Below are 72,089 nucleotides of genomic sequence, written 5' to 3'. Positions count from 1 at the left end.
AATGACTATAAGTCGATTTTCAAATTGTGTGCGACTTTACATGTGCTTCTTTAGGAATCATTCCAAAATTCCATATTTGTGGAACTTATAAAACGGGGAGGAGTGTAGTCGGGTTGGGTATTCCGATTAGTCACAGTTCACTTCCGGTAACCTATGACGTGGATAACCATACATACATATATATATATATATATATATATATATATATATATATGGGAATTCCCTGAGTTGACAGTCGGAACCATGACTTAGAACTATAAACACCTGCTTGTTGTCTTGTGTCATTGTGCCTGTTGGTAACTATGTATTTGCTCTGTTGTATGCTTTATATGTGATAAGTATGTTTTAATGCTATGCATTAAGTAATAAATATTGTAGGATACGTTTTAGTATACCTGACTTGTGTTTACACACTATTGTCAAACTAACACGGCAAGTTTGACAACAATATGATGCCAATTGTTATGTCTTTACATTACACTTTGTACACCATATATGTCTATCATAATGACTTTCTATCACTGAAAAATGTATGCTTGTTAATTGTTTTTAAAAGGCCGTTTTTAAAGTGCATATAAATGTTTGGACTGTTGGTTTTGATATTTTTATTCAACATTTACGCATTCTCCGACTTTAGTACCGGTATTGGCTTTAAAGAATTGAAATTTAAAAATTCAAATAAAATTCTAAGAACCCATATTCGTGTATTTTTCTGTTTAAAAATTTAGCAATATATTCAACTGATGATGGTGGTTACTCTTTTGAAAATCCTATTGGATATCTTTCATTCTAATACATATTTTGACTAAATTGGCTGGAAAAACATTTACATGTATATACAATAGATTTTTAAAAAAAAATGGTGAAACATAAGAGAGAAAAAAAAAATTAAGAATTGTAAGATGCGAAACCATAACAGAAACACAAGTCTGATTCACTCTGTCCGCTAAACAAGTTTATCTCTGAAACGCGTTCTTATCACGTGACTGGGTCTTTTATAAAAATCTTTATAAATGATACCCGTATTTCTACGTACACGCGTTTGTCGACCTGAGGAGAATATGGAAATAGAAAGTCTTTGGGATGAGACCATTGACGATATCATCTTGTATCAAGGTTTAAGTGAGATTCAGTGCGAATATATATAATGTCTTTGGAGAACTTAGTCTGAGTCAGTTATCCGTGTTTGATATGTGCAATTTTGATCTGGAGGAACTTCATACAGTGGACAGTGATAATTTTTTTTGGAGATTGTGGGCAGGGTTTGAAGAAAAGTGTAGGTTATGTACAGATAACCCACACTTTTAACAAAAGAAAGCACGTCAAACTATGGTACAATTTTAGTTGTACCATAGCTGTAGTTCTATACACTACGATTGCTTTGTTTTCAACCATCGTGTATATACAGCAAACCCATACTTTCCTATCGCCAATGTATACACCCATACTCTTACTCCGCCTCTTGATAAAACAAATAATTCTGAATATTCATACTTTATTACATTCCACACACACACACACACACACACACACACACACACACACAAAAGAATCATTATTCTCATTTTTCTTTCCAACTCTGTTGCAACAGAATAATTGCTTTCAATCAAAATTGTATTATGGTTCCAAGTTATGGGAATTTTCACTAGTATCTATATTTTCAATGCACGTGGCTTACACAGAAATGCATACATTTGCTCTGATGTAAATAACATTACCTCTCAAGAATCTGCATGCGTGCACAAAAGGTTTAAACAGGATTTATAAAATGCAGATACATGTTGTTTGTTTTCAAATTATGTTGGTACGAGCATGTTAATTATGTGTAAATGCATTTCCATTTTTGAATATATTCAAACATTTCTAGAAAATATTGGCCTTAATTGTATAATTTTGGAAAAAAAGGAGGGAGGGGCAAAAAATGTAGAAAACCACAAAAGTACTCACCCTTGAGACACACTTTATTTGAAATTCTATTGTGTCAAGATCATCACTAGCTGTGAAAGAAGTTCCCTGAATAAAAGAAATAATTATAAGGTTCTAAAACACAGCTGATCTCATAACAACATTCATCAGTTAAAAGAGGCCTATGGGCTAAAATCTCACCTGTGCAATTTTGATCATGCAGAGATCTTACTGTATACTAATAATAGCCCAACAATAACCTGAAATACGCTACTGAGTCCCCAATATTTTCTTAGAGAGCTACAGTTCTGCAGCTAGGTGCTTGAGTATTATTTTCATAAACTGTAATCAGTGTATATTCCTGATTTAAAAAAAATCTTAATAAATCCCCACAGCAGTGTTTTATACCGCTTTTAGATGCTATTTAAGGGGAATTTTTGAGAACACAATTCTGAGCTTCCAGGGGAGGGGGATTATAGATTATAACATCTCAAAACAGACATATAAATTAATTACTCATTTTAATTACTTAGAATTATATAGAAATGATTTTTGTTAAAATCATCATACAATTTTGAGTAGTTTCTACATATTTACGTGTGGAAGGTTAAGAATTCGTTTGAGTTGTGAAAGGGGGGAAGCTACCCTTTACCGTTACTTTTACCCAGGGCATCATGATTGAATTGAGACAGAAATAATTAGAATTGACTCCATGCTGTGGACTGCAGGAATATGTTTCATTATACTTTCATGTAAAATACTCGAATCTGATTGGTCGAGAAGCATTTGAAAAACCATATTGTTACCCTCTAAGAACAGAACGCACGACCCATGGTGATAGTATCTAGCAACGGGTAACAGTACTTAACAACGGGTGATATTATAAAAAATTATCACATGCGTCATATTTATGCGTGTACGGTTCGCCGTAGATTGTTAGACGACGTCATATAATCGTTTGTACAGGCCCGTACCGAGGGGGGGGGGGGGGGGGGGGGGGGTGCGGGGGGTGCAAAACCATTAAGCACTATTAAAGTCGGCTGTGTAAATCATCAAGCACTATTAAAGTCAAATATTTTCTAAAATTCCTAGCTTTTACTTCCACAGTAAGGAATATCACGAAATAAATTCAATACATATTGCCTATGCGTAAAGAAATACGGTTAACATCGTATCCGGTTTCGGTTTCTTTTTTAAACGAATTGAGTCTTGATCAGTGGTATGTTTTGCAGACATTCTGGGACAAATGCATCGTTTCAAAGATCGATTTGATCTAGCTGAGTTTTAGTGTGACTGAAGTTGTAGTACACAGGTAATATCAATAATGCTTAAAGTATATCTTCAGAAGTACGAGTCGGACTCATCACAATTAAACTGCATACAAAATTTAAAAAGAGTAATGCTTTTCGGAAACGTACAAATGTATTGTGTTGTCTGTCATTGCGCTAAAACTGAACTTATTATCAATCAGTGAACATCTGACAAATCTAAAAATACCTTGTATGATGCGGGATGCAGCTCATCACAGTTTAGCTGGACATACGTATATATGGAAATCAATAAAACTTTACGACCCAGGGATCAAATGTTGGGACATAGAAATTAAAAAAAAAACTTTCAACCTACCAACCATTTTTGTGTGTGTGTGTGTGTGTGTGTGTGTGTGTGTGTGTGTGTGTGTGTGTGCATATAACCATGATAACTGGACACGCAATTTTTTTTGCATTAAGAACTTCTAGCAGTGCCCTTTATAAATGCTGTCTGTAATTTATGACTAAAATCTTCTTTTATTTTTTGGACTTAGTACTGTGTTGTAGTTTGAAGTTTTGTTCACCTTTCATTACCATTTCTTGAAACAAAGTTTGAATAAAAATGTTAACATGTATACATGTTTTACTTCATATTTTGCATCTTGGCTCTGTGAATGAATTTAAAGAAGAAGTTATCATTGGTACCTGCTAGGGGATATTAATCAAATAAAAGCAAAACTGAAAGTCCAACTTCATATAATTAATAAATAACTTTCATTAGACAAGAACACATTATTGACCAGCATTTCCTTAAATATGACCAATTTTAGTATGTTTCCCCTTTCATATTTATGAGTATTAAATAAGTAAATAAAAAGCAAAAATTGCATCCAGGATAGAGCATTTTTACCCTTATTTTTCTCTATTTCGCTTCTGCTTCCGGGGGGCTTCACCCCCAGGACCTCCCACCGGACTTCGCCCTGGACCCGCTTGGGGGCCTTAAATTTATGCAACCCCCCCATTGAAAAAGTCTGGGTACGGGCCTGTTGTAATAAACAGGAATACCTGCATCGATATATGGAATGTCGCATGACAGTGATTGATCAAATATCAACAAACGTAAGTTTTTCTGCTTTCTTGTTTACATAACATTCAGTATAATAAAACAAATACTGCATGTAGTTGAGGATAACATTGAAATTTTTCACCTAGAGAAAACCATTGTCAACCTCGGCTATGCCTCGGTTGACAATGGTTTTCTCTAGGTGAAAATTTTCAATGTTACCCTCAACTACATACAATATTTTATATAATATAGGATTATAGTTCAGAATATGTTGTGTTAGTTTTGTTTTTCTAAAACATTTCATTTTGCTTGTCAATTTTTTGGTTTGAAGTCATATGACTAGTTGTGAAACTTACATCTCTGTCAATCGCTTGCTTTAAACATTTGAAAGCTCTGTTTCCAAAAGCTGCACCAGTAACTGGCAGCATTATCAATTCAAACAGTTCATTCAAGTTTACGCTATCTGGTGTGGCTGTTGAGCGAATAATAGTGAGGTTGACCCCTGTATTTAGATCAGTCCCAAGATTAATTCCCTCTATAAATGTATCTGTTCTGTAGAGTGCAGAATTTGGGTCAAAATCAATGAAACTGGATTCAAACACAGAACCAGCGATGTTAGGGCCTGGAGAACTGCATGATACAAAAAACAAAAAGTGATCACATTAAATCATTGAATTGACTTCTTATGTAGAGCTGATTTTCATCACGGGGATTTATTTTTCTGATTCATTAAATTTCAATAGAATACAAAATTCAAAATTTTCCTTTGCCTATACATGTATGTTGTGAGTATATCAATTACTTGCAAAATATTTACTTATTTTGAATAAGCTGACATACCTTCTATGCAAAATAATATCTTGCAAAACTTTTAGGACCAATCGAAAAGTTAAAACTTTTGTTTTAAGATGTAAAAAATACTACATATTTTGTATGATTCTTTTCATATTTTTTCTATTTAAATGAAAAGACAAAAAAATGAATAAACATGTCTTACGTTCCTGCGATTTCACAGTGTGTACTGTTAGCACCAGAAATAAAAGAAGAACCAGAATACTGTCCTGATTCCACATCTTCAAATTGGAGGAACTATGTCCTCTTCTGAAAAAAAAAGCAAAATTTCTGTTATAATATTTTTTTTTTTTTTTTTTTTACATCAAACTGTTGTAATAGTCTGACACAGGTCAATCTCTCTCATTTCTACTCAATCTCTCTTGAGGTTATCTTATTTACCAACACTCAATTAAAAATTAATGATATCCAATATGCTGATCGGATATGATAAACATATATGATGAAACAGCAGGTATATAACTGTTTAACTTAGAAAGAGTGCAGTAGTTTTGGAATTTCTTGGTGAAGTTTAAAATACTAACTTTGACCAAAATAAATATTGTATCAAATGTTATTCAAAGTTATTTAATTCAATAAATTTTTCAAAATGACATGAACATCAAAGTAAGTTCTGTGTGTCAGATTTACCCTCGGGGATGACACAATGATGAAGAAGCTAATGGATGCAAGTAACACACGAAAAATTTATCAACTCACAAAACGAATTACCAAACAAAATCTTTTAAAACACGTTTAAACAAATGCAGAGCAGGTGATACAACTATTAATCACTATAATGATACATGTGACTAAGTATATCAGTGGTTACCTAATGTTTAAACTCTACAACTGCGTGCCACCCGAATCCAATACACATCCACTGAAGCATGGATCCAGTGTATACAGTTAACCTGCCCTACCCATTTCAACTGGTAGAACAACTATTTTTTTTTTCACTTTTGATTAATCATAATCATAAAGATTTAAATCCTGTCATTTAATTTCGGGCTTTGTGAATCACTGAGTCACAGGTATTACTTTCTTCCACTGATTATAACTACATGTACAGAAGTTATATACCATACATATCAGTGTTATATAAACCAGCTGACTTAATATACACTAACAACTTTCCTTTTAACTGATCATGCTCCTACCGGAAGTATTTAATATGCGTAGATTGGGACATGCGCAATACTAAAACTGGTAAGAAAATATCAACATCCCGTGAATTTTTAGAAGTGGAAACACATGTATGTAAATTTCTTAATAAACGATGGCCTGGCGATTTTTACCATTTAAATCTAAGTTTTCCGAGTCTGGTAAAGCAACAAGGCGGAAGATAGGGTTGGAATTGAAAAAAAAATTCATTATTACCCACCAGAAGGCCACTCATACATACAACAAGTAAAGCTTTTTTTAAAAACTTGCCGTCTTTAGCAGCAACTCTATAGATCGAAGTTGAATTATGTCCCTTGTCTTCATTATTGAATTGAGCTAAAATAAATAATCTCACGGACATCATGCCTACAAAGCTGTGTCCTGACGCCCATTGTAAAAGTTTGTATTTATGAAGGGTATATGTACTGGAAATAAAAATCACTGTTCCCTGTATTAGCACTGATTAAAGCCTCTGTATCATATGAAACTGAGATTTTCAGTGTGTATATCAAAATATTTATTTTTTAACAAAGTTATGAAACAAAACAAACTAAAAAGATTTAAATTGCTCAAATTTGCATAAAAATTATCCTTGCATATTGTACAGTACAACTGCTTTATAAATTAACCAGGATAAAGACCTGAGACTATGGTAATAGTTTTGCCAAAAATTATATCATAAAATACATAGAGTTTGATGGAAAAGATTAATAATTGTTATTCAAATTTGAGCAATTGTAAGGAAAAAAAATATTCTGAAGGAATAGGATAGTTTTAGAACAGATGTGTTAAAAAAAAACCTTTAAGTTTACCCGATACAGACAGTCTAAACTTACAGCAGGAGTAATTTTAAGCAACATCATATGTAATGAAATGTTACTATCCTATTCCTTCTTAAGATTAGCAAAGTTCTCAAATGCCACTGATAATACAAACAAAAATGGTTGCATTGGAATCATTGATTGTCAATTGAAATTATCCCAAAACACAAGCAATCAAAACAAAAAACGGCGAGTTTTTGTTTGTATGCAAAAATGAAAACATTGCTGTAAATGAAGTAACCATAGAAATGCTTTGTATTAGTTGCTTTTAAAAAAAATAATGTGTCAATTTCATGAATTTCATTTTTCTTTTGTTCGTTTTGTCGATTTTTTTAAAGATTGAAAATCTTGAAAAATTGTTAAGGCGTACTAAAATTAGAACACCAGAAAATTATCTCCATTGCCTTGAAGAGCATTTCAACCAATGAAATAATTGAAAATTTTCACTTCATGCACTTTCTACCAATGAAAAAAGAGAGGAAGTGCAAAGTCCGAAGACTGTAAAACACTTCAACTCTGTATACCGTCTTCCAAGGAAGACGGTAATTAAACACAAAAGAATTATCTAACGGTGAAGTAATAAAATCATATGCTTTCTTTGGGGGTGCCAGACGGACCAAAGAATCGTCTTGGCCTTGTAGTAGTGACATCCATAGATATGATTTTCTTATCACAGAATCTGATGTGTCAATAAGTGCCATTTACAAGATAAGCACGTCAGGATCAGAATTTCCTCCACTTCAATCGAGTGCCTGCAGTCATGTGGACAACAAATTATTTGTATGGGGAGGGCTTAATACAAACACCCTGAATACATCTAATGATCTTTATGTCTTTGACACAAGTGCAAGTGAGAGCAAGTGGACCATAAACATTGTTCAATGTGGTGTAGGGGGTCAAGCTATAAGTCAATCAGTCCAGACAGGCACTGTTCCATCTGCCAGAACAGGTCACTCCTTGACAAAAATATCAGATGAAATACTTTTGTTGCATGGAAGCTTGTCTTTTTCACAGCGTGATACCAGTGGTGCAACACTCAGGAACATTTTTACACAAACTTGTAAAGATGGTTCTTTTTATATATTAAACACCAAAACTTACTTTTGGTCAAAACTTGATCGAGTTCCTGATGTCACACCAAGGGCTTATCACGCTGCGATAGCATGCCTCAACTCTTCTAATGACACATTAAGAGTACTTTACAATGGTGGTGTAACATATGAAGGTTTTGAACCATCAGAAAGGCTTCCAATCAATGAATTTGTTACCTTAAATTTCATAGGCAAGTCTCCTGATAATTATTTTCTTGAGAAAATTACTGTGCCAATTGAAAAACCAATGTATATTTCATATCATTCTGTTATTGCCTCTAATAATTGTCTTTACATTTTGGGTGGCTATGTACAAAACCAAAAGGAAATCACTGGATCTCCACTTTTGCATGATCAAATGAACATTTTTAATCTTGAGAACAAATCATGTATTTCTTTACCAATAGATCCATCATATGCAACATGTGGACATTCTTGTTTCGAGCTTTCTGATGATTGTTTTATGTTCGTATGTTTTCAGTTTTTCTGAAAAATAAAAACAAATATTATCCTGATTTCTCATGTTTTAGATTTCCTGTCACTGACAATATGAGGGACTGAGACAAACAAGTCAAGACATATTTATGTATGTCTACAAATGATGAAAACTATAAGATACATTGTATATCAATACTTGGAGTTTAAGAATTGGTTCGCTTAAATGGACACATCCACATTTTCTTCAATATCGAAATAGGAATGACTTTCATTCATATCTATAAAGCAATAATTTTAATAGGCATACAAAAAACTAAACATTAAATTTTACTTAGGTTTCAAGATCAAATGATTCATGATCACATTATCATAATATGTTGCATATCATATATAATATTATATATAATATACATATCATACAAAGTGTGTGTCCCTGTGATGCCAGACATGTATGTACATGTGACTTATAATTTAAGGGGACAAGTTCGTCTGTCATGACCTTCCTTCAAACATAATCCACATTTGTTGGATTTATGTGATACCTCGGCTAATTTTACCAAGGCTGGGCTGCTATACAGCCAATGTAAACACAACACATCACGTAGTCCACCCTGAGTACTACCTTTCCTGGCCAAATTTTTTCGAAAATGGCGAAAGATTTTATTTCCACCCTCATTTCCTTCACCAGAAAGCCCACCCACTGTACCTGGTCCATTGGGTCTTTCAATTAGCTCTTGAACATGCTCAATAATTTTGTGAATATAGTTTGGCCAGACAACATAATGAAAATTTTCAATTAATTCTTTTCCCATTTCTATTGCAATTTTCTTATAATTCTTAGTTTCATCTGGGTAATCAATCAGAGGCTGTTTGGCTCTGTATATTTTTCTTAAAGATCTGAATTTGCATAGAATAGATGATAAATTTGATTTCTTCTCAGAATTTTCAATCAAAGCAAGGATGTTTCCTTCATTTTTTTCATCAAAGAGTACTCTGGCATAGTTACCAGGAAGCATGAGCTGTGAATTGATGCCAGTGGTCTGCTTCATGTGTTTATCAAAAGCAACTTCTGAATTTTTTACAATACTTTTTATGTCCTCAGTGACAACCCATTGAGTAACCTTCGCAACCTCTTTGATAATTATTTTTCTGAAATACAGTCCACAATTAATGTCAGCATGAATTGCATCAATATCTTTATCTACCGCATCAGCATACAAGAGAGGAGATGATTTTACACCTTTTGAAATAGTCTCTAATTTTGACTTTGACAAATTGTCAGGATTAACTTTAAGATAATTTGCTAATGAGCATGTCTGTTCATATGTCCTTGTTATTGAAAAAGAACCTAAATGAGTCTTTGCCTCATCTCTTGTAGCCTCACACAGTGTACAGAGATATCTTGAACCACTGCCCATCAATCCACTGTCTGCTCTGTCCAATTTCTCATCAATCATACTGTTGTAAAATTTTAGTACATGTCTCCTCCACCCATTTGTAGTTTCAATTTTCAAAATTTTATCCTTCAAAAAATTTCTTTCATTTTCAATTGGAAGGAGACATATTGAAGTTGAACTATGATTGTTTTCATCACACAATGATTCCAATAAAGGTCGATTACAACGAACAGAATTTGGCTTTTCTTCATCAAATATTGTGATTATTTCATTTGATTCTAATTTGACATCTATTTTAATCACACAAAATGAAAATCTAAAGGCCTTGTCTGGCAAGAATCTATCCGATTGTTCCTTATGAACAGAAATTTCTCCCATCCCATCTGCCCCATCCTTAATACTAGAAATCAACAATAAATTCTGGTCATCTGGATCAATTCCATGTTTTTGTAGACCAGAAATAATCTGTGGCTCAAGTTCAGGTAATGTTTTTGAAATTGCATCAGGATAAGACCAACGTACACCTTTAACATTAGGGGTGGCAATTTCTGGCACGCCCTTACTGAAATATTCAAGTATATCTAATGGTTCAAAATTCAAATTCATATTTTCATTGATATCTTTAGTTCTTTTTCTTATTTTTGCAGGTGTGTGATAAAACATTTGAAAATATTCTTCACCCTCAATACAATATCTGACATATTAGGGCATATACATAAATTCAATTGCATTTAATGCAGAAATTGGTTGAAGGGGATTACATGTTTTTTCTTTAAGAAAAAAATATTGGTGTTTGTATTGCGTATTTGATTGTAATGCATCAACGCGCATAGCTAGGCACTCATGGGCATTCAGTGTAGAAGATTTGTTTCTCCAAGTACTATCTATAATGTTCATTTTAGGATCACAGGCTTCACGAAGAGCATCGTGAAGTGCAAAAAAAAGAACATCGTATTTCCCCCCCCCATTTTTTTTGGGGGGGGGGGGGGGCAAAATTCATGAATATAGTAAATAACTGGCTTTAGTCTCTTTTGTCTAACATATTTCTTTTTGCACTCATAAATGGGCTCTTTGACAATATTTGATGATGAAGTCTTTGATTTCTTTTTAGTCAGATATAATTTTATTGGATATTTTCCAAATTTACAGGAATTTTCATGATCAGTACAGGAGATCAAGGTCAATACTGATTCACAGCCTATGTCATTATATTTACAGAGAACATGAATATTTTCATATAACAAAGCAAGTTGGCCACTTAGGGGCTGTAAATCATGTCAATAGTGAGATATCTACATACAGGGCACATGTTAGCTGTACTTAGCCAAACAGACAAGCATAGTTTGCAGTAAATATGTGAACACAATGTGATGACTGGCTCTAATGGCACACCTTTGCATATTGCACATGTAAAAATTTCACCAAGGTTTTTTTCGACAATTCGGCTACTTTCAAAACTTGTAATTTCACTATCGAACAGATGTGATGTGCAGCTTGAGGCATATGATTGGTCAGGTATCGTATTAGATTCAAATGTCAGAGCTTTTGATATATCTGATTTAGAGGAGGAAGGACCTTGATCTTGCAAAGACAAATCAGATGATGTAGAGGTTGACTGACTTGGGTTGCAAATTGTCATTAAATCAGTCTGATTTGTTTTTGTAACAACAATTGCTTCCTCTACACAGTGACATGAAGATTCATCTGAGGACAATTTCAATTTCTTTGGAAGAGGTTCAGAATTGGTAAAGAAATCAAAAGTCAAAGACTTGTAATTTACAAGAACTTTTTCACCCCGTTTCCGGTTGCAAATTTTGCAGTTTTCTGAATGTATAGTATAATTGAAAAAATCTGGAACATTTACTGTACTTAAGAAATAAGATATCATTTTTGAATGTTGTTGGGATATGACATGAATTTGGTCACTTGATCAAATCCTATAACGCCCGAAGGGCGTTATAGTAGATTTAATCACGTACCAACTTCATGTCATATCCCAATAACATTCAAAAATGATATTTTATTTCTTATATTTATATTTTCTATTTTGATTTGTGTTCTTACCGAGCTTCCATGATTATGTAGCAGATGACCAAAATAACGATCGCCGAACACAAAATATAGTTCGTTAAAGTTTTATCGAATAAAAAATTAGGAACAATATCAAGAGAATATAAGATATAGATATTTAATTGAAAATGTTAAAAAAAGACGAAACATGTGTAAAATAAAGGTAATTTAGAGCGTAAAGTTAACTGATATGACGACAAGAAGAGCGGAGTAAACTACATCCGTGGTGTGATTTGGTCGCGATCAGCGATGGAGAAACTGGTGTCGCGTCGGGCTAGCTTACTAAGTTGAAAACGCTTGTTGATCACAGATTTCGACAGAAATTCAAACTCTTCAGTGTTGAGAAGGTAAAATATGAAATGGTGGCCGTTTGCAATGGCTTCGAAAATAGCCAACTTGAATTACTGTGGGATTTACACCTTGTAAAGGTAAGAAATGCATGTTTCATTGTGATAGGGAGTTAATAGGATGTCTGAGGCGAAAAGTTGAAGCGGACAAGAAATTCAATTTAACCCATTTTAATCGCAACAAGCGGCCGAAGTTCAGGCAAGATTTCCCGAATCACTTTATGTGACACTGGTCTGAGATTCGGAAGAGGCGTCAGTCCAAATACCCAGCCTCGACAAATCTCGCTGAGATTAGATTCAAGACAGTAGGACAGATTTAGACAAAATGCAGGTAAGTTGCGTCTTTTATTTACCTTCAGTGTGTGTAAAAGAAAATAAAAACGAACTGACGGAGTTTCTGTTCACTTGAGAGATTTCTGTTGTAGGATTTTAATGAAGACTCGCACCGGTCCGGTACCCTGACATTAGTCCGAAATATCTGACGTTTTCCTGGTTTATTTATGATTTTGATATTTACCGTATTTAACATTAAATTCGGCTCGCAAGTATGTAAAATCGGCCCGAGAATGCCGCCTCCAGCTGGAGGCGGCGAATTTCCAGTTTACGTAATGGCGCCGGTTCTGACGTTTTCCTGGCACAGTAAATATCAAAATCATAAAAAAGCCAGGAAAACGTCAGATATTTCGGACTACCCTGACATGAACATGCAAATTTTTCGAGCCTCGAAACCAGCCTCGCTTATGATCATGTCGAGTCATAGCCGTGATGGAAGTTGCCATGAAACAACAGGTTAACTTATCATCATAAAGCAAATAGGCTTATAACTCTGCCTACATGTTTTCGCTTCCAATATCATAGAACTTTTTAAATTCGCCATGCAGAAGTTGCAGACGGTATTTAAAACTGTTTAAAATAAAACAAGAGAACGGTATGTTTAATGTTTCTGTTTTGTTTGTTTACAAAATAAAATCTGTATAAATATCCTGCTGCGTTTGTTTCTGTTATGATGTCATTGCAGTGACGGATCCAGATTTTACGAGGGGGGTGAGGGTGAAAGTCAAGTATTAGCCAAAATACTCAGCCATTTTGGGTGCCAATCTGGAATTTTACTCACACTATTTCTATTATTTAAATTTGTGGCGAGAAAGGGGGGGGGGTCTAAATCCCCCACTGCATTGCATAAGCAAGAAGCCAGGTGAAAATACAGGAACTGACTTTTGAAGCGGTGATTGTATTCATACGCAAGAACAAACTGATCACGTGACCAAGTTCATGTCACACGAAATTGAACATCGATTTCATTAGTACTGTCATATAAGGAAGTGCATTGGCAAATGTAAATATAGACACTTGAACTTTGCTTTGACTTTCTAATTTTAAACAAAAAAAATCTGCATGATTGACAAAGTCGAGTTGGATGTACATTAGGCAGATCATCAGATACTAAAGTACTAATATAAAAACGTGGTTAATTTCATCTTTTTAGCAAGACACAGGATAGTTCTTTGACTTTATTTGCTTGCCACAAACTCTACAAAGGCCATTGATATGATTTATATGATCAGGATCTAAATCTGGTTCCATACTAATTGCAAAGTGAAATGATTAAGAAATGAGAAATAAAATCAAGAGTATTCCCTTACTTGATAGTTTGATAGATAAGAAAAGTAATTTGAATCAAATTTTTGTTAAAATAATACTCAGCTGATAATTGAAAAAGCGAAAAACAGTAGAAAATCTAATTAAAAATCACATTTAACACTGAAATCAAGGAACCGGAAGTAGTATCTTTCTGTAAAATTGTTGAACAACGAATTTCGTAATACGCAGGGTGGTCATAGGACGACCTATCAGATAGAGTTATGGAGATATCAAGGTAGAGAAGGTTAACAATAGTCATTCTAAGTCAGCGCTTTCACGGTGTCAGACGCACCTTTTTTTCAACAATAGTATTTTTATTAATAAATTACAGCTAAAGAATACACGTCCAGTATTCACTCTCTAGACATTATTAACACCGGCGTGTGGACACAGATTTCCATAGTTTTTTGTTTTTGTTTTGTAATCCTTTTTTATCTATGTTTTTTTCTGGGCGGTTAGTAATGTTTGTGATGAGGGTAAACGCTAAATGGTTATTAAGCTGAATTTCATTTTATGCAATATCGCATTTGCTATGATTTATAATCACTGTATAGCTTGTTTATTAATCAAACGCTCGGCTGCCCGAAAAGTTAGCCTGGCTTACTGCTGATTTGTGTGTGGTTAGTTCATATGGTAACAGTGACTATGAGGTCACATTCTAGTAACAGTATATCATACTCAATGATTTCAATATGAATACCTTTACACTACTACTATTTTGGAACTCTAATCGACGCATGGCAATCCAGGCGTAGGTTGAAAAACCGGTGTAACCGTGGTGGCGGTCGCTGGTGACCAGGGTCGCTCTTAATAGAATATATAGGGAAAAGAACGACTCGGATCACCGGCTTCTGCGCATGCGTGGTATTTAACTCGAAGCGGTGCCCTACTGGTTTTAAATCCATAGTAATAATAAACCCCCTTCTCAGTTTTCTGTTTCGTATGCACATCATAACTTGAAAGATACAAATTAACTTGCATTATCCAACTCCAAAATTGATATTTTAATGCATAAGATTTCTGAATTATGTCTAAGATATCTAATAACGAATAAACAACTTGAAAACAGTGGCTGTTTATTCAAAGCATATTTACAATAGTGTTATCTCGATAACAATTCCTAAGTCATCTTTTATATTTTAATCACATGATAACAGGTGTGAACAAGGCACAGCTAGACGCCTTAAACTTGGATTAACGTGCAGGTGTAAACAATTACCTGTAAATAAAATAACACCAGGTTATTCTACCGTGACCAACCTTCGTAATCATAAGTACAAATACCACTCGCCCAATTTACGAACAATACGTAGGCACATATTCAACATTGTTTTATTATTTATTTATCTATTTTGCATAGTATGTTTCTTCTCTCGCCCTCTTTTATTTCAAATATATTTTCTGATTATCTGAATTCAAATTATCTCCGATATGCGAACAACCACACATCTACTGTATACAACTTGGAGGTTTACTTTGGGTGTTTTTGTACAAAAGTGGAAGACTTTCCTATTACGAGATAATTCTTTTTGTGTTAAAATTTAACCAACTAGACTCTATATACATGTACATGTAGCAGGATCGTGTATAGGAACCAGCAGGCATGAGGGATCGTGCCATCCTTCTTATTCCCAATAAAAACCATAAGACAACAAAACTAACGTCTGGCGGCTTTTTTCGTCTTTATTTACCTAATATCTATTTATTTATTTTCAAGGTCAACGTATATCTTTTCACTTATGCCCCAACTATAATTGCTTACAAAGGACACGTTTCAGTTTCACGAAATTAGTCAAAATAGGAGTCATGTTTGGTATACGGACAAAAAGTCACAGGATAAACGTCACTGGACAGAAAGTCACAAAATATGTAGAAAAGTCACAAAAATGACTTAGCAAATGAGACCCCATATATACTTTTAAGATAATAATAACAGGTGGTACCCAAATGCTCACTAAAGCTGTTGTTCAGACACCAGACATTTCTTACAGTGGATAGGAGGTACAAGGGAATACATGTCATCATTATTGATGTTTGTTTTGCCACATTTAGCACCTTCAGTTCATTATTAAATGTTCATTATCAGATAATAAGAAAGGAAAAATCATTAACTTGTTTATATATCAATTATTATATGATAGTTCACTTACTTCTTGTTTTGACAATGATCTGGAGTGAAAGGAAGCCAACCATAATTCTGTCATCAGATTTTGTTTTGACAATCATTACATGTAATATGTAGTATACTAAACCAAATGATCATCAAGCTTATTTCATCGAAATAAGAAATCTCTCTTTTTAAAAATCAAAATGATATTTTACAATAAATATGATAAAAGGAATAACAATTTTATAATTATTATCAAAATCTCATAGAAAATATAAAGTTTGCATATATATTTTCTTAAACTTTACAAAAAGAACAGATATGTTTTCAAATATATATAAAAAATCAATAGTTTTTTATTTTCTTATAAACTGTGACTTTTTGTCCTATGACATTTTGTTCTACTATCATAAAATTCTAATTGTGACTTGGTCTTATTTTCTTATAAAATTGTGACTTTTTGTCCTGTGACATTTTGTCCTACTTTCATAAAATTTCTTATTGTAACTTTTTGCCCATGGTCATATTGGCCGTGTCTTTTTGTAATTTGTAAAGCTGTAAATGGTTTGAAAGGTACATAATTTCAGCACAATGTATATATTAATTATGACTTTAAAAGTTGAAATATTTTCATGATCCTGGTTCTAATTAGGAACATTTATTTGAATCATTTTTATATATCATAAAATTACAATTTTCTTATATCAAATTCATGACAAGGAACTACGTAAAAATGAGCAGTACTTTGAGTGAATCTCATTCTTTGCAGTCAGCCAATAATATGATAGGACTGGCTTCACGAGTATGTACAAAAGCCACGGTATCGACGTCCAGTTGTTTAATATCATCATGAAAGCTGCTGTCTTTGGATCATCTTTTGTCTTGCGACTCGGAAGGTCTACCGAAGCAGACCCGAGAATAAAATATTTTGGAGTTGGTGGCATGACAGCAAAGGAGCCAAATCAAACCTGCTTCAGTATTCCCCTGATCGAGTTTTCATTCATCTCGGTGGAAACGACATTAGCGTTGACGGACAACCTAGGAAGGTGGCTGAAAACGTCCTACAACTGGTGCAGGTCCTAGAAGACAGCGGAGTTTGAACTGTTCTCGTGGGACAGATTCTAGACAGAAATAAGAAGACCTAGGGGAGGGGACTCACCCCCACCCCCTCTAAATCCGCAACTGCATAGATATGTAGACTTCTTTATATTTTGAATTAAGGTATGCCATGTATAATGAAAGGATAATGAACAATTTTGAAGGATTTAGATCAACATAAATGTTTATTGTCAAATAATGATGAAAGTGAAGCAGATGAAATTCACATGACTGGTGAATGATTCGAAGCTGACATTTTTGCACTTAAGACTTTTAGAAGAATTGTCTGCCCTTTGTATAAATAAGAAAAATCTAATTTTCTAAAACTGTGTGAGGTCAATGATTAATTCTATTTCATACTTTCATTAAGAGAAAGTGTATGTAACTTTCTACCAAGAGATTTGTATGAAACTATAACTTCTTTTTAAAATATTGTAATAAAACATGCTTCATATTTTGTCAAAACTGACTAGGGTATGGTCTGTAAAAGTTGCACAAGGTGCAAATGGGTGGCGGTTTGATTTGAAACAGCTAATTTAAGTGTAGTTTCAGAATTCAGGAGAGAAAAAATGGGGAAAATAATTATTTTGAATTAATTATGAGCGTCGGTGTCTGGGGTCGCTCTTCAGAATGACCGTTTCATATTTTGTCAGAACTGACTAGGGTATGGTCTGTAAAAGTTGCACAAGGTGCAAATGGGTGGCGGTTTGATTTGAACTAGATAATTTAAGTGTAGTTTCAGAATTCAGGAGAGAAAAAATGGGGAAGATAATTATTTTGAATTAATTATGAGCGTCGGTGTCTGGGGTCGCTCTTCAGAATGACCGTTTCATATTTTGTCAGAACTGACTAGGGTATGGTCTGTAAAAGTTGCACAAGGTGCAAATGGGTGGCGGTTTGATTTGAACTAGATAATTTAAGTGTAGTTTCAGAATTCAGGAGAGAAAAAATGGGGAAAATAATTATTTTGAATTAATTATGAGCGTCGGTGTCTGGGGTCGCTCTTCAGAATGACCGTTTCATATTTTGTCAGAACTGACTAGGGTATGGTCTGTAAAAGTTGCACAAGGTGCAAATGGGTGGCGGTTTGATTTGAACTAGATAATTTAAGTGTAGTTTCAGAATTCGGGAGAGAAAAAATGGGGAAAATAATTATTTTGAATTAATTATGAGCGTCGGTGTCTGGGGTCGCTCTTCAGAATGACCGTTTCATATTTTTACTTCACACAATCCGAAAAAAAAAAATTACTTGAATTACATGTAATGCATTAAGAGAATTACACAATTTGAATTTATTTAATACTAATAATAATGCTTTGATTAGATAATGTACAAGAAAGTGGTAGTTAAAACAATTATGGGGGTCACTATTCATGGTGTAGAAGGTAATTTGAAAACAGCAAAATAACAACTTTATTATTTTCAATGGATCCATAATAATAAAAAAAATCAGCACAGCATGAAATTCTGATTGGTAAGACATTCTTGAAAACTTTGGTTTAAAACTTTTGTTTTCACCTTTTGAGCACTGACCTTTTCTTCATTATTGTTCAGGCCAAATAAAAACATGTGTGGTTACTGTTAAACGACAGTCCATAATTTTTACCCCCGACCCTCAACTATCTTTTTTTTTCGGTTTTTAATATTTCCTAAATTCGTTACCACATACAAATAAAATACACGCCTTTTTCAAGATTTTCTTTTATGAGAAGGGTTAACTTTATTTACCACTATATATAGGTTTTTGGCCCATTTTTCTTCAGGTGAAGCTTTAAGTTCTTTCATAGCCAATATATAGATACCGCTCAAATGCTAAGCTGTAAACACTTACAACAGGCCATCTAACGTTAGACAGAGAGTGACATAGAACTAAAAAAAAAATGCTTAAATACACAACTGAGCTATCACCCTACTTATTTTTGAAACAGTAAGAAAGATTTAAAAACTTGGAAGGGTTTGAAAACTGTAACCTGGGTGAAATATGACAACATGATTTTGGCAAATGCACTGATTTTGTTCTGCATTTTTATTTTTTAAAAATATATATATAAGTCTTAGAATTGTAAACACTAGGGTGATCCCTACCAATTTTGATAAATATATGTAAATGGTATATGCAAGGAAGTGACGATAAAAGAAAACTTTTTCCATCTTAAGTCTATAATAAAAAAGAAATTAAATATCATTCCTACATACCAACACTATATTTCACGGGATTGTAACTGAAACCACACATAGTATTTTATTTCGTCTCTTCATTTTGGCTTTCTATAACATTTATTTTTATTCATTCCAAATTAGATCATACTTTTTACATTAAGCACTGAAATTTTTTAAAGCTTCATTATAATTGTTAATGTTTTGTTTTTACTTACTAAGAAAATTTCAGGACTTTATTTTTCATTTGGGTTTAAATTTTTATTCAAAATTATGGCTCATATGAGGATACCTCCACGTGGTATGAGCTGGGCAATGATGTCACAAAATTACCTTCTTTCTTAGTCTTATTAAAAGAAGTGACATTAGCAGACATCCTCGTATTGTAAATATATATCTGTATCTAGTTTAAAAAGAACGCACTTTCACATTATGACCCCTGGTCTACTTTTTTGGGGATTGACAATGTTATGGTTTTGGCAATTATTTAATTAAGGAAATCAGAGGTCATGATTTGAAAAAGCTTGAATCTACAATACCTGAGAATGATCCCATATTAATAAGACTGATCACTGTTTGTAAACAAATTTCTTCATTCCTCCTATCTAAAACTAAATTGCCCATTGCCAATTGTATTCCTCACTTACCCCTGGAGGGTTAAGATTTGAGCAAACTGCTTCATTACTTGAAGATGCTTACATATAACTATGAATAATCATGACTTTGCTGTTCTTGAGAAAAAGATTTTTACAGTTTCTTCCTATGTATTTGTATGTAAAACTTTGATCCCCTATTGTGTCCCATTCAACACCCGGGGGCCATGATTTGAGCAAACTTGAATCTGCAACTATGTCAGGAAGCTTTCATGTAAATCTCTGCTTTTCTAGCTCAGTGGTTCTTGAGAAGAAGATTCTTAAAGATTTATTCTATATATTTGTATGTAAAACTTTGACCCCCTACTGTGGTCCCATTCAACACCCGGGGGCCATGATTTGAACAAATTTGAGTCTGCAATATGCCAGGAAGCTTCAATGTAAATTTTAGCTTTTTTGGCCCAGTGGTTCTCGAAGATTTTTAAATGAAACCCACCCTATTTTTGCATTTTTATGATTATCTCCCCTTTGAAAGGCTCATGGCCCTTCATTTGAACAAACTTGAAAGCCCTTTACCCAAGGATGCTTTGGGCCAAGTTTGGTTGAAATTAGCTTAGTGGTTCTGGAGAAGAAGTCGAAAATGTAAAAAGTTTAGACAGACAACGGACAACAGGTGATCATAAAAGTTCACTTGAGGTTTCAGCCGGTTTTGATATTTTGATATATAGCCTATCAAACTCCAGTAAGATGAGGGTGATACCAGACAGTCAACATTAGAAAGTGCACTGTTTCAAAATTACTTGTTGATATATTACAAATATGTGTGATGCTGTTTTATAACTGACCTTTAGGACGTTTCTTGGTGTTTGAAATTAACCATAGACCGAGTCTATGTCAAATGGCACTGGTCTATAACAATTGTAATTGGGATATAACAAAATGTGTATGTTAATTTTCTTAGTTTAAAGCAATTGAGTTATCCCAAAAGTCAACGTCTGATAAACGTTATGAGGAAAAGAGAACACTTTTTTGGAAATGGAAAGAAAATATGCTTTATAAATACTTTAAAAGTCAATAAAAATGTTTTAAATTTGTGTTATTTTTTTCAATGTTGCGATCTATGCCAATTCGATGAGGTCTATGTCATCTAGTTTTGGCATAAACCCAGTCTGTACTAAGTTTTAAACGAATTTCGAAAACTGCTTTTCTGTTACTTTAATTCAGAAAAATATACTGACAACACGTCACACCAGCATATTTCTTTTCTGTTTTACCACACCCAAACATATAAAAGATGTGGTGACTACAAATGAAGGGAAGAAATGCATTAAAATGCACCATTTTAAGTCATTCATTTTAAATGGGTTAACCTCCCCCCAAACCCCACAGTAAGGTATAGATTTGCCACTGTATTTGAGTGCAACCTGATGTTATTAAAGAACAGACGTAGCTCAAAAATTGCAAATTCACATGAAATTATGCTACTCTACAGATTACTTCGAAAAAAAATGTATAATTCAAATCCAACAAAAAAATCAACAGACTGATTGAAATGGATCACAGATTAAAATGTATCACAATGAGGGAAATTGGGATGTTTTGGAGAATTGACAAATTCAATGCAGAAAGAATTAAAAGGATCAGTAAATGATGTCATAATACTTGCCCTTTGACCTCTAAATAACATTAATTCAACATAAATTATCCACTTTTCAAATACTGAATGTCTGATCATCATTGAAAAACACTAGATATATCTATAGATATGATGTTTACCTAGAAATGTAAACCTGAGTCGGTCAAAAACAGGCACCTATCTTCTTAGTCAGGTTAGTGTTACATAACCATGATAAGTTTATTGGATTGGTTAGTTGTGCTTTGTGCTCATTTAATTACAAATGAAAATTAGTCGTGGGGCTTGGATTATTCTGACCACAAACTATGTCGAAAATCTGCTTTAAATTCATAATTCATAAGTAATTGCGCAAAAAATTAAAACTAAATACCTAAGCATTTCAACACCTACATAAAAATATTTCATTGACATAGATGATGGCTTTTCGATACTAAAAAACACAATAGAGGAAATTCGAGTCACAACTTTGTTTTGAATTAAACTGGTACAGTGTGATCATGATTCGCATTTATTCATACTAGCAATTAAATCATAGACAATAAAAACAATATTATTTACTTTTTCTTTTTAAACCACTATCTTACTGTTACACTTGCCACTTGACCTGGAGAAAAGAGTGTAATAGTCTATACAACTTTATTGTCTGCAGGGCACCAGATTCTAACTTCTGGCAAAGTTTACAAATTTTGTGTTTACTAGAGGAACTACGGTAATTTTACAAGTACATGATATAGTGTAATAAAATGGTATGAAGTTTATATGAACATATACGGTAATTCCATAATTCATTCATAAAAGTGTATAAAGCATGATAACAATTCCTTATGCATAAACAACCTAACACTTAATGGCATCTTATGCATTATAGATAAATGTTAACACTGCATTCCTATTCAAAATGGAAAAATATAGAAAAATACAAATGGCGGGAACATGTGCTTCACATGTGCTTGACCGAAACAAGTAACTTTCATAATTCAAGTAAATAATTGTGTGACCTAACATATAATGATAATAAACATATTAACTGGATCTCAAATAATACCCTTGGTGATATACATAGCATACAAGTGTGATAATCTAAAATAATTACCTGGAGAAAAGAGTGTAATAGTCTATACAACTTTATTGTCTGCAGGGCACCAGATTCTAACTTCTGGCGAAAAAGAGTTCAGTGAAACAGTCGATAAAAAGAAAATAGAGTTATCGCTCTTCGCCCATAATAAAAATTTGGTACCCCCCGCAATACCACACGTAACACTCTCCCCCCGAACAACAAATGTCGTCCCGACATTTAACAAAAAACACAGAAATCATTTTTCTTTTGACTAGATCAGATTGAGACTAGAACATTAAATATTAATGAATGATATCTACTTGCATGCACTTGCAAAAATAAAAGTTTTCCAAGTAGGATACATGAACTATTCAGAACAATACTGTTGTTTACCACTAAATAAATCTCATCATGAGAGTACTGTATACCATAAGTATACTTCACAATCTACATACATTCCATGAATGCAAAATCTAACACATAGCTGGCCAAGCATTTGTGTTCCTTAACGAAATGTTAAGATGGTAAATATAAAGAGTTTTCATACAGTGGTTTTCAACAATGTCAAAAATAAAAATGACTAGCATTTTAATACAAAATCATACCACACACATTACATCTACTCTGACTCCGACGAAACAACAAATCAACCTTACACCTTACATTTAACTTTGACTAACTCTTAACTTAAAACCCCGTCATAACGTATAAATGCTGGCATGAGATGTACATATTTTGACATCATATTAACAAAATAGATAAGATTCATTCCTTAGAGTTTATACATATATTGGGTGTAGATATGTATTGACACTGTTCTGAACTGCACGGATCGTTGGTTCTCCAGGTTTATCATATGTCAGGGTTCTTGGAGGTCGGATGACACGAGCAGGTCGACCGGTAGGTAGATCCCCATCATCATCTGAAACCGAGATAAACTCTTCACTCGAAGGACCTTGCGAGCTCTCAGTCAATATTGACGACTGTGAGGAACTTTCTGTGGTAACTGTGGATGTTTCTTGCTGAGTGATTGGCACAAACTCTTTTGCTGTAGGATTTAGTCTAGGATCGCTTCTTGCTGCTTCAGACTGATGCCCCCAACACACCTCATCAGAATCGGAGGAGTCGCTCGACAATTCTTTTGGTGACTGACCATGTGTTATCTTACTTCTTGTTTTGCGCTTCGGTTGTGGTTTTACAATCACAGGTAGGTCATTGCACGGTAATAACAAATTACGATGAAGTCGACGCAGTCGCCCTCTGTTGCCCTCTGCTTGGACTTCATAGACTGGTAAATCTCCTATTCGTCGTAGTACTGTGTGAACTTCAGATTCCCAGTAAGACCTCAGTTTTCCAGGACCACCACGTTCCAATAGATTCCTTACAAGAACACGATCCCCTTTGACTAATGCAGCACTTTGAGGTTTCTTATCATAGCGATCCTTTGCACGCTGACTGGCTTTGCTTGCAGTTTTAGCTGCTATTCGATAAGCTTCTTCTAATCTATTTCTCCACTCAGTCACCCAGTCTGATTTCTTCGCTGTTAACTGATCATCCAGTCCAAATATGAGGTCTATTGGTAATCTTGGATGACGACCAAATACCAGATAGAAAGGAGAATATCCTGTGCTGTCATTCCTCGTACAATTGTATGCATGGGTCATCTTGTTAAGATGATTCTTCCAATTGCGCTTGTGATCTTTAGGTAGAGTTCTTAACATACCAAGCAGTGTACGGTTCAGTCTCTCTGTTTGACCATTACCTTGGGGATGGTAGGGTGTGGTTCTAGAATGTTTCACCCCAGTTAAGGTCTGTAATCTAGAAAAGAAACTGTTTTCAAACTCCCGACCCTGATCATGGTGCAATCTATCAGGAAACCCAAACCGCATGAAGAAATCGTTGAACATTTTCTCGGCAGCAGTGCGTCCAGATTTGTTCCTAGTAGGGTAAGCGGTTGCAAAGCGTGTGAAATGGTCTACCACGACCAGAATATACTCGTATCCGCCACTGCACGATTCCAAATGCAGGAAGTCTATCGATACCATCTCAAAAGGGTAGGTTGTTATTATTGGCTCGAGAGGTGCAACCGGCTTAACATTTGGTTTTCGATCCTTGATACATGGACACCTTTTTTGTATAAACTCTGCTATATCAGATGCCATCCGCGGCCAATAAAATCGCTCCTGGGCAAGTGCGACAACCCTGTCAGTTCCTAAATGTCCCATCTTAGCGTGGAGTTCATCATACACATAATCCCTATACCTAGGTGGGAGGACAACTTGATGTTTGATCTCGCCAGTGAGTAATTTAACACGGCGCTTTAGAAGTCCTTGATCATCAATGTAGAGTTTCTTCCAGCTCCGTAACAGTTGTTTTTCTTGAACAGAGAAGGATTTCTTTTCTCTTGCACTAGGTTGTTTCCCTTTTGTTACTAGCTTAATCACCAATGAAATAGTTTCATCCTTTTCTTGTGCTGTTAGCAGAGCTTCATGGCTGACCTTGACATCATCAGGTACATTAGAAGTGGACTCTGGTGTTGGACATACAGGTGAAACAAATCCTTGCAGCTTGTTACTGGTACGAGCTTCCACCATTTTAACTGTAGCCTCTACTTCATCCTTTGTAGACTCCATGGTACACTCAGATTGTAGGGTGGTAAAATCTAGAGACATACGGCTCAGTCCATCTGCATCCCTATTCCTTGGCCCTGGTTTATACTTCACAGAAAAATTGAAGTCTGCTAGTTCACTAATCCACCGAAGTCGAGTGGCATCTAGCCTAGGTGTGGTGAGAACATAGCACAATGGATTGTTATCACTGTACACTGTGAAGTGTGGAGCATAATACAGATAGTCACGAAAGCGATCGGCTATAGCCCACTTCATGGCCAAAAACTCTAGTTTTCCTGAGTGCATGTGGTAGTTTTTCTCCGCTGGTGACAGTGTTCTTGAAGCGTAAGCAACCACTCGAGGTATCCCTTGGTCATCCCTCTGGTAGAGTATGGCCCCTAATCCTTCTCCTGATGCATCCACATGTAGATCAAATGGTTTGTCAAAAAGTGGATAAGCCATGACAGGTGGGTTTGTAAGAGCATCCACAAGGTCACTCAATGCCTCTTGGTGGGCTCTCGTCCAGCTGATCTTCACCTGGGAAGATACTTGTCCATTCTTCATCTTTACCCTCGACTTTCCTTTGCCTGCAAGAGGATTCTTGATTTTTGGATTCTTTACTAAGTCATAAAGTAGTCGGGCACGACGTGCAAAGTCTGGTATATACTTCCGATAGAACCCTAGAAATCCAAGAAGTTTTCTCATATCTCCAATACAAGTCGGTTTCCTCTCTTTTAGCATCAAAACTGCTCTTTTGTCCTCTGGGTCCATAGTGTAGCCCTCACCAGTAGCTAAATGACCCAAGTACCTCACCTCCTGCTTAAACAGATGACACTTGGAAGGTTTCAGTTTTACCCCTCTCTCTCGGAAACGCTGGAAAACCTGTTCTAGATGTGACAAGTGCTGCTCAATCGTGGATGAGTAAACTAGAGTGTCGTCCAGATAAGGCAGGCAAAACCGATCCCTTATCCCCTCTAGGCAGTCATTCATGAAGGTTTGAAAAGCAGCTGGAGCGCCAGATAAACCAAAAGTCAGTGGCTGATAGTAGACCCTTACCGAAAATCCAGGATGCACTTGATAGTCTCGGGGGCAGCAAGTGGTTTTCCCTACTTGACCAAGGAAAGGCGTATCATCAAGGAGTGATGTCAGAAGATAGTAAAAAGTTTACAGCCTTCATAACACCTTGGGGACTCTATGAGTGGGAGCACCAGATTCTAACTTCTGGCAAAGTTTACAAATTTTGTGTTTACTAGAGGAACTACGGTAATTTTACAAGTACATGATATAGTGTAATAAAATGGTATGAAGTTTATATGAACATATACGGTAATTCCATAATTCATTCATAAAAGTGTATAAAGCATGATAACAATTCCTTATGCATAAGCAACCTAACACTTAATGGCATCTTATGCATTATAGATAAATGTTAACACTGCATTCCTATTCAAAATGGAAAAATATAGAAAAATACAAATGGCGGGAACATGTGCTTCACATGTGCTTGACCGAAACAAGTAACTTTCATAATTCAAGTAAATAATTGTGTGACCTAACATATAATGATAATAAACATATTAACTGGATCTCAAATAATACCCTTGGTGATATACATAGCATACAAGTGTGATAATCTAAAATAATTACCTGGAGAAAAGAGTGTAATAGTCTATACAACTTTATTGTCTGCAGGGCACCAGATTCTAACTTCTGGCGAAAAAGAGTTCAGTGAAACAGTCGATAAAAAGAAAATAGAGTTATCGCTCTTCGCCCATAATAAAAATTTGGTACCCCCCGCAATACCACACGTAACATTACTTTCAAGGTATTGTTATCATAATCATAATGATATAAATCAGTCGAGACTCGATCGCTCTAGTACAGGACGACATTGGTGGGATGCCGATCTCGATGATTCTTGCATGTAAAATGAATAATTATTAGTAAGTTTCTGTTGATATTTTTGCTAAAGGAGCTGCACTAGTTATATAATTTAATATATTAGTTAAAATGCACGTCTTCTTATTAAAATATGTGCATAAATGAAGTTCATATGCCGATCACAATTTCAGATGTAGAATAAAAAACCAAAGCATTTTCTGGTTTTTAAAACAAAATAATTCAATAATACCAATTGTTTTATTGTCTTTTGGTTTTTTTTCATCACCAAACTTCACACTAATTGCTGATTACAACCATATAAAATGTTTACAGTTACGTATGGGTCGAATTATGCGAGCGTCGAACAGCAGGGCTACCGCTATATTTAGAGCGGAGTCAAGTCAACTCGTACCCTGACCGACTCGTACCCAGGTCAACTCGTACCAAATAGGTCAACTCGTACCCAAAAGGCAAAAGTCAACTCTTACCCAAGAATCTGGTTACGAGTTGACTTCTCCTCTTCAATTGATGACAACTCGTACCTAAGCGATATGTCACTTATATGCGCATAGATTATTGCATTAAGGGCAGATTCTTGGGTACGAGTTGACTTTTGCCTTTTGGGTACGAGTTGACCTGGGTACGAGTCGGTCAGGGTACGAGTTGACTAGAAATCTTTAGAGCGACCCTGAGCACCAGCGACCGCGATCACCGCTACACCGGTACTGCAAGCTTTGAAAGAAGTTCGCCAACTTTGTCTAATTTTAGTAGCCAATGAAATTAAAGGTAAACCCCAAATGACAACATGTTAGTTTCGTATTTTTCATTCATTAATTGAGATATTATAAATATTACCTAATAACAACCTTTTTTCACGAAAGAAACAACAAATAATTCCAATATGCTGTTTGCATCATTCAATTTTTTTTTTTTAAATTATCAACGGTGAATTTGGAGTACCTAGTCCCACAAGAGAGAGAGAGAGAGAGAGAGAGAGAGAGAGAGAGAGAGAGAGAAACAAAACGTGTAAAGTGAGGACTAATTTCAACCAATGAACAGACGTTGTGAGGATAGAATTGTAGTATGAGGACAAATAAATGTCCTCACAATTACGTCCTCAATTAAATGTGACCTACAGCATGTGAAAGTTGTAGATACAAAATATTAGCTTAGTGAGGACAAGTGGTGTGAGGACATGTCCTTACTAATATTCTCTCTCAAAACTCCCCCCCCCCCCCCCATAATTTGAAAGAGAGCATCAGATAAACTTTTATAGGTATCACTAAAGCTTTACGTACCTAACATAGTACTTTTTTTTTTTGGCCTTTAGAATAGAATAGAATATGATTTATTTCCAGATTAGGGCCCTCTCGGGCATACAGCATGTACATGATGTCAATATGCAATGTTTATAAAAAAAAAAATTATGATAAAAAGAAAAGAACAAAACAAGAGCAAAATATGCACTATTAGTATGAGCAATGTTCATACATGAGACATTTTGAACATGATAATACTTATTTGTATTACATGTAAGTACCACCGTGTATCCTGATGCAAAACAGAAAAAATAAAATAAAAGTATATACATGTACATAACAACACCACCTGTAATAATAGTAAAGGTAGTATAAGTACAAATGATTAATAGTACATTATTGTATTCTGAACTACAAATTTTGAGAACGGAGAGAGAGAGAGAGAGAGAGAGAGAGAGAGAGAGAGAGAGAGAGAGAGAGAATCGGAGGAATGTTTAGTACAACCCGAATAAATTTGTTGGAAATAACATACTATCAGGGAACGGTAATTTCTTAAATCAATCTTCAATGCTACAAGTGATGTACTCTTATATGAATTAATACTATCTAAGTCTGTTTTGAACAATATCAATAAAATGAAATTAACATGAAAATCAGAAAATTGTCGATATTGAAATCAATTCAACTGTTACGAATGATTAATTGATATATGAAAAGTAATTTTGACCCCCTTCCCCCAAGAATTTTTTTGAGAACTGATACCAGTATAACCTCACACACACACACACACACACACACACACACACACACACACACACACACACACACACACACACACACACACATATATATATATATATATATATATATATATATATAAAGATCAAGTAGTCTCTTCTGATATGAACTGTCTTTGCTGTTATGCCCTGTGGGCCCCAACAGTTTCGGTCCACTCCGCTCCACATAAACAATACTATAGTAAACATGGGAAACTGGCTTTCTGATCTACTTTTTCCTACAACACCCCTAACCCCTTAACTTGGGAAGATGTCGATCTTAGAAGTCTTCTTTCTAATATTGTGTATAAACCTTTTTTTTTTTCTTTGTGGATAATGTCCAGTGAGAATGGTAATTTTTAAATCACTATTTTTAAAACAAGAAATAGGCCTAGTGCATTTTATAACCTTATAAAGAACCAGACAAATATAAAAGACTAATAATGTTAATATTTAAGTACAAGTGCGCATGCTACAGGTTCCCTTTGTACGTATATCGATCACATGTACATGTCTTATAAGCATTTACCGTATACAGATAATCCCTAATTACCTTAATCTTCTGAAGTCAGTTTATTTCTATTTTTTCTGTCAACATGTTACTACTATCAATTTGGACTTCTTCTTTTGTTGTATGTTGCTCTTCGTTGTATGCCCTCAGGGGTTTCAATAAATCTATTCTATTTTATTCGAAACCTTACCATATCTGGTTTTTGGCAGGGAGTTCACCTCTTCTTTATTTCCATACAACTTTTCCAAGTTTATCTTCCTTCTTTCCTTAGTCATTTCAGTCTTCATCCCCCCCCCCCCTTTTGGGCACCTGTCCCGCTCCATTGTTGTATGTTGTCTGGACCCTTTTATATGCGTCATAAAGTTTCTTCTGGGTGGAGCTTTAGTGATTCTTTGAGTTTTTCGTCTATGCGGATTGCGAGTATATACAGAAAAGGCATGTCAGGTTTTAGTCTTTATGGACATGTGGGTACCTATTTACAATCCAATCTAACTGAAGTGTCTAACGTTAGCATAATGTAAGTGGGTCCTTACTTAGAGGGCATTGTAAACCGTAATATAATCCAATACCAACCTACTTAACAAGTTTTCAAAAGTAATATTGTACGCCCGAAAATTCTTTGAAAATGTTACGCCTTTTCGTATGCAATTAAAGAACCATCGATTCAAAACCAAATTGGGAAGAGGGGTGGTAACTGGTGACAGTATCACTACTACCATCCCTCAATAGTCTTTTACACATGTGAACTTGACACGCCCACCGGCCGCTGAATAAGTAAATTTCATTCAAGTCGGCACTATATATTATACTGCATTCAAATAAATCAACCAATCTGTCTAGAACATCCACTGCTGCAAGATACGTACATACTGTGGTAATGAAAGGTAAATCACTTAATGTTTGTCAAATGATATCAATGAGATATGTATCTATTTATCTTGGGAAGCGCTGCTATTGATTTTCCCCAAAATTAAAGATGGAATGTTTATGCATGTGGTTATGCTTACAGAGATCTGTACTATGATCGTACGATAAATCGAAGATATGTCACTCATAGTACAACGTATCTTCATTGTGTACGGGCCTTCTTAGTCCTACATAGTGTACGGGCCTTCTCAGTCCTACAATCATAGTGTACGGGCCTTCTTAGTTCTACAATCATAGTGTACGGGCCTTTTTAGTTCTACAATCATAGTGTACTGGCATTCTCGTTCTTATATTCTATCGTCATAGTGTACGGGCCTTCTTGTTCTTATATTCTATCGTCATAGTGTACGGACCTTCTTGTTCTTATATTCTATCGTCAGTGTACGGGCCTTCTTGTTCTTATTACTATCTCAGATACTCCATCACTAAATCGGGGGGAAAGTGTGTAATCTTTCTATAGAACAGAAAACTGTAAATTTCATTTACTAACGCATTGGATAAGTTACTCGACGACAAACTTTTGAGGTTATTTATACCCTAAGAAGAAAATACCATGACTGAACTTTACAAGTCTTTTGTTGTAATTTTGATATTATAAATAATTCTTTTGTTTACACAGAAACAATGACCGAAACATTGTATGAAAGTAAACAATTCACTGAGGAGATATATATTTTTTTTTATAAAATTCGATTGGTGGTTTCTTTCTTGGCACTCAGATTTATTCCTCTTCATTTCTAACGTTGTCCCGCATTTTAATCACAGTTCTTTAAATAAATAAATAAAGTTTTAGTCCTAATGTAAATGTCTCTTTAAAGAATCTGGTGACGGAATAGTGTTGGCTTTTTCTTCTTCCTGTGAATAGTGCATCCACCACATTTATCGCAAATATTGTGAGAATACGATAGATTGCTAAATAAAATCCTGGAATTGAGCGCTACCTTAACTCGATGTTTCTTCCATTTCGACCAGCTTACATTTGCAGACAGAATATATTTCCTAAACAACGATACCGAGTTCAACTACAAATACATTATAGAAAGTTTCAGAGTTACATGTATCATGACGGGGAACACCTCTCAACCCATTCTCCTTAGCGCCATGAAGCCACACCCAGGATCTTCCAAACTTGATCGGTTTCAACTGCTTCCAAGTCTTATACTCCGCTTCCTGGCATTCGTCCTTTCAACATGGGTTCTGGCAACAGAAATCAAAATGCCTTTCGCATTGCAGGGCTTAAAGAGTTATGAGAGGCAAGGACTAGATGCTTATTCAATAGGTATGTAGAAGCATGGGGACTCACTTTTTAGATATCCTTCATTTACCGTAAATTCTACAATACAAAAAAAGATAGGCTGAATCCCCATCCACTGTTTGATAGTTATATTGAATGGCAACAATGCATGCAATTTTCACCTGATGAATTGACCCTATGTAGTAAAGGATGAGTCTCAGTCACGGGTAGGACAGGATTTTGGAATATCGTCTTAAGCAAAGGTCACAGTGACCTGACTTTAAAGTGTAGCCCACCCTCTACCCAAGATGTATCAGCTGAAAAAGGTTGATGATTCTAGGTCTCGAAGTAATTTAAGTTACGAGCCGGACACATAGCGGGACGGACGTTCACGACCACCATACCACAATACGTCCCCTCTAAAGACGGGTGTGTAAAAATCATTTTCAATGAAATGTCTAGTGATGTGGAGAAGGGAAGCTGGAAAAGAAAAACCACAAACGGTATATTTTACCACCCGATTTATTTCACATAGAACACATACAACTGAATGCTCCGAATCAATGAATCCTAACAGTACATGTACCTAGTGTAAGTATACTACGAACACGATTCTAGTCTTACACAGGTGGAAAAAAAAACGTTTGAAAAATTTGGGCAGTCCACATTGCGAGTTAGTACTACCTTGAATATGTTTAGTTTCGACCCCCCCCCCCCCCCCCTTAAATCAGAACAAAAACTCGCCCTTTCTACGACACGTGACTCTCCATCACCTAATAATATTCATACTGAATGTTGTATTTCTAATCAGTCTCATTTGAAGGTTCTTCTAAAAGATCTAACTGTACTTCGTAGGACCTTCCAGAATATATATCTTTAGCTTGAATTTGCAATTCTGTTTCGCCAAATATCATACTTTCTTCTAATTCGATCGATGCGCCATCTGGGAGATCCGGCAGGGGAATAACCAAGACGCCCAATCGATGACATCCAGGGTCGTCCACGAATTTGGGATCTTTGCTGTCGGAGATGTATATCGCACACTCCAGTTTTTTCTCTTTTGGGTTTAAGGCTTGAAAAATTTGTGATTTCTGATATCCAACCGTTAGATGTTGTCCCTTGGTAATGTATGGGAAGAAAACGTCTTTACATCTAGCTTTACCGTTCACTTCAACTTTTTTGCTTTCGGGATGTTTGGTTGCATTGAATGCGGGCCAGCTTTGGATACCATACGTATATCGAGCTGTTCGTCTTGATATTGCATCGGGAATGTGTCCAAAATAAACTGCGCCTTTTAATACAGAAATACCGGCATCTTCTGGAACAACAAGGCGTTTCATCTTGAAAGACTCTCTCACTGACTTTTGGACCACTTCGCATTCGGCAAAACCCCCAACCATTAGAATAGTTTCAACATTTCCCATATCACTATCGAATAATATTGTCCTTATATGGTCTTTAATTTTCTTGATTGTGCTTTCAAAGAAACGAAGAAAATCTTCATTTTTCCATTTCAACTTCCAGTTCTCGAAAGTGACTTTTCCTGCATGCGGAGACATTTCAATGGCTTTCTCCAAAGATTTTCGTGATTTGTCTTTCTTAACAATATTCACAAGACCCAAAGGTACGGATAGATGTGTATTGCCTTCTTTTCCAGGCTTAGCAGATCTCTTTTTGAATTCAAAGTTCCTCATTAGTTCTAAATAATCATCGAAACAGGCATTCTTTAACTCCTGCATAGATTTTTCTCCAATAATTTCCTGAATATACTTCTCAAATTCGTCATCTACAGATTTTCCTCCCCAAGGTCCACCACTGGCTTCCCGCATTTCCTCCAAAGATCCGTCATCAACTTTATGATGCACTGTTATATCTGCGGTGCCACCTATAAAATATTCATATTGGTGATCACACAGTGAAGATGCTCTATGGTACACATATAAAAATATAAACAGTAAAAGGATTAAACACATTGTTTTCATAAACAAAAGCCTCATGAGCCATTATGTTCATCTGAGTCTTGTTTGCTTCAACTCCTTACCTACCCCTCTCCCCATCCATGTATTTTAAAAATGTCTTGTGGTTGTCTGGGGATTTGCTTCTTACTTTTTATGTCCCCCCCCCCCTCCTGAGATTTTAATTTTGGTACCAAAGAAAGGCCTTGTTACAAGAAATACACGTGTGAAATATGAAAGCCATATCACTAACCATTCCAAAGTTATGACCAAAGTTAAAGGTTTTTCAAAAGTAGGTCATACTCCAAGGTCCAGGCCATAAGGTAAAAGAATCTATTGCGTAAAGAGTCAAAAGGAATATACATGTGAAATTTGAAAGCTCTATCACTGTACCCTTGTGATTCTTAGGAACAAGATACCCACCCTCCATGATGGGATCATGACTTGAACAGGTTTGAATCTGCACAATCAGCTAATGCTTCCATATTGATATGACTAGTCATGGCCCTGCTGTTCTTGAGAAGAAAATTTTTGGATAGTAAACATACCCTAGCATTAGGCATTAGGTATGCTATTGGTTATGATCTATTAAAAAAAATGGGACACCATCTTTTTTGTCATGATGTTTCCCTAAATATTCCTATGTAAAACTTTGATCCCCTATTGTGGCCCCTGGGGGTAGAGTAGGGCAACAAAAGGGGATCAATTTTTACATGGGAATATATAGGGAACATCTTTAAAAATCTTCTTCTCAAGAAAGTTCAAATTTACATGAAATTTTAAGCTTCCTGATATAGTGTAAATTCAAGTTTGTCAAAATCATGGCCCCCAAGGGTAAGATGGGGCTATAATAGGGGATTAATCTGCCTATAAAATTTTGGTCTGGTAAAATGTGATTTGGTCCAGTAATATCTCAACTATTACTGGACCAAATGTCCAGTATGTACCAGAAGACCTTGGGAAGTACTGATTTTGATCCCAAATTGTGGTCTCATCTTACCCATGGGGATCATGATTTGAACAAACATGAATCTACATTACGTCAGGAAGCTTTCCTGTAAATGTCCAGTGACTTTTAAATGATCCCATTATATTTTTGCCTTTTCTTGATTATCTCCCCTTTGAAGGGGGTATAGCTTAGTCTGCACAAACTTTAATCTCCTTACCGACAGATTGGACGACAAAAGGTGATCAGAAAACTCACCTGAGCTTTCAGTTCAGGTGAGCTAACAAGTGTATGGGATAGGGAAACTATATCAGATATTTTTTGTGAATAGTTCCAGCCCTGTTTTAAAGCAATACATATAGTTTCATATTTTACATCATATTACAGTTGTATATCATTTTAAGTCTGAATAACCACTTCAAACTTCACTAGAGATTGTTTATATGAAAAACAAATGTCTCCCCAGCTCCCCAAATTGGAAGTGCTCCATATGAAACCCCCTCCCCTTAATGTACTGCATGGTAAGGAGGAGAAAGCATGAGCAGGAACATTGACATGAACTCCAATAAGTGTTCACAAACTATTTTAAATCCTCCACCCCTCAGATCCACTATAACTTTCAGGATAACCATTGGATCCTCCTGTCCCAACAATATGCATATCAGCAAATGGTGTGGAAGTATTGTACAAAGTCTATTGAACCGCCGCGGTGGCCAAGAGGTTAGAGCGTTCACCTCGCATGCGGTAGGCCGGGGTTCGAATCCTGGCCACGACAGACATAAGTCATTAAAATAGGTAGTGACAGTTCCATCGCCAAACGCTCAGCATCAGGTGTGAATGTCACAGGTCCTCGAAGATGACCTTAAAAACGGATGTCTCGTGTCACAGTAGGTGTAGCACGTTAAAGAACCCTCACTGCTCAATGGCCGTAATGTTCTATGCTACCTGTCCCAACACCCTGCATGGAATTTTCTTTTCTTTTTTTTTCTCTTTTCTATCCGCAAACGTAACCAAATCCACGTGTTTTTCACATGTGTGTAAACAGCCTGAGTGCACTCCAAGAAGTAGCATCAGTTACCAACATCAAATAGTTCCTTAGTAAACTACAATTACCCAGAATTTCCTAATCGGGATGCAAACATTGAGAGAAAAGAATAAAAGGAAATCAATCTAATTAAAATTAGATCTTCCATCTGCTCCCCGGTTTTCGATACGTCACGTCCATCGAAAACCGGGGAGCGGATGGAAGATCCAATTCTAATTAGATTGAAAATCAAATGAGAAAATTGCGTATGTAAGAAAAATTCTTTTAAATATGTGAAACTAAAAACACTAAGTTCATCTTGATTTTGATTGGACAATTACATGTACCAGTGTGATTCCTTAATATCCACAGTATGACAAAGGGGAATTACACATTCTTTCAATGTTCTATTAAAAGAATTCAACTTCTTAAATGTACAAACGACATTTAAGGGAAACAGATATTATTTTAATTCCAGTCACTTTCCTTATAATGTATTTTTCACATGGGTAAAAGGGTAGGACAAAATTCGTAAATATAGATCAACGTACACCAAACGCAAAATATATTTTAAAAAGAATTCATGAAAAAAACAACAACAAAAACTGTTGACTATATGCATAGGTAATAGCTCACATTGATTCTCTTTGTGCCAAAATTCGAACATTTTCGGCAATAATTGGTAATGATAGGTTACATAAACATGGTCTAGCCTAATTCTTAATTCCAGGGTTAAAACTAAACACACTTATCTTTTATTTTGTAGATTTCTTTCTATTCCGTTTAGGGTCGGATAGTTTGAAGTAGTTCTTTTTTTCCTTCCAAAACGTTCATAAACGTCGACGTCATGACGTTATGTGCGTTTTTTTTGTTAGAAACAACGCTATACTTAACAAACGCTTACAAGAAAACGACAAGAGATATAGGGAAAAATTAATATGTTCTGACAATGACATATTGTGGACATCTTACTGTATGTGTTTAATTTGATCAAATTTGTAGACAGGGCCGATTTTGCTTCCTAACGTACCTAGCTCTTTGAAGCCCTTCACCGGTCTTGGTGACGTCTCCATATGAGTGAAAAATTCTCGAGTGAAATGTTAAGCAAGATTCAATCAATCAATCAATCAAGTCTATTGGATAAACCATATAAGAGAAAAAGTGTTCATGAGCTATTAAACATCCTCCACCTCTGTTAGATCCACTATCACTTTTAGGGAAATAATTGGATCCTACTGTCTCAACAATATGCACATCTACATATGGCAATGAAGCATTGTACAAAGTTTCAAATCTAACAGATAAGCCATATAAGAGGAGAGGTGTTCACAAGTTATTAATACATCCTCCACCCCTCTTAGATCCACCATAACTTTTAGGAAAATAATTCAATCCCCTTGTCCCAACAATATGCACATCTACAAATAGTAATGAAGCATTGTACAAAGTTTCAAGTCTATCTCATAAGCTATATATTATGGAAGGAAAGGTATTAACAAGATTTTGTGACAGACAGACGAATGGACAGAAAGTACCAAAACAATGACTCCCCCTGGAAGAGGGGAGACATAATGACATCTCTTTTAGCAACACTGTAAAGACAGAGGTGTATTTATAAAATGGAAAGATCAGGACAAAAACTTGTTAAATATTGGGTTTACTGTCAAGGTCAAATTTGCCACTATGTCGGACTTGGCTAAGACTGGGACCATGGTGTTGTTTTTTCAATCACAGACATCTGTGTGACATTTTGTTGAATTCTTAATAAAGTAAATTTTGAAGGCAATATAATAACTCAGATACCAGTAAAGTACTAAACCCGGTTTACTGTTATTTAGAAATGTTACTGGGTGATATGACTCTTTGCTGTAGATTTTGTTTTTTATTAATAATCTGATGATAGACTTTTAATCATCAGTTGATAAGGCTACTAGTGATGTATAATTGATGACTGCACATACCCCAGTTAAAAAAAGTCACAAATACATCACAAATTAGATCTTGACAATTTTGTAACATACAATTTCCCAGTATATTTTGTCTTTTGCAGTGTGCTAATGATTAATACATACATGTACTTTTCTATTAATTTGAAAATTTATGCCATTTCAATGGACTGCGGTTTTCAGCCAACAACCTAGATGCAATAATGTAACCCTTTCTGATTTTCTTTTATTCTTACGTTTTCAGGATAGGAGCCCATTCCCCCTCCCCCCCCAAAAAAACAAATTTTAAAAAATCGGAGAGGGCTACATTACTGCAGCTACCGACAACCCTGTGAGCATGTAATATAAAATCCAGAACAGACTGGGCACATGAATCTCAGATATACAAACCTCCTAAATCAGCAACTAAATACTTGGTCCCAACAGCAAGCTCCCCAAGATACTTGGAAGTGGACAGGTTGAGGTTTTTTGCTGGTAAATACTGGCAATGAATGGATGCAGCCTCCGGTTCTAAGGCAATGGTCAAGGAAGATTTCTCAATACCAGCCTGCAACAGCGAGAAGTATAAATAGGAATGTGATCAATCCGAAGTGGGTTTCATGGAATAAAAGAAGTGTTTAAAAATAAAAAGATTGACATTTTATCTGCAAACAAATAAATTAAGTTTTAAAAAATTTCCCCTCCAGTTCTTACAGTGACTAACCATGATTACACTGAACAAATATTTAATCCACGTAAATCAAATATGTACAATAGAGATTCCTCCCAAGGAATATTTGTGTTAAACATTTGTTCTGCCAACAAATTGGAGTACCGTCTGTAAATGATTAAAGTGCAGATAACCCTGTGTCAAATTGTTTCAGTCCATGCTTCCTACCTCTCGCGCAGCTTCCCTCATGAATTGCTTCGATCGATCATCCCAAATAGCTGGAACAGTGATAACATACTCCACATCCGATTCCTTTAAATCCGGGTAGCTGTTTTTCAAAGTTTTCATCAAGTCCCCCACAAGATATTTTATTGAGAGTTCAAAAACTTTTATAGCTTCAATTTCTTTACCTGTGGCATCTTTCAGTTTTGTTTTTCGACTGATTGCCTAGTAGAATGAAAAATTAAAGCATGAGCATTAATTATCGTCATAATTATTATAAGATTATACAGACAACCACAGATGATTATTTCACTTAACTTGTGTTACATGTACATGCATTGGTCTTGATTTGCAGTAGTTATCTAAATAATTCTTGCTAGATTAAGTATCCACCATTTTTCCAATGGGGAAAACAAAAAATTACACTTAACTACTAACTAGCATCATAGTTCATATCTCAATATTTACATTTCCAATGTCCTGGCTTTAATATCTAAAACTACAAATTGTAAAGATAGCCATTTCCTCATGAACGTGCTGCATTAATAAACAATGCCCGTATCGATTTTGATAATACAGAATGTCTATTGTAACTGCTGGGAATTCTGACAGAAATAAAAGTAAAAATGTAAATATAAGACTAATTTCATTTTAGTCCATTTCAGTTTCCGTTATTGTATATTTCAAGTCAGGATATGTTAGAAAAATGAACAAAATTACAAATACACCTGTTATTTGCATATCAGTCGTGAGTACATCTATAATTCATAGCAGTGTTAATATAACCATACAAATAAGTATTTTGGAACTTGCTTTTTCGGAATGAAGTATCATTTTAAATCGATGAAAGAAATAATAATCCTCGTGTTCTTCATCTCGAGCCAAGTCTAAATACTGGTCCTCTGCCTCATATCCAAACGCCTGGAATTCCTTGTCTGAATTCAGCAGTAGAGCTGTCGGTGTCTTCAAAGTGACGACCTTCCCTCCAGTCCAGTTACTGGTCAAAACTTTGGACCAATCGGATGTGGCGGAAAATGCATAACCAGAGTAAGTAGTTCCAAAATCAATGGCTGCAACGAAGAGCTTTCTGCATTTCGATCTCACAGAACCTGAAAATTTTAATCATGACATATACATATGGTTGTACATGTTTTAACCTATTGTTTCAACATTTGCATGAAATGAAATGGAAAGCTTTGTAGGTGTAGTAGCACACTTGATGATCTACCACTTTTCCACATTATTGAAATTGGGTTCGTGTAGCATTATAGATTCATTCATTTATATCACATTGTTTATTGAACTATATACTTATAATAATAAAGTAAAGCCAAGAGGTTGTTATATATGAATCAAGACTATTTTCAGAATCTGACTGCACCTGTCATGGGATCAGAGGTCCATGTGATGTCCTTGATTCTTTGATGATATTTTCACGATCATATTAATACATGTATGGGAAGACTACCTCATACAAATTTTTTCCCACTATAATAAACATTTTGATCAAATCTTGTCTTTAGCAAGGTGAAGATAACGAACATCGATCAATCTCATAAGGGGGTATAGAAGACTGCACATAATGGAAATCTGAATACAGGATGATACTAATCACTGCATCCATTGTAAACAGTAGCTTCTGGTACTATAGATACTTCACAAACTATGATTATGTTGTACCCCAACCTAATTAGATGTTAGATCTGCTCACTTACTCGTTTAATGATTGGTTGTACCCTGGCGTTTACTATGGATGTATTAATGACTGGCCTGTTTCTCAAGAACCAAAACATATATAAAGGGTGGGTGAGTGGGTGGTAAAACCCACGATCATCAACATAATCATCATCATCCCTTTGATGCATGTTGTCCACAACCAGGCATGGATGTCTAATGAATGACTAATACGCCACATACATACTTCCATTTGGACATTAACCAATGAGAATATTATATACCTATACAACCCAAAAGAACTGCTTAATGAATTAAAACAATGCTACAATCATATTAAATAAACAAAAAAATTCATTACTAAAATATATATCAACAAATGACCAACAAAAAAAAAAAAAAAGAAGAAAAATTTAATACATGTATTGGGACTGGTCAGATCTCTGATCTGTCCCAATATTTTCTCAGAGAGCTAGAGTTCTGCAGCTACAAATGACAGGACTGGCAATCTCTCTAAATTGAGTTCAATAAAAGGACCCTTAACGATAGGAAAATAAGCAAAAATTTTCAAATAGTCTTGAAATTCCTAATTTTGAGACAATGTAAAAGTAAGATGCATTTCCTTAATGATCAACTATTGTCAAATTATAAGAAAAAATCTGCTTTTAATTAAAACAAAAACCTGGATGATTGTATGTCAATCAATTTTTTTTTATTTGATATGGACAAAAATGATAAATTTCTCAATCTACAGGGATTTGGACTCTAGCTGTCCCAAAAACTTTAGTGACAGCCCCGAGGTCAGTCAGTAAACAAAAGATCAACATGTCGCTTTTCCAGGTAAAATTCTCATAATCAGGAAATGCACATGCAGTTTGCTGCCTTGAATTTACATCCTCAAATATGAGGATTATCATAACTTGCCGTAGCAAATTCACACACACAAAATAAAAGCTCAAATACCTCATGCTCCAACATTGTTTGACAATATGCCTCACATAATGAATGGTAATGCTATGCATTATTGCAAGAACAGGACAGACAGGCTCAAAATTCTAAGTACAAAAGGGGCATAACTCCCAGAGAAATTATTGAATCAGAATTTCCAGGGAATATTTACGGTATTCTAATGTCTATTGTAAACAGATCGACTTTGCAGAATCTGATTATGACCAGGAAGGATATGTTGATGTAAGCATCAGTGTAGCAAGTTACAAGGCTGTAGATATCAACCAAGATCTTGATGAGGAAGAAATATAAACCATGAAAGGACTCTTTATGAGCTTTAGTAATGTTTTCACTCAGAAGCCAGGGCATACACACATGATGCAACACGATATTCGCACAACTACAGACAACCCTGTATGAGTAAGTCCAAGACATACCCGATTTGCAATGGAAGAAACTGTTACTGAAGAGATAAATAAGATGTTAGACATGGGTGTTATAGAGATGTCAGACAATCTATATTCCTCTCCAATAGTCTTGGTAGCCAAGAAGGACAACACATTTAGGTTCTGTGTTGATTTTAGGATACATCACTGTGTTTGATGCAGAGCCTATGCCAGATGTAGACGCTGTGTTTAATGCAGAGCCTATACCGGATGTAGACGCTGTGTTTAATGCAGAGCCTATGCCAGATGTAGACGCTGTGTTTAATGCAGAGCCTATGCCAGATGTAGACGCTGTGTTTAATGCAGAGCCTATGCCAGATGTAGACGCTGTGTTTAATGCAGAGCCTATACCGGATGTAGACGCCGTGTTTAATGCAGAGCCTATGCCAGATGTAGACGCTGTGTTTAATGCAGAGCCTATGCCAGATGTAGACGCTGTGTTTAATGCAGAGCCTATACCGGATGTAGATGCTGTGTTTGCAAAACTGTCGGGACACAAGTTCTTCTCTTGGTTAGATTTGTCAAAACAGTATTGGGAAGTACAATGTACCTCATACAGCTTTTCAAACTCCTTTGAGACTACTTCAGTTCATTATGATGCCATTTAGGATAGTTACAGCCCTTGCAACATTTTTTTGCCTGAAGCAAGTTCTTCATAATCTTGCAAATATATGGACAATTCTATAAATGACATTTTGATACACTGATGCATTTGAACAGCATGTCTGAGTACTCTCTGAGGTTTTAAGGTGACTTCGGGAAGCACCCCTTACAGCCTGGCCAATGAAGTTCTCTGTCGTTTATCGGAAGCTTGAGTGCTTGGGTACGTAATTGGTGATGGTACGGGACAACTATATTCTGATAAGGTGTCAGTGATACTGTCAACGCCCTGAAACCAACAACAGCAACAATTGTTTTTGGGATTGGTGAACTTTTATCGAACGTTCATTCCAAACTTTGCTGATAATTCTCTCCCTTTAACTGATCTGACCTGCAAGTTTGCACCAGACAATTACAATGGTCTGAATCTCAGAAAATTGCATTTAAAAGTCTCAAATCAGTCATTACAACTTCACGTATCCTAAACCTTCCAAGTCACATTTCAGATATTTATATTACAGACCAATGCATCATCAGACAGAGGAGTTGGTGCCATGATACTGCAACAAGAAGGCAAAGATAAACTCCCTGTTGTGTATGCAAGTAAGAAAGAAACTCATTGAAGCCCAGTGAAGAACAGTACTCTACCATTGAAAATGAATGCCTTGTTATTGTATGGCCTATTCAGAAATTCCAAAAGATATCTCTATGGAAAGGAGTTTTATTATATACCCATCAATGTATCGGTCTTTGATACCGTGGATGTCACAGCGTGTGATCCGGTTTTACGGATCACCACACTGTGGTTTTCTGATTCCGTATCAGTATCCTCTGAAACTGATGCTGTCACAATGCATCAACGCAATGTTATTTGTAGAAAATATTGACCGCGTCACAAAACAAAACTGCGTACACAAATTATAATTTCATGGTATCTCTGTGTTTTTGATAGTTTGGATTACATTTATTATCTTAGAAATGTGGATTTAAAATGCAGATGGGGGTATATAATAAATTTATCATTACTACAGTAACTTGATCCGAAGAGTTGGATCACGTCTCGTTGACAGGCACGGATCATCAGATCAAACTTGTGTGATCTGATGATCCGCGCCTGTCAATGGGACGTGATCCGACTCTTCGGATCAAGTTACTTTAGTAATAATATATTTAAATCTAGAGAAAGATCATTATCCATTGATGTACATCAATAAGACAAAGTTGATCAATTCCAGACTTGTGAGGTGGGTGTTGTCTTTACAGACTTACAGATTCCACATCATCTTGATCCAAGGAATGGAGAATGTTGGAGCGGACTATTTGAATAGACAGCAAAATGGTATCAGTAAATGTGTATATACAGAATGTATCAACTGTTTGCTGATTGTTTTATCTTTAAAATGCATAAAACAAAATTTTAAAAATCTTGTTTTTGTCCATTTTGTATTACAGTACATTTAAAGGGACTGATTCACGATTTTACCCAAAATTTTGTTTTTCACTTTTAATGATCAAAATCTACTGTCTAATGTGTTTTAACGATTTCACATGAAAATCAAGGTTATACATCATCACAGAAGCTCATTTTAGAGAGTTTATTCTTTGTTCTGTAAACAAAGATTGTGGTATGCTATTGGTTACGAAATTTTAAAAAAAATGGATATCGATCTAAGTTTATCATATCTTTAACATTTCAAGCATTTTTTGGGTGAAATGTGTCATCTAAAAGTTAAAATTTGAGACTATGCAAAATTAAGATGCATTATATTACAAAATCAATATTTCACTTGTTTGTTTGTTTACATAAAAAGACTCGAGTCTTTGTTTACATAACACATATTTAAGGCTAAAATATTGCTTTCATTCTTGCATTCAGAAGGTCAAAATTTTGGCTGTCAACATTAAATGAGTTATATTTCTAATGTGTAACATCAAAAATGAAAAATATTTTTATCAAAAATCGTGAACCAGTCCCTTTAAGGTAATCCAACCCCTCTAGATGTATATATATTATTACTACAGTAACTTCATCCGAAGAGTCGGATCACGTCGAGTTGACAGGCGCGGATCAGTGACTTTGCGAAATCTTATGACATTACAGGAGGGTGGAACTACGTTTAACTTAATCTTAGAAGGGGAGGTGTGTCATAAATCATAATTAAATTAATTATGTATATATTACATAGTTCATCTTCATAATAATCAAATATCATATGGTTTTTCCATAGTATGTGAATTGTTCACCAGGTATTCTTGTACATTTAAATCCCTTGTCCCAAAGATGCTTCATACCAAATTTGAAAAGAATTGAAATGGTAGTTATCAAAAAGAAGTTAAAAATGTTCAGATGTTTTAAACGAATGACGACGGATGCTGACAAATTGCAATAGGTCACCTGAGTTTACTCAAGTGGCCTAAAAAGGCCAACTGCAGGGATAGACATTAACTTTTCTTTGAGCAAGTGAACCCAAATTTTGACTTGCCTGGTTGAAAAAAGAAATACTACTTAAAATTTATTACATTATAATTTGGTTTTTAAAATAAATACCCAAGAAGAGTAAAGTGAAATGAGAAACAAATAACTTCAGAAATGTAGGGTGTGCAGGATATATGGCAGTTCAGATTGTATAACACACTTATGAAGTATTGAAAATAGAGATCAAAATTCATTTTCCTTCCTTAGTTATTATGGAACAGTATTCATGTGTGGATGGCAGAAAGGGTAAAAAAGACATTAATACAAAACAAACAACTAATTTTCAGTGATTGTTTGTTTGCAACAGAGTCTGTTAATTTTGCAATCGTGTCTGCTGATTTTGTTTTAAGCTTGTCCGGCAAATGCATTTCAATGTATTTTTGAAAATTAGCTATTTGTTTTGTATTAATTAATGTCTTTTTTACCCTTTCCACTGCCCATATCCATGGGAACCTGCATATTCAATATAGCAACTCCCCTTGGGCTACAATTAAAAATATTTTTGTTTCCCCTTACCCTACCTAACTTTTTAGAAGTGGGTAGGTAGGTAGGCTTTTTATTTTTTTTTCCTGGAAATTCCTGAAATTTATCAAACACACAAGAAACAGACAAACAAATCATTTATTGGTACTAATACAACATATGAACAAGTTATGAGTGACTAGCACGACTAGAAAACTTTGAAAAAGGGCTATGCAAGTAAAAATAGCCCCGAGTATTTTTTGACTAGTAAAAATTCAAAACATGAATCAAATACTTAAAAGTATAAAATTTGACACTGAACACCGAGCAGAGAGGATTTTTTCTGACTAGAAATTGTTTGTTAATATCACTTCAACATACATTTATAATGAGGCTACTAAATAAAGTAATAATCTCAAATTCAATGTCTTTTGTGTGTTGACTAGATATCATCAAGACCTAAAGGCCATACAAGTTAGATAATGAAATGTTTCTGTAGGTACAGTACATATATATATATATATATATATATATATATATATATATATCGGTTAAAAATAAAAATGAAACACGAAGACGTTTAGTAAAGCTTCAGCACTTTCATTTCAAATCTTCAGAAGCTTTACATTTAGTAACAAATGTTACTATGTCACTATGTTACTAAATGTAAAGCTTCTGAAGATTTGAAATGAAAGCGCTAAAGCTTTACTAAATGTCTTCGTGTTTCATTTTTATTTTTTACCTATACTTTTACCGATCATTGCGAAAAGTAACTATTATCTATATATATATATATTCAGAACAATGTTACTTTGAATATCACATATTTGAGACACTTGTTTAAAGTCTTTCACTACATGAAGGCCTTCGTACTTGTCATGAGAAAAAGTTGTAGTTCCATCAAGTTTGTCAGATAAATACTAGTGATGGGAATCGGTGAGAATTTCATAATCGATGATTGGTTTGCTAAAACTAATTATCGATTATAATCAGACAGAGAAATTATATAATGATTAAAGTTAATTCAACTACTGAAAAAGTGTAAATAAATATTATCCACGTTCATATTTGTTGTTTCTATAGCTGAGAGAGTGTAAGTGAATATTTTCTTGTGTATTTGTTATTCTTTTAATTATATATATATATATATATATATATAAAAGTCGCCCAAAACGGATATCGTTTGCTTCAGTTATATCCCCGTATATCAAAGTTACAGTTCATTAACTGACGATGGTCCGGCTTAATTAGAATATGATTAACATTCAGCAAAGTAAAATAAGGAAAGAAATTCATTTTATTAAAAACAAAAAATAAAACAGATCTATTAATTGTCACCAACTGAAAACATGATACGCACGTGCAGAGTAACAGTGGCCCTTAAAAGCGGTTTTTGTCTGCGTAATTCGCACATGGATTTACTAGTATTAAGATTTTCTTTGATCAATGGTCCTTCGTTTATATGCTTGAATCAAAGTACGTCTATCTCAGTATCTGACCAAGCGAACATACTTTATTCCCCGTGTATGGATACTTCCGATTTCGTGTGCGCCGTCATTACGATGAAAAAAACTTTTAGGTTACTTGATAAGTCACGGCAGGAATATTCTTCAAAAACTACAGTTGCTGAGAAAACAAAATCTAAAAACCTTTTAATTGGAATAAAATTTTCATAATCGACTGCTTAAAATTTGCCAACAATCGACTGATTTTCGATTATAATCGATGATTGGAACACCACTACCTCAACAACATCAGTTTTGTGGGGACAAAAGTCCGAATCATTTGTGATGTCGTGGTAGACATCATCCCAAGTACAGTCCACAGAATATTCGAAGATCCCATTTTTTTTTACATATTGTTGTATTTTTGTTGCCGCACTTCGCGGCCGCTGTGACACAAATGCCGAAGAATTCTTTCTGTACAAATTTTCTTTTACCAGTATGCAGGCCGTATCAATGTCCATAATAAACATCCCTTTCTAAATTGAATTCCAATTACAAACGTATTTTTCGATTGTTTCAAACGCGCTGGCAACAACGATTTTCAAAGACTACTAAGATTACGGATCACACGACGAAACGAAACTAAAAAAACGAACTTTTGTGCAATTTTGGCGATAAAATTATTTCAGTTGGCGGATTTTAATCGGGTTAGTCGGGTAAGGGGAAACAAACTTAATTTTAATTTTGGCCTTGTTCTGCTTGAAAAGCAGTCTCACGTTATGAAGGTTTAGGAGAAGAAGAATGTAAATGAATATTATTTATTCTGTAAGTTGTATTGCAAATCACAAATGATGATGCACTAGCATTGACACACCAACCAGTGTCCATGTCAAACAGCCCTGAAAATTCAGATTCCTATACAGCTTGAAACCCTTGTTTCCTTGTCAATTCATATTTTTATTTATTTCTAATCTGACTTTTCGTCTTTTCTGTTTGTTTCTCCCAAAATATGATTTACAGAAAACTGAGAAATCATGCTTCCTTCACTTATAAAGCTTCAGCCTGAGTTTGCTTAGAAGAAACTATGCATGATTATGTAAGTTGTATGTCGGAGACTCGATTATATTCAGTCCGACATGATCACTTGCTAATGAGGATTTTCCAACATACAAACGTGTGAGAAAATCCTGGAATAAAGAATATAGAATTTAAATTCTAGGTTAGATATCACATGCCTAACTGAAATATTGACTTGCCCAATCGGGCAAGTATGTCTAGAGTTCCACTTGCCCAAACCAATTAGATTTCACTTGCCCAGGGTAATCTAACAACCATTAATTTTCATCCTTGCACTGGAAAAACGTGTCCCACTTCTAAGGATGCCTAGAGAATGACTAGTACATCGCACATACTTCCACTCATAACTAAATAATGAGTATAATGAGTTGATGAGAACTGCCAACATTTAGTTGCAAGCTGTTGGCACTGAGTAAGCCATGTTTTTTTCTAAACAATTTTATACATCTTCCAAATACATATCATAATGTATACAGTAACAACCATTTGGAAACACAGTATCTGCAGCAAAAAGCCATGTCTTTCACACTTTCCTCTATTCACCAAAATAATTCATTGTAAATAACATACTGCCACATTTCTCATTCAGATATGCATACAAATATGAATACACTCATAGGTTTCAGAAGATTTAAAGAAAAAGAACAAATTGATACCAAAATCATTAACAAAAATATTACAACAATTTCAAGTCATACTGAAAATAAATAGTGGAAAAGCGAGAGTGTGAAAGACTTTCAGTTAGTTTTACATAGTATTGAGATAAGGAAATTCGGGTTAGGTTTCTAAAATCGAAAGTAGAATTAAAAAGAAAATTTGCAACCGGGCCATGCAATGGATGCAACATCATAGTGTTACGAATATTTTCCTCCAATATTTCACTAAAAGTAAATTTTGCTCACTAGCGAAATATCAAAATACAGTCACTTACTATCTAGATTCGACATTTTAATCCTGGTCCACTTGAGGAGGAACTATGGAGGGCCTGTATATGTACTTCCCTCTTCGATCCAATTAAATCTAAGCTACGAAAGCCCTAACATCTGCTCATTTTCAATAACATATTAAATTGCACGTAATACTTTTACAGTTGAAATCAATATAATATAATTCATTGATTCTAATAGATTGCAAAAACTTTCCCCGATAGTCCTAGGAGCAGATAGGCCTTGGTAGCAGGGGAAAGTTTCGCACTTAGAGGCCCGGAAATGAAAATACCCCATATTTGAAGTGATATTACGTGTGTAAAAATGTGTAAAATAATTTTAGGATACATTTCAAGTGAAACTGAGTGCTATTTAACAAAAAATTTATATGCAATATCGAACATGTCTTGGTGTCACTACAGGGTTTTGAAACAATTTCAACAAACTGGTGCACAGAGTAAATAAAGATTTATATACGACATGTACCAATTTGCTTAGATTGTACCCAAACTCCCCGTCGAGGCCTCATTACGTCACCTACGATAGACCTCTCCTATGTGACGCACCACAATATACAGATTTGTATATTGTGAGTCCGCGATTATCACGCAGACAAATTACACTAAAGAAGTAGTTCGCAGTTAAAAGTCTGAAGATATTAATATTAAAAGCATTAATATAAAAGTATGGGTTTTATTTTAAACATAAAATGATCAAAAGATCATTAAAAAGTAGGGAGACTCTGTTCAAATTATTGGGTAAAGTAATGAATTTGATGTTTACGTTCTTGTTTTGAAAGTTGGTTACGTTTGACGTTATGTTTTTTCGTCATTCTACAGTGACGTCACAGTATACGCGGCCTAAGAAATCGCTATCCCATAATGCCTAAGTGGAAGAGTTTGGTTTGTGAGCAAACGAACTCTGGTGGAAGTTTGAGATTGTACCCTGCGAGTATATGACCAAGGTTCCCAGAATATCTCGATGGCGTGCAAATGCGAAACTAAGGCACGTGGTCCATTGCTGAAAAAACCTACATGTACATGATCAATCTCTACCCAGAGTTATCGTTCCCGCTACGCTCCACCAATACCTCTGTCAACGTCTAAAAAGTTATATCAAAACGTACAAAAACTAACTTAGCATATCGAACTGTAATGATAATATCTGGGCAAATCAAACACTTCTCTGAATTTTTTAAAATCAGAAGATGGTAAATATGAGACACCTGAGCGAATTAGAAGGTTTATATAAATATTCATTCATTCAATAATACTAGTATAATCATGGAATTCGTTGTTTTTGTGAACCTACTTAAAGATTTAAAGCATAAAACTTAAACTTATAAAATTATTATCCATGATGCTATAGGTATAGATAAGTTTTGCCAAGAATCTTGACATTTAGACGTTGACAGAGGTGTTGTAGCGCAGCGTAATGCGCCCTCTGGTGAGAGATTGGTACATGATGGAAGGAGTTCAATGGAAGAGGATCCCAGGCTGCGTTCAAAATCATAGAGGCTACGTAGTGCTTTGAACATTCAGGCTAGCCTTCATTTGAACATATTTTATTGTATGAATATACAAAAGGATTGGTTACAAGTTCTAGCAACTTAGACAACCTCTCCCGTATACAAAATATATAATGCTATACATGTACAAATAAAGATTGTCGTACCACAGAAAATATAATATTAGTTATAATGTACAATTATGATAGTATACAATGTATGATTAGGTTCATGTAAGTACATAATCAGGCATAAAATAAAAAACATATTTTAAAAATTATGATATTTTAAAATTATGATATATAAGGCTAGCCTTACGTAGGGATAACAAGCGTTACTAGTCACAAGAGTCGGCAGCTTTTTTTTTTTTTTCTTCTGTAGAGGTCTATCAGTAATGGACATAAGAGAGAATTGGAAACAACTGAAAGAGACTTGGGTGTTCAGATTGACAACAAGCTGACCTTTCACCGGCATGTGAAGTCTGCTGTTGGAAAAGCAAACCGTATCCTGGGGCTAATCAAGCGATCGTTCATTTGCAGGGACATGGTTGTGATAAAGAAACTTTTGATACAACTATGGTGAGACCAATACTTGAGTATGGTACTGCTCCACGGATCCAGCAGTACCCAGCTAGGCGACATTGTTAAGACCGAGAGCGTTCAAAGACGAGTAACAAGGTTATACACAGAATTAAAAGATCTACCGTACGAGGAAAGGCTCAGAAAATCAGGACTGTCATCCCTGCACAAAGAGGAGATAAGATCTAGACATACAAGATATCAACAGGAAGGGATCGAGTAGACCAAAAACTACTGCCTCTAGCCAAGGCCAACAGAACACGAGGACATAGCAAGACGCTTGCAAAGAGACACTGTCGCTTAAATATCAGAAAGCACTCGTTTGGCTTGAGGGTAGTAAATGAGTAGAACGCATTGCCAGATTAGGTAGTGTGTGCCAAAGACACCGACGATTTTAAAAGTAAAATAGACAAGTTTTGGAATGGCATACGTCACGATGTTCCATAAGACCAACGCATGCAACAGTTAACTATAGTAGAACAGAACAGGAATTAGCCTTCATCCTGTAGAAGAGGTATCAAGGTATTAACTTTCGTAACCTTAATTTTCATTGGATAATTATCCAGAAGTACATAATTTAACCTCTATGGGTGGTACTCAAGTACGGTAAAGTTCATACCCTCAGTATTCTATTCAATATATTCAAAGTTATGATTTTCTATTGTCTCAATTTAGTATAAATACCCTGATTTTAGTTAGTTAGTTGGGGACTTAGAAAGCATTAACTTGCTGTAAGTATCTCACGTTAGATTCAGATTTATTAGGTATTTACCAGGTTGCACCAGTCTTTCTCTGATGGCTCCTGTTAAGTTATTTTAGACCCCACAACCTAAAAGTTAGTAGCTAGGTAAATAAATATATATATGAAAACTGACAACTCGACTGTATGACAAACGGGATGATTTCAGCTTCTCCATCGTCAACTTCTCATATTTATGTAGCAATATTCCATTATCACCTGCTTATCGTGTTTATATCTCTCAACTGATTCGATACGCAAGAGCTTGTTCTGCGCATAGTCAGTTTTTAAATCGAAGCAAGCTACTGACAAACAAGTTTATGGTACAGGGGTTTCAAGGGTCTCGATTGAAGTCAGCATTTCGCAAATTCTATGGTCGTTATAACGATCTAGTTCGTCAATACAACATGTCATTGGGTCAAATGCTGTCTGATTTACCTGATCAGGATATAGGGCTCGCGGCGGGTGTGACCGGTCGACAGGGGATGTTTACTCCCCCTAGGCATCTGATCCCACCTCTGGTGTGTCCAGGGGTCCGTGTTTGCTCGACTATCTATTTTGTATTGCTTATAGGAGTTATGAGATTGATAAATGTTCGTCATCTTCGCCTTTCATAATTCAAATAGGGGTTTTCTTTTTCTTAGACCTTCCCCCGTCTAAGTTAGGTAGGATAACTTGTCCCTACCCTGGGTTGGGAGTGATTTATTATTAATATCATTATTACCATTATAAACTTTATAGTCAGAGACAGGATTTTTCCTGACCATTTTTGTAATATTATTGAACCTTTTACTTATTTTTCTTCTATGGGTGTTGTTGAATAAATGTCGTTGTCTGTTGAACTGTGTTGTCATTACGGCTGACTCAAGGTGTGAAATACGTTATATATTAACATTTTGTCGTCTTTTCGTTATGTCGGGTCGCTAAATATCGTTTTGTTGTCTTTTCGTTATGTCAGGTCGCTAAATATCATTTTTTTGTCTTTTCGTTATGTCGGGTCGCTAAATATCGTTTTGTTGTCTTTTCGTTATGTCGGGTCGCTAAATATCATTTTGTTGTCTTTTCGTTATGTCGGGTCGCTAAATATCGTTTTGTTGTCTTTTCGTTATGTCGGGTCGCTAAATATCGTTTTGTTGTCTTTTCGTTATGTCGGGTCGCTAAATATCGTTTTGTTGTCTTTTCGTTAATATCGTTTTGTTGTCTTTTAGCCTCGACATGATAAGTATTTATACAGTGATAAATACGCATTGCTGGTAATAGTATTATGTAGGCGAAAACAGTTGAAAATTTAAAGATATATGTTATGTAAAGATACCCATATATAATACAAGTATTGACACGTACAAAGGTTCTTTATTCCAAGGTGAAGTACTGAGTATACAGTGCTCCCCAAAGTAAGGGGAAAACGTGGTGACCACAGCTAGACACTTCCCTTCGGACAGTGTATCGTAAGAATGCAGTGCTCAGACTCTTTCTGTGGTGCTCAAACCCTTTATAATATTTATCAATAGTTAGTTTTATGTCAAAGTTTTCTTTATATAACATAACCCGAAGTGATTTTTACAAATACTGAAAATAAGAAATGATTCCAAATAAATCCTATATTTCCAAACCTTCTAAGTCTTTATTATTTAATGTTACATAACTTCACCCAATATGTCAACACTTAAAATGATACGGACAAGAGGTAACGACCTCGACCCCAAATCAAGTGGTCTCCGGTTCAGATCCCATCATCATATCAATACTTTTTTCCCTACAATTTGAAATTAAGTTTCCTCTTTCTTACATATCTCCCCCCTTTGATATTGCTGTCCCTATCAATGTGAAAACACAATTTTGGAAACATTAATAACCTATTCTAAAATATCTATATAGTCTTTGTGTATCACATATACATGTATACACTTTTTTTTTAAAAACTACTGCTTTGGTATACATGTATGTGCATTTGCCCATGACTGGCTAAATGTTGTGTTGCACTTAAAGAAGCTCTCAACGACGCACCCAAAGTAGCAAAGTCCTTTGTTTTCAATGGAGAATATTTCTCACAACAGCACCTTTTGGTAAATGAAATGGATTTGAATGTTCCCCTCTGGTCGAACGTTCTGAGCGTCTTGGTGCACGTCGCCACACAAGTCTTCCTCAACTCTGTCCACCAGTTGCATCAGCGTGATTCACATCTATTGGATGCGCTTCTTGTGGTGTGATGTCTACAAGCTGGCCAACAATCACATCACTGGCATCGCTAATGTCACTATCCACTTCATCTTAGACTTTATTGCCGGTGTCCAAAAGTTCGGAACGTGTAACACTCCGAGTTGGTCCAGTCGCGTCAGCAAGCTAAATATTATATATACATTTTCTCCAGGTCTTGCAACCGCCTTATATGGTATGGACGACCAAGTATCCTGAATTTTGTTTCTCCATATCACACGATTTCGCAATAACACTCCCGTGCCAATTTTGATTTATGCTTCCTTGGTATTCCTGTTCTGGAAATATTTCCTACACAGTGCATTTTTTCAGTGTTGATAGCTGCCGAACGCAAAGCTTCACCAAGTCTTTTCTTGTGTTTGTCAATCCAGTCATCTATGGTGGGAACGTTAAACTCTGCATTAGCATGCGTTTCTAGAATGAAATCGATGGCAAAGTAGGCTCCCGTCCAAAACAGACAATAAGGAGAATATCCTGTTGACGAATGAACAGTAGAGTTATAAACATATATAAGCTCTGGAAGAAATGCAGCCCATCTCTTCTTTTGATCAGAAGTAGAGTTCTTAGTCGATCATGCATTGTTCGGTTAAAAGGTTCACACAGGCCGTTTCCTTCAGCATGATACGGTGTGGTTCTCGATTTTTCTATGCCATACAATTTGCACAGTTCTTGCACAACGCGACTCTCAAAATTACGTCCCTGGTCACTGTGTATTCTATGAGGTATACCATACTTCACGAACCAGTCCTTAAGCGTTTTAGTCACTGTTACAGTTCTCTGATCTCTTGTTGGTACTGCCTGAGAACATGTCTGTCAATAATATTACCCATTGGTGGCTTGATGCAAGCAGTTTTTACACCACTTTTGCATATCCTAAGCCATTCGTATCCAAAAACATCTTTTCTGTAGTAATGCCAGTGTTCGTTCCACACCTTGATGTCCAGCATGATCATGCATGCTGCATGTCCAACACTTTCTCTTTCAGAGATTCTGGTAAAACGAGTTGTCTGATTTTTCCAGTTTCATCCTTGCACATTTTTGAATAGCACTGAATTTTCCATGAATAGTTTGCTCTTCTGATTTAACAGTTTTCACACATCTTTCTTCGATATTCTCCTTACGAATCACACTTTTGGTCAACTGCTCTGGTCTTTTTATCGAATATATCACACAACTTAAAACAGGGGAGCATGTGGGTTTTTTAAAGGCATCAAATCTGCAGGGAGAAATCATGGTACCATAGCAGCTGTTTCGACTGATGCAATATTCACTAAACAAGTGTTTAAACAAAGTACATTTTCACCAATAAGATCACATATCAATGTGCTCTTTGTCACAGACTGAATAACGGTCTCAGGATCTTCAATTGAATTGGGTCTCCTACTTAGAGCATCAGTTTTACTTTTCCTGATCTGTATTTCATAGAAAAATAGAACTGTCCTAGATGATTATATCATCTCATCTCTGTTGTACCAAGTTTAGCCGTCTGCAAGTAGCTTAGTGGATTATTATCCGCAAACACGACTTTGGATCCTAACAAGTAATCTCGAAATTATTCGGTGACAGACCATTTCAATGTCAACAGTTCTAATTTCATGGAGCTTTAGTTGTCCTGTGTTCGATTTCGAACCGAACCGAGCCGCTGTTTTGATCTCTTTCGTGATTCTGATTGCTGACTTGAGGGTTTGTCAGATCATCCATGACACATTCGAGTTAGTTCATCAATCTGTTTCTGTTGTCGATACATGTAATATCCTGTTGTTTCTTCACCAGAGTCACTAATTTCGGAATTCGGAGCAGAAGTATAAGTTGTTTTCTTGACGCTGAGATCAATGTTGTCAACCGGATAATCTTCTATCCATCGTAACATTTGAATTTCTGAAATGGAACAGGTCCTTGTTCTAAGACAAGTTTTACAATTGATATCCGAGATCTGCATTCTTTTTCTAATTTTCTTGATATCAATAACTGATTAGATATCAATAAAATATTGATACTCAAAGTGTTAAGGATGAACAATCAATAAATCGTCTTCCTTTTGAAACTTGAATGGAATATAAATATCATATATATATATATATATATATATATATATATATATATATATATATATATATAAAAGAGAAAAGTAACTCAAAGTTAATATTGCGCGAAAAACATTTGAAAAAGGTAAGAGTCTAATGATAAAATGAACAATACTCACCCGGCCTCGTGGACACATCCTCAAATATAAATATGCATACAATTAAATATTTGGTAATGTAGCAACATTTTAGAAGTGTTTACTTCTGGTCTAAGTGAATACAAACAAGAAATATTACAGTAAGTAGTTAATCGTAAATACATCAATATATACATTTAAATTGTTAAGAACAGTTATCACAATGATTTTGAGTAAATAAACTTACCAGTCAGAAACCATTTTAAACCGAATGTCTGCATGGTCTGATAACAACCAAATAGCCGACAACGCGTTTACCCGTGTGTTTAAGCTGCATAAATAAGGTAAATTTGTAACTATTCAATTTCAAAATATAATTGCACATATCCTTCAGTTTTCAATCATATCAGATTACTCTGGTGCGTTATCCCTTCTTAAATAGGGAACAGACAACCCATACGCATGTACGCTTCCCTTTAATTCTGGGAATCAATGTATTGTCCAATCTCTATAGATTGTGCATTGTCTAGGACTAGTTGTCGTTCGTTATTGATTATTACTAACGTTTGATTTGCCTCTGAGAAGAGTTGTGATGTTTTTTGGAAAGTAATATAACCTCGAACATTATTTGTAAGTAACGTGATACGTATGGTGTGTTACTTGTTTAAGAAGACCCGATTCAACCATTATACATATTTGCTTTGATTTCTAAGTTCTAAAACTTTATTCGCAAAACGAAAGTAGACATTTGGGAGTGTATCTTATTCGTTTGGGGAAGATTTTGAAATCATTTTAAGCATAGGTATAAAAAAAAAAAATCTGTTACAATCAATTTTAATTGACAGGCATTATTTTTATCCAAATTGTCGTTTTCATTGAATTTTCATGGTATGTTTCAGATCTATGGTCAAAGCATTGTGTTGCATTATTATAGGTACATTAAGTTTCTCCAGGAGTTTTTATTCTCAAAAAGGGATATATACCCTTTGAAAAGTTAGGTTAAGAAATTTTCGCAATCTTAGGAATAATTCAATTAATGCATGGTGTGCTGATTGACTTTCAATTTTTTTTTTAATGCACTACATCAGTACAAAACAATATACATGTACACTGCACGTGTATTGAGAAGGGTTGGTTCGTAGATTGTATATTGCTTAATTTTCACTCATAGAATTTTCACTCATATGGATACGTCACCATTGCCGTTGTTAGGCCTATGCTCTGCGCTTACGGCCTTTGAGCGGGAATGGATCTTTATCGTGCCACACCTGTTTTGACAGGCACCTCGTTTTTGGGGGTTTTTTTGTTTTGTTTTTTTTTTTTGGTGTTTTTTTTTTTGCAGTTTCATCCGAAGGACCTCTCCATTTGGTCGCCTTTTATGACAAGCAAGGAGTATTGAGGACCTATTCTAACCCGGATATGGACTATAGCTGTAATACAGTATAGAGATAGAAAGAGAGAACCGGTGTTGTGAAAGTAATTGATATATAAATCTAGATACTTGGTATTAGCAGTGGGGATTCTCTATAATGCTGACACCTTCAATACTACAGCACCTCGATATCTGATATCTTGTCCCATAGACCCGCGACTGCCAAGCATTTGATGAAAGAGCTGTTGCTTAATATTTTTAATTCTTACATTCTTACAAACAAGTTGATGGTACAGGGGTTTCTACAGTCTCGATTGAAGTCAGCATTTCGCAAATTCTATGTTCGTTATAACAATCTAGTTCGTCAATACAACCTATCATTGGGTCAAATGCTGTCTGACGTGTTTCATACCGATTGTTAGGTCGTTCTTGGCACACTGATTTTGACTACAGGTAACTCCGTTTACCTGATCAGGATATAGGGCTCTCGGCGGGTGTAACCGGTCGACAGGGGATGCCTACTCCTCCCAGACACCTGATCCCACCTCTGGTGTGTCCAGTGGTCCGTGTTTGCCTAACTCTCTATTTTGTATTGCTTACAGGAGTTATGAGATTGATCACTGTTCGTTATCTTCACCTTTCATTTGACGCAACCAAAGTACAAACGGGATACAGGTGAATAATATAATCTCAATATGAGTTGGTGATATTAACCCATTCAAATAGGTGACTACTTTTTACTTGGATCGGTGATACCAATGGTAATAGATACCAAAACTGCATTTCAAAAGAAAGTGCATAGAAGGATGGTTAATGATGGATATAGATAAATGTTCTTGACTACTTCATAAAAAATACCTTGTAGTTTATGGAGAAGCGTTCTGCGTTAGTCCATTTATTTATTTGTTTTGTAGCATTGAACACGTTTTATGAGCATGCTTTCGTCAAGAATTCCAAAGAAACCCCCCAGACCACCATTTTTGTTTGTTGCTGCAATCGATTTTGGAACGACATATTCAGGCTATGCATTTTCCTCTAAAGACTCGTGGGAAATTGTACGTACTAATAAATGGACCGGCGGTAACCTGATGTCTGAGAAAGCGCCTACGGTAGTTCTTTTGAACCCAGACCAATCGTTTAATTCCTTTGGTTATACGGCAGAGAATGAATACAGTGAACTAGCAAAACTTCCAGGAAAAAAGTACCGAGACTACTATTATTTCAACAATTTCAAAATGAAACTCCATATCTCCAAGGTAAGATTATTTTATGCACTTGAAATTTAACTTAAACATGGTCTATTTATCGTGGTATTTTTTAAAAAATTTATTTGTGGAGTTGACTTGTCCACGAAATCAAGATAGATCACTGTTCGTTATTTTCGCCTTTCACGAACACGATGCAATGAACTGCCATTATTCAAGTAACTATAAAAATAAACTATCAAATTTTCAAATCAGTATTGTTAAATCCCACGGAAAGATGCTGTCACAATATTTCCACTTTCGATATGGTCCTCAACCACACTACTATGGTCCCATGTTCTATTGGAATAGTTTTATTAGAAAGATATTATACAGCATTTATATTGTATTTGAAATAATTACAGTAAAAGCAATGGGATTTTGTGTTTTTGTTAGAATGTTACCGATGGCTCGGTTGTGGAGGATGTCATTGGTAAACCCATGCAGGCTTTCCTCGTATTTGCCCATGCGATTCGCGAACTCAAGAAACTCCTCTTGGCCCAGTTAAAGAATGCAATAACAGGGGCAAAGGATGAAGATGTTTTGTTTGTACTCACTGTTCCTGCTATTTGGGATGAAAGAGCCAAACTTTTTATGCGAAAAGCTGCTATTAAGGTAAGACCAGTCTTCAACGAAGCTCCAACATGAATACATGAATGTATTTATGCTATCGTTTAGATTTCTCTATTATAAGTTTATAAAACATGTAGTATCTTTTTATCGTTGCAAGAGATTGTTTTGTGTGTTATATATTGTTTTCCGTTTTTCACCCTTATGGAAGGGCAACAGATTTTGACCTGTGCGTGGCACACTCGGTCTTGTCACACCCGAAAGACCCCTTTGTCGTTCTCTTCTAATACCGGGCGATTGGCGAATAAAAATCGTTGCCTTTTAACGCAGACAGGATTTAGAATTGAATCCGAGACCTCACAGTTACAAAGTGTGTGGTGTGTGCCCAAACCACTAGGCTAGCGCTACCTTTGTGAAAAATTTCTTTAGTTCCACATAGGGAATAATAATATTTTTAAAAAATCAAACAAACTGGACTTCAAAGGAGTTCATCATATTTCTCCCTTTTCCAGGCGGGTATACAATCAAAATATTTGGTTTTAACTTCAACATATCGTCCTTTTCCAGGCTGGAAATGTTAGTTTTGACTTCAGCTTGTTGTCCTTTTCCAAGCTGACATGCACCCAGATTTGTTAGTTTTAACTTCAGCATATCGTCCTTTTCCAGGCTAGTATTGTACTGTCTTTGTAGATTATTAGCTGTATACTCGCTAATCAATCAAAACACGCATTCATGGGTTCCGCCATTTTATTCCGTGCTACCTCTATATATTCAAAACCAATCACATACAACGTTATAAATTCCGGATTCATTACAAGTATACACTCAGATTTGTTAGTTTTGACTTCAACATGTCTTCCTTTTCCAGGCTGGTATACACCCAAATTTGTTAGTTGTGGCGTTGGAGCCTGAAGCAGCCTCTGTGTTTTGTCAAACCCTGCCATTCAATGTGGAAGATATTGGACAGTCTCAGCTTGCAAAACCAGGAGTTCAATACATGGTTGCAGACTTGGGAGGTATTTGATACACTGTCAACAAATGAATTTGAGTAAAATTATTTGGTGGCATTCTTGATATCTCTAATGAATATAAAATAGACGTTGTCAACGTATATTCAGTTCTTGTGTACCACTACAATTACATATTAATACAAATTAATTACAGGGGGTACTGCAGATTTGACCGTCCATAGAAGAACCCAGAATAATAAGTTGCAAGAACTTTGGAGAGCATCTGGTGGCCCATGGGGTGGAAAAGCAGTGACGGATAAATTCCAACGATTCGTGGAAGAGATTGTTGGTGGGAAAGTCATGAAATCATTTATTGATGAGGAAATGGAAGATTACTTGGAACTTCTTAGAGACTTTGAAGTAAAAAAGCGACAGGTCAAGATAAACAAACCCTCTATCACAATAAATATTCCTGTATCAATAAACGAAGTTATGAAAGAACATTCAGCAGACAAAGACTTCGAAACAGCCATCAAATCTTCGAAGTATTCCTCCGATCTGGTATTTCGAAGAAACAAATTGACGTTAAATGAGAACTTGACGATGAAACTCTTTGAACCTATCGTGAGAGAAATTATGAAGAAAATGGATGACGTTTTTGAACATGTGTCATCTGAAATTCCGTACATCCTATTGGTTGGAGGGTTTTCTGAATGTGAAATTGTTCGCCAAAGAATAAAAGAACATTTTGAATCAAAAACTGTAATTGCACCACACGACTCGGGACTCATCGTCCTAAAAGGCGCGGTCTACTTTGGGTACCTACCGGAAGCTATTTCAATTCGTTGTGCTCCATATACATTCGGTATGCAATCTTGGCCTCCGTTCGACCCCCGTCTTCATCCTAGCAACAAGAGAGTAATTATCAACGGTAAAGTACGTTGCAAAGATGTCTTCCATAAATTTGTCACGATAGGGGATCCGATAGAACCAGGCTGTTCAAAATCTCAGGCTTTTCAGGTTTTGGATACAAAGCAATCCTTTTTGGAATGCGTTGTATATATTTCTGAAGAAGACGATCCGAAATTTGTCGATGACTGCACTCCTCTCATCACACTGAACATTCCTTTAGAAAATTTCAGAAACAGAGAAATCGTGGAAATAGAAGAAACACTAGTATTTGGAGAGACAGAATTAAGAATAACAGCGGTAGACAGTAAGACGGGGGTGGAATACACAGTTTCCAAAGAACTAACCACAAGATACTGAATATATGCAATGACTATTACATGTACATGTAGTTCTCAATGCCATGTCTACAATAAATCATTGACTTCACAATATATGAATACACTGATATAAACGCAGCATAATGCATATCAACTGCACATGACGTTGAGATTACCTGTCATACATGTTGACTGCACATGACGTTGAGGTTACCTGTCATACATGTTCACTGCATATGATGTTGAGATTACCTGCGATACATGTTCACTGCACGTGACGTCTAGGTTACCTGTGATACATGCTGACTTGAAAATGTTGAAAACGGTTTAATATTTGTGTACATATACATATATATAAATGAACAAATGTATTCAAGTGATGAATAATACAATCAAGCCTTTGTTATAGATGGGAGCGATCAATCGATTGGAGCACGTGGTAAATATTGCATGCTTGTACATAATTATATAAAATTACCACGTGTATTGCATTCTAATTTATTAATCACCCCCATCAACCCAAAACATAAGAAAGTCAATCCTTAAATGAACGTACTAAGTTCTTCTAAACTTTAGTTAACCTAAATATTGAATTTAGTTTGTATGGTATTTTTCAAGTTATTCTTGTAATTACAGTATTGCTGTAATTACGAAATAAACAATTTTTTCCAGTCCATTTATTGGTCGGTTTCAATGTTGAGACGAAATGTTTGTGAATCAATCTTGGCTTTTCTGAAAGAGCGTGAATACTTTGTGTAACTTTCTCTTCTCATGTTTTCCTTTGCCTGCCCTCGTGAAATTTTCTTAATTCTCTTATCGCCATCCAAAAACTCGCTGTAAAATAATTGGAATCTATATTTACATATCTGTACATTTCTTTTAATACTGTTAATACAGTATTACATTTCTTTAATTAGTTATTAAACGTACGTATAAACAAGGTTTTGGAAACAAACATTGTTGATATCCTTACCTTAAATCAATGTTTCCATCTTTGTTTTGGTCCATGAATTCTATTATTTTATCCAGAACTAATTGGGACACAGGAATACCAGCTTTCTGAACAAGACATTACATACAATTTGAAGTCTTGCACTACCTTTAGTTTTAGTAATCATTACTTTTCACACAAACAGTATTAACAAAACCTTAAAAGTTTCTAAAATCATATAGAACGTTGTTATTGTTGTTGTCCCTCTGTCATTTTAAGGGGTAACAAAGTTCCTTTTACATATGATTGGGCATAAATGTGCAATACGGTTTAGCATTTTCGATTTAGGTCCAGGGGGTCAGAATAATGAGCGAAGAGTATCGAATTCCTATGAAAGCTTTTCACTGGAACTTCTTCTATTTTATATTGCTTGTGGGAGTTATGAGATTGATCACTGTTCGTTATCTTCACCTTGCATAATGAGGATGTGCATTGAAACTTTGTACGAGGGATGTTCGATACGTAATGTGTATGGTATGATATCTCAAACGCATTCGATTCAAATAGTGAATATTACATCCCTTCAAAGTATTCTCCGCGGTTTGAAATACATAATTTCAATCTCTGAATCCATTTCTGAAATGCGTCACGGTACGCTGATTTAGGTAGACCTCTGAGGCACTGACTGATGGAGGATGTCACTGGTAAACCCATGCAAGCTTTCCTCATATTTGCCCATACGATCGCGAACTCAAGAAACTCCTCTTGCCCCAGTTAAAGAAATATTATCATAAACGACGCCCTGTGTCAGGATTTAGGCATGTTCGTCTACTTCATGATAATGCTCCATCACATACATCTGAGCTTGTGAAGGACTTTTTGAAGCGGGAGAATGTTACCGTTTTGCCACAACCATCATACTCTCCAGATCTTGCTCATGCGACTTTTTCCTTTTTCCAAAACTTTAAAAGTTTTTATCTGGTCATCGTTACAAGTTCCGACAAGCCCTTGGCTCAGCCATCAGCCAGTGCCTCAGAGGTCTACCTAAATCAGCGTACCGTGACGCATTTCAGAAATGGATTCAGAGATTGAAATTATGTATTTTAGACCGCGGAGAATACTTTGAAGGGATGTAATGTTCATTTCACTGTTTGAGTCGAATGCTTTTGAGATATCGATACATAACATATCGAACAGCCCTCGTAAAACGTAATAATGGCTGACCTCCTTTTAAAACAAGAATTGAAATATAAATATCAACAATATTTGCCTTTAATTGCAGAGTAGCCCCGTCGTGCTTACTGCAGATCTGTCGATTGCGGTTTCGAGCCCAACAGGAGTTGTTAAAAAACAATCCAGATTACTTTCTGCTACAACTATATTTTTGTCTAAATTAAGTAAATTTGAAAGTTTCAATTTCAAAATATTGTTGTACATATCCTCCACTTTTCATCCATATCAAGTTTCTTTGTTGTAGCATTCCTCCTCAAGTTTCCATCGTTCCAGTTAAGCTACTTTCATCATATTTATCCGCCTTTATACTTTCCAAGTCTTAATAATTCTCTGAACATTTTTCGCACTTGTAAATGTTGACCTGGTTTTTGGGAGGTAACTATTACTAGTATGAAAGGCGAAGATAACGAACAGTGATCAATCCCATAACTCCTATAAGCAATACAAAACAGACAGACAGCCGAGCAAACACGGACCCCTGGACTCACCAGGGGTGGGATCAGGTTCCTAGGAGGAGTAAGCATCACCTGTCGACCGGTCACACCCACCGTGAGCCCTATATATATATATATATATATATATATATATATATATATATATATATATGTTTATATACATTTTTGACCCCGTGACCTTGACCTTGGAGTCTGACCTACTTTTTGAAATTTTAACCTTGCTTAATAACTTTTGAACAGTTAGTGATAGAGCTTTGATATTTCACATGAGTATTCCTTGTGACAAGACCTTTCCGTGGGTACCAACATTTTTGACCCCGTGACCTTGACGTTTGACCTACTTTTTGAAAACTTTAACCTTGCAAATACTTTTTGAACAGTAAGTGATAGAGCTTTTGATATTTCACATGAGAATTCCTTGTGACAAGACCTTTCCGTGGGTACCAACATTTTTTACCCTTGACCTTGGAATTTGACCTACTTTTTCAAAAGTTTAACCTTGCTAATACCTTTTGAACAGTAAGTGATAGAGCTTTGATATTTCACATGAGTAGCCCTTGTGACAAGACCTTTCCGTGGGGCATTCGTGAAATATTGTCCTTATTCATTTTATCATATAATTTTCATTTTCAAGTTTATTTTAATTCTATTCATGATTTATATCTAACTTGCCTTGAAAAGCTCCCTGAATTCCTCATAAGACAACACATCGTCCCCGTTTCTGTTTATCTTGTTAAAGAAGTCCTGCGCTCTGTTCTTCTCCTTCAGCATGAAAAGAAGATTAAGTGGGTCAAGGTTGAAGAGCCTAGGTGGCCTGACCTGTTTAGACATCGTCTGGCTGTCTACCGATGAAACAGGAAGGCATATTTCGTACTCCACGTGAATCCGTCTCGTCTGTTTGACAGTTCTTAGAATGTCCACGAACTCCTCATTTACAACTATTTTCTGAAATTTTGATATTTATTGAAATTTCAAGCCCATCGTATATTAAATTATGATAATGCAGGGGAAGAGCATGTTAAACTTGCAGTAGGATTTTTTTTTCTGTAAATGTACTAGTATCCATTTACACCCAATATTGCAATATTTGGTTCAAGGCTTTCAGGAATTCTTTGAATACTAGTACGCAATCTAGTAGTACAATTTGTAGTTCATGATATAGCTCTCACCTTACACAAGTATATTTTTCAAAGTTTGAGAGTTGCAAAAGAGTTCACGATATATCTAAAATACACATCCATGTATCTATCCAGTAGTTTTTCTAGTCTAAACAAATTTTTCAAAAATTCTATGGTCGTTATAATGATCTAATTTGTCAATGCTATCACTGGGTCCAATGCTGTCTGACGTGCATGTTAGGCCGTTTTTTACGTAATGATTTTGACTACGGATTACTCCGTTTACCTGATCAAGATATAGGGCTCATGGTGGGTCTGACCAGGGGATGCTTACTCCTAGGCTCCTGATTCCACCTCTGGTATGCCCTGAGGTCCGTGTTTGCCCTTTTCTTAATTTTGTATTCTTTACAGGATTTATGAAATTAATCAATGTTCGTTATCTTCACTTTTTTATACATGTGGTTTATTTTAAAAATCAATAATCAAAGAAAATGTGTTTGTTGTCACTTTTTAAAGATGTCAGACATACATAAACAGAAGTATATGTCAACATCAGAAAATAACACATTTCCATCAAACAGTAAAATAAAAAATATCTAAAAACTGGTTGAAATGATTTTTTAAAAATTACAACAGGTTCAAAATTCTGCTAATTTAAAGATATACGTAAATTAATTGTGGATGTTAAGGAAATAATTGTATAATAGACGGACAATAGACTAAACGTCAGCAAAGAACCCCTTGTCCTTGACAAATGTTTTAAAAATATAGATATAAAATCAAATCTTTCTAACATCAAATAGTGTACTTTTTTTTTTATTGTACCTAGTGAATAAATTCGCTATAAAAAGTCGTCGTACATAAAGTTCACTTTTTAATTGATCACTGAACGTTATCTTCACTTGTTCATCCATAACAAAGTCGCAATAGCTCTTTATTTCAATCTGAACGTTTCAGAAACAATGATATCCACACATTTTGTCAATATAACTCGAATTGATGAAAACAATCCATACCTTTAATATCAACTTATAAATGGACGTGTTCTTCAGAATAGTGCCAAGCAGCGTGCAAGTGTACGAGGCGGGAATTGGATTCATACTCAGCTATAACAAAACAAAATGTCAATTTTTGAATACTATCCATATATACTTCTACTATTATAGACTTGCTTTAAGAACAATGTATATAAAGTATGCATACGTTCAATACTTTCAGGGAACTATTTTGTGTTACTCCTCGAATAAGTGCTATCAACGCTGGTGGATGAATTCTGTTGTTTGTGAGATCGAGATCTGTGAGAACATCGTTAGTTTCCAGCATTTCCGCAAGAGAAACACATCCCTCGAATCCGAAACCATTCCATGACAAATTTAGTCGTCGTAACTTCCGGTTTTTCTGTTAGACATTTAAATTGAGTTCATTTCAGTAAAGCATTACCACGACAAAAACAGCGATGCATAGACATTGTAAATGCATTTTTCAGTAAGAAATTTCAAATATTGAGTCTTTGCTTATTATATAGATGTACGTACTTTGATTCCTTTTGCAATTTCTATGGCTCCAATGAAACGAATGTGATTCCAAGAAAGGTCTAAAGTTTCCAAGGCGCTGTAGGCTGAGGCAGTTTGAATAGGAAGAGAAAATCATTCCGTGATATGCGATACAATTTCATGCGAAGTCATTCATTTGCACATCAATTATAATTTCATGCAGAAAGTTGGCGATTGGGATCAAACTATGTACTTTTTCATTTGCAATTTAAATCAATGATTGTCAGAGTAAGCAAATTCTCTCAATTTCAACATATAAAGTTTAACGAAGCCATCTCACTCACCCAGTGAAGTCCCAATTGATTTTGTATTTCTTGTTTCCAATCTGTTGTGACTTAAATAAAGTTCTTTCAGTGTTTTCATGGTCTTGAATGAACAAAAAAAAAACCACTGTCTTTTAAAGCCGTTAACCTTTTATATCAATTAGTGTTAAAGATCATATCAAACAGAGAATCACTTCTGGAGATTCCCTAGTATTATCAAACTTTGATTTTGTTTCTCTTCTACGCACTTTTCTCACTTCAATGACAATTCTCCAACACTAGTTTAGAATTTTAAAACTTGCAAAGCTTACCAGTATTTCCGCCAATATTTCGCTGTCGTTGTCTTGTATGCCATTGTCTGGGAAATACATAACATGTGCTCAAATATTTTATATTATCAGTGATTTATTGATACAATTCATTATTTTACACTCGTAGAGTGAAATATACACATGCATATATTCGTATAGGTTACGAAATACATGCACTACTTCATCAACAAAGTTTTAGAAGATTTCAATACAAATCACTTACTTCCTAAATCCAGAAATGTAATGTGTGACGTCATTAGGCTGGCAACAATTGCCTTTAAGGTCTCTCCATGTATGGCACATTTTTGTACTATCTGTAATATACTAATTGTCACTTTTTGAATTCTTTACCTTTAAAATAATGTTTAATAGAATGTTCATAGATCTTACCCTAAATAAACAAATTGAAGAGTGAAAATATTCGCAATTTGAAAAGACTTACCAGGTTTGACAGAGTATGATTTTTTCTCAGAAAATTGGAAAGATATTTGTATGAGGGACAATCCATGTTAGTTCCAGAGAGGTTGAGTTCCCGTAATGTGTGATCAGTCTAGCAAATAAATAGCGGTTTTATATTTTCATTCTGTAGAATATTACCGATATATCGTCTTAATTTTACGTCATTGGTACATGGAGATTATTACATGTATATAAATTTTCTGAATGATCACCGCCTTCTATCAACAAAAATGTTTGGAGATTTTCATTATCGTACCGTGCAATTTTCATTACAGTACAAATTTTCCCCATTTTCTTTTTAAATTCAAAAATATCTTAAGGCTGTTAGGAGCGCCTATAGTTGGTGGAATGAGGATCCGAACCCAGGATCCCATGAGATTCGTAAAAATGAACATATTTGTCTATTTTATGCACTTCCAGTGGTAAAATATAAATGCTGTTCCTTAGTTTTGACTGGGTCCCTACAAAAACATGGGGTGGAACCCACTTCTTAAGAAAATTTCTGGATCCACACATACCCATGTATATGCTCGGTATAATCACTGTGGTCACTTGTATTTATTGCTAGTTTTCGATACCTTTATCGTGTTGAAGATGGTCAGAACCTCCAAACTGTTAAGGCGTGCATTAGACATATCAATGTTGGAAAATTCGATCTGGCGGATAAACCTAGAGAGGCAAGAAACCCCATGTCGACGGCACTCGTCCTTATAAACCACAGCCTTTTTCTCCTTCGATGTGTTTTTTTCGAGTTCTTGAATAAGAAGGGAAAAAAAATCTGCGAGACTTAATTAAGATCGAGCCCTAAAAGCAATGGATTAGAATAATGCTAGATTCTGTCAGATAGAATGTTTTACGCATTATTTAATGATATGGGTTTTTTTTCAAGTATAGAAATATATTTTTATTGATGTACATAACGCTTTAAAATCTGTCAAGCTACAGCTGAAAGTTTTAAGCGATACACTATACATGGCAATGCTAAAGACATGAAAAGATTATTCATATGCACACAGTCGTACGATTCTGTCAGATATTAGCAAGCATTCAAAGAAACGAGTGTTCATTGCCCTACCGTCTTTACGTTCTGCTTTCGTCTTTTGTTGAAGATACAAAAGGTAGGCAGTGTCACTTCGAAACATCCTACATTCTATCTTCTCCATTGTAGCACCATATTGTTTATGGCATTTGCTATTCTTGAAATTCTTGTGTCATTGATTTTGAGTTGACAATAAATGCCATCCGATTAGTATTTATATTAATTTGCCTTCTACACGGAATGAGATGTTGGAGTGACAACATAAGCGGCTTACTTTGTAAATATTCGAGTTCTCTAGTCGCTGTATTCTCAAGATGGCATCATGTTAAGTGTGTTTAGCGAAATTCAGTTTGAAAAGCTTAATTTTCTTATCGCCCCATGCAAAACATTATGTCACGTAATATGGTGTCATTTGTGAAGTCATATTTATAGAACATTTCACGACATGTTTTAAATTTCATATCACAAACTAGCTAGATGTCGTAAATGTCGTTCCTATAAGCAAACATTGAAAGAAAATAAACAAACAACAAAACATTAAAAAAACCCACACCAAACGATAAAAAAAAAAAAAAAAAAAAAAAACCAATAAAAAAAACCAAAATACAACCAAGTAGATACATTTATAATCATTAAGACATTTCTATTGGGATGTAAAAGAAATCTTAATTTTTAAAAACGAATTAGAACTTCACCTCCCACAAATGATATCAAACTCCAAAATGGAAAAATCAACTATCAAACTTAAAGCAAACTCTGTATGGTCTGATGTTTCGACAACTTTTGTGTACTTGATGTAAATACTGTTAACTCTTCGCATGTATTGCATTTACATGTATAAGAATATCAGACATCCCTTATATTATCAGACTGCTTTAACCAAGATTATTTGGTTTTTTGAAAATCGTTTTTTATATATTACTTTGTTAAACACCACTCTGACTCCACGCACAAGTATTCTGAAGTTGAAATAAAATAATATGCTAGAGTTCGTTCCTCATTGACAATATCTTCATGGTCTTTGGTGATCAAGTCTTCCAACAGTCTGTCAGAAATCCCATGGAAACAAATTGTGCTCCTTTGTTAGCTTACCTGTTTTTATATTCATATGAAGCAGAATTTATTCACAAACTTCTACGTGAGAAAGAAAAATATCTTGCTAAGTGTGGCCTTCAATTCGACATTTAAATATGGGCCTCCGTGGCCGAGTGGTTAGAGTGTTGAGCTCAATATCACACGGCCTCTCACCTCTGACGGCGCGGGTTCGAATCCCGCTCGCGCCGGTAAGTGAGAAAGTTTCCCAGTTTACTTTCGGAAGGTCGGCGGTCTCTTCCCAGGTACATTGTATCTGGGTTCTCTCTTCCACTAAAAAAAAAAACTGGGCGCCACCATATAACTGACAAATTGTTGAGTGTGGCAGAAAACATCAAAAGAAGAAAAAAGAAAGGCATTTAAATACATCGACGACGTTTTATCTATTAACAATAATAACTTTCATTCATATGTCGATTCGATATATCCCTGCAAGCTCGAAATAAAATACACCACAGAGTCGTCCACTTTTGCTTCATACTTAGATATCTTATTGAAAGTAGATATTAACGGCAAACTAACAATTCAACTTTATGACAAACGGGATAATTTCAGCTTCTCCATTGTCAACTTCCCATATTTATACAACAATATTCCCTGCATATGGAATTTATATCTCTCAGCTGATTCGATACGCAAGAGCTTGTTCTGCGTATTGTCAGTTTTTAAATCGAGGTAAGCTACTGACAAGCAAGTTGATGGTACAGGCGTTTCAACAGTCTAATTTAAAGTCAGCATTTCGCAAATTCTATGGTCGTTATAACGATCTAGTTTGCCAATACAATCTATCATTGGGTCAAATGCTGTCTGACGTGTTTCATACCGATTGTTAGACCGTTCATGGCACACTGATTTTGACTACGGATAGCTCCGTTTACCTGATCAAGATATAGGGCTCACGGCGGGCGTGACCTGTCGACAGGGGATGCTTACTCCTCCTAGGCACCTAGGGGTCCGTGTTTGCCCAAGTATTTTTTTGTGTGTGTATTGCTTATGGGATTTATGAGATTGATCAATGTTCGTTATCTTCACCTTTCTTTTTACAAACAACTTTGACTTGACCATCGGTAATTCATGTGACAGTCACGTGACCATTCCAAAGAATAAACTTTTTCTGTTGTCTCCATTCTTCGCTATTTACAAGTAGTTCCCATCGTCTTCACTACACAGTATATCTATTCTATGAATATTTTTTTCACTATTTTCTCTGAGATGCAAATATTTTCAGGCGTATGATTTAGGGAGAACTGATAACATTTGACTAATTCAGTTGTAATGTTGTACAATAGTGTACGTCATTTCGGCTGATGATACCGGATACGATGAAATCATATGAATATATACAATGTATTTTGCATTTTTGCATCTTTTGGCGCGTTTGTGTCGGGCATCCGGGAAACGGACCTGTTCACTTTTATCACATGACCTTTTGACCCGGTTTGTCTTGCGGAAACGACTGAAAATTAAGCCGAACGCGTATTAAAATATAAAAACAAAAATTATGTACATTTCAAACAACATACATAAAACAGACTTCAGAAACTGCACCCAACATTAGTTTATAAATCATAATCTATAACCAGTTTAACAAACATATAGCCCAAGAGTCTTCCTAAAGTACAATAATCGAATCATAATTTACAGAGTGGTCTATATTTCGTTTTAGTTTCTTTCTACACTTCCATGTCTAACTCAATTTGATGATCAAGAGATCATCAAATCATTTATACCGAGCTCAAAATTCACTAGTTAATATTTCCACCATATTGATGCGCGTATCATTTGAATTGACGAGAGCAATAATTGATTTCATGCGCGCATCAATTTAATTAATGTGCGTATATCATCGAATGAATAATTATTGCTCGCATCAACTAAATTATTGCTCTAATGGGTTGAATTGATGCGCGCATTGATTCAATTATTGCGCACAATAATTGAATTGATGATTTCTTCAAATGTTTTTATACTCATTTGACACTCCATGTACCCTTAACAGTTTTCAAGCAAAAATGATATACTACCAGTATGCAGGGAAAGGGGGGGGGGGGTTGTTGCAAGTTAGAGTTTTTGTTACCTTTGATATATCATTATATATAGTCAATTTGTGTAAGTTATCAGAAATAAGATTTTTTGTAACTTTTTTTTAATACCACAAATGCCTAGTTGTCAAACTTAGTTGTTATTTTTAGTACGTGCGGTGTCTGGACTATTAACACTTGCTTTCACAGTTTTCAAGCTACAACTTCGGTTTTGAACACGTGTATTTACTATTCACATTTCTAACTCTTGTGAGAGAATTGCAACACATAATTATCTTCCGCTAGCAAAGTTTCCAATTCATTTTCTCTCATCTCCCAAAAAACAAGCCAATCAAATTGGATACTTGGCTAGCGAAGACGTTAA

The 72,089-nt window shown here is 35.3% G+C and overlaps 4 protein-coding genes and 1 long non-coding RNA gene across 10 annotated transcripts in view; 1 reads left to right on the top strand and 4 right to left on the bottom strand.

Moving 5' to 3' along the window:
* LOC130054236 (protocadherin Fat 4-like) overlaps positions 1-14,985 on the bottom strand; it is a 93,992-nt gene extending 79,007 nt beyond the window's left edge. Inside the window, exons 1-3 of the mRNA XM_056163273.1 lie at positions 14,722-14,985; positions 8,530-8,614; positions 5,219-5,322 (exon numbers count right to left, since the gene is read on the bottom strand). Coding sequence (XP_056019248.1) covers positions 5,219-5,294 — 76 coding nt within the window. The 5' untranslated portion in view covers positions 5,295-5,322; positions 8,530-8,614; positions 14,722-14,985. The remainder of the gene's footprint in view (positions 1-5,218; positions 5,323-8,529; positions 8,615-14,721) is intronic.
* A 161-nt stretch (positions 14,986-15,146) lies between these two features.
* On the bottom strand, positions 15,147-27,346 carry LOC125648467 (uncharacterized). The gene is made up of 2 exons (XR_008802526.1): positions 27,097-27,346; positions 15,147-15,240 (listed from the first exon to the last, which is right to left on the bottom strand). It is a non-coding gene; the product is annotated as an uncharacterized LOC125648467 (long non-coding RNA).
* A 5,024-nt stretch (positions 27,347-32,370) lies between these two features.
* Positions 32,371-48,940, bottom strand: LOC125671401 (heat shock 70 kDa protein 12A-like). Its single transcript, XM_048907136.2, has 5 exons — positions 48,668-48,940; positions 39,422-39,717; positions 38,615-38,833; positions 38,128-38,284; positions 32,371-33,751 (listed from the first exon to the last, which is right to left on the bottom strand). The coding sequence occupies exons 1-5, from the start codon at positions 48,681-48,683 to the stop codon at positions 32,670-32,672; spliced, it is 1,770 nt and encodes a 589-aa protein (XP_048763093.1). The 5' UTR covers positions 48,684-48,940; the 3' UTR covers positions 32,371-32,669.
* Positions 48,941-56,360: 7,420 nt separating this feature from the next.
* On the top strand, positions 56,361-61,905 carry LOC125670827 (heat shock 70 kDa protein 12B-like). 6 transcript variants are annotated; one of them, XM_048906217.2, is made up of 7 exons: positions 56,373-56,494; positions 57,207-57,340; positions 57,839-57,911; positions 58,151-58,492; positions 58,877-59,095; positions 59,919-60,066; positions 60,215-61,905. In XM_048906217.2, the coding sequence occupies exons 4-7, from the start codon at positions 58,166-58,168 to the stop codon at positions 61,267-61,269; spliced, it is 1,749 nt and encodes a 582-aa protein (XP_048762174.1). In that variant the 5' UTR covers positions 56,373-56,494; positions 57,207-57,340; positions 57,839-57,911; positions 58,151-58,165; the 3' UTR covers positions 61,270-61,905. The 6 variants fall into 6 exon arrangements, with proteins under 6 accessions (XP_056019246.1, XP_048762173.1, XP_048762174.1 ...); XM_056163271.1 differs by lacking the exon at positions 57,839-57,911 and having other exon boundaries at positions 56,361-56,494; XM_048906216.2 differs by having other exon boundaries at positions 56,361-57,340.
* Position 61,906: 1 nt separating this feature from the next.
* LOC125670828 (leucine-rich repeat-containing protein 74B-like) lies at positions 61,907-68,715 on the bottom strand. Its single transcript, XM_048906221.2, has 12 exons — positions 68,628-68,715; positions 68,131-68,306; positions 67,532-67,643; positions 67,317-67,403; positions 67,094-67,140; positions 66,804-66,885; positions 66,502-66,584; positions 66,170-66,364; positions 65,983-66,072; positions 64,521-64,793; positions 62,203-62,288; positions 61,907-62,063 (listed from the first exon to the last, which is right to left on the bottom strand). The coding sequence occupies exons 1-12, from the start codon at positions 68,713-68,715 to the stop codon at positions 61,907-61,909; spliced, it is 1,476 nt and encodes a 491-aa protein (XP_048762178.1).
* Between the last annotated feature and the right edge of the window lie 3,374 nt (positions 68,716-72,089).

This window comes from Ostrea edulis, chromosome 4, assembly GCF_947568905.1.
Source record: "Ostrea edulis chromosome 4, xbOstEdul1.1, whole genome shotgun sequence".
In the NCBI taxonomy this organism is placed as follows: Eukaryota; Metazoa; Mollusca; class Bivalvia; order Ostreida; family Ostreidae; genus Ostrea; species Ostrea edulis.
This window is presented reverse-complemented; position numbering and strand designations above follow the sequence as displayed.

Excerpts from the sequence above, each read along its gene's own strand:
- LOC125670828 (XM_048906221.2), bottom strand. The coding sequence starts at position 68,715 with ATGGAGAAGATAGAATGTAGGATGTTTCGAAGTGACACTGCCTACCTT. Across the intron at positions 66,585-66,803 it reads ATCAATTGGGACTTCACTGG|CCTACAGCGCCTTGGAAACT; the intron begins GTGAGTGAGATG and ends AAACTGCCTCAG. Across the intron at positions 66,365-66,501 it reads AAATTGCAAAAGGAATCAAA|AAAAACCGGAAGTTACGACG; the intron begins GTACGTACATCT and ends AATGTCTAACAG.
- LOC125670827 (XM_056163271.1), top strand. The coding sequence starts at position 58,166 with ATGAGCATGCTTTCGTCAAGAATTCCAAAGAAACCCCCCAGACCACCA. Across the intron at positions 58,493-58,876 it reads TGAAACTCCATATCTCCAAG|AATGTTACCGATGGCTCGGT; the intron begins GTAAGATTATTT and ends TGTTTTTGTTAG. Across the intron at positions 60,067-60,214 it reads CATGGTTGCAGACTTGGGAG|GGGGTACTGCAGATTTGACC; the intron begins GTATTTGATACA and ends AATTAATTACAG.
- LOC125671401 (XM_048907136.2), bottom strand. Across the intron at positions 38,834-39,421 it reads TGATACTTCATTCCGAAAAA|GCAATCAGTCGAAAAACAAA; the intron begins GCAAGTTCCAAA and ends TCATTCTACTAG. Across the intron at positions 33,752-38,127 it reads TTTAGTTGCTGATTTAGGAG|GTGGCACCGCAGATATAACA; the intron begins GTTTGTATATCT and ends AATATTTTATAG.